General features: G+C 37.0%; 1 protein-coding gene across 2 annotated transcripts; it reads right to left on the bottom strand.

The window, feature by feature from the left end:
• Positions 1–20,795: 20,795 nt before the first annotated feature.
• Positions 20,796–63,702, bottom strand: LOC131152081 (uncharacterized). 2 transcript variants are annotated; one of them, XM_058103700.1, is made up of 18 exons: positions 63,587–63,702; positions 63,310–63,502; positions 62,642–62,804; positions 47,804–47,940; positions 47,382–47,476; positions 47,028–47,123; positions 40,347–40,440; positions 39,717–39,837; positions 39,420–39,619; positions 26,104–26,195; positions 25,984–26,039; positions 23,461–23,550; positions 23,252–23,351; positions 22,807–22,911; positions 22,650–22,722; positions 21,813–21,979; positions 21,348–21,405; positions 20,796–21,164 (listed from the first exon to the last, which is right to left on the bottom strand). In XM_058103700.1, the coding sequence occupies exons 1-18, from the start codon at positions 63,587–63,589 to the stop codon at positions 21,109–21,111; spliced, it is 1,899 nt and encodes a 632-aa protein (XP_057959683.1). In that variant the 5' UTR covers positions 63,590–63,702; the 3' UTR covers positions 20,796–21,108. The 2 variants fall into 2 exon arrangements, with proteins under 2 accessions (XP_057959683.1, XP_057959684.1); XM_058103701.1 differs by having other exon boundaries at positions 21,348–21,402.
• Between the last annotated feature and the right edge of the window lie 8,387 nt (positions 63,703–72,089).

Raw genomic sequence — 72,089 nt, 5'->3', positions numbered from 1 at the left:
TTTCTCAAAATAATTTTGTAATATTTGAAAATGATGTATATGATAAACACTTTAAAGATTTAACCCTAATGAAATTTTCTCCAAAATTTTTTCAAATAAATATGTAGGAGAACTTAGGGTTTTGCTTTCAAATGATTTTTGCACAAACATATGAATATGATCTTTGATTTCAAAAATGAAGTATGCAATATATATGTTCTTCAAAGATCTTAAATCCCTAAGAAATTTTCCCAACAATGATATTCAAAAGTATAGTTCAAGGGAAGTTAGAGTTTTTGGCTCAAAAAAGATTTTTGCAAATAAGCATAGGTGAGCTTTTGAATCTTACAATGAATGTGCAAAAAGATTTACAAGTTATATGAAGTTTTTCCCAAGAATATTTATAAAGAAAATAAGTGGAAGAAACTTTAAGCCAACTCTTAAAAAATAATTTTCAAAATAAAGAATAAGTGAGAGTAAATGCTTTGAAATAAAATAACTGATGCCCAAATAAATGATTCTTAAACAACCATCAAGTGAAATAAATTTGCAAATGAAGGGATTAAAAGAATAATCAAAGCTCTCTTAGAAATGATTTTTCAAAAGAATAATCAAAGAGAGAATGAATTTTTTTGCTTGAAAATGTAGAAATAAAGCACAAATGATTAGAGAGGATTTTCAATATAAGCATTGATTAAAAGATGAGTTATGAAGGGGTATTTATAGACTTTCCAAAAATCTGACCGTTTAGGGACATGTTTGGCATTTTTAAAATTATTTAATTAAAAATTAAACACGTTTAAGCGCTGAAAAAGCAAAACCTGAGAGGGTCGGTCGACTGACAAAGGAAACCGGTCCGCTACCCTTAGTAAAAATTCAAATTTTCAATGAGGGTTGGTCGGTTGAGGAAGGGACCGATCGGCTGACCTTGGCGATTTCCCAAACCTTCGTAGGTTCGGTCGGCTGCCCTCAAGAGTCGGTCAGCCGAGCTTTAAAGGCCGGTCGACTAGGGAAATTTTGTTCTAAAAATGCTAGTCGGCTGAGCTTTTAAATATGGCCAAAAAATGAGGTGCGGTCGACCGGTCAATGCACCGGTCAATTGGCCTTAAAGCGTAATTCAAATTTCACAAGGTTCGGTCGACTGAGGAAATGTAATTCAAAAAATGGCTGGTCGACTAAGCTTTGTAAAAATTTGACTTCTGGCCTAAGGCATGGTCGATTGACTAAGCCAAATAAAGCAGTCAGAGGCCGGTCAACTAAAGTTAGTTAAAAACCTAATTTTTAGCCTTATTTTGACCTTAGAACTTTGTTGACTTTGGTGCAATCCCAAGAGGGCGGGGTGAATTTGAAAATTAAAACTTCCTAGGTTGATTTCAATTCCACAAACAATATTTCCCAACCTAGGGTTTTTCTATGCAGTATCCAACTCAGCAAAAATCAAACTGAGCAGAAATGTAAAACAATTAAAGCAATCTCAGTATTTCTCAACCAAACACTGTAATTAAAATAACAACATTCAAGTGCGTAAATTTAAGTGTGGAAATCAAAAGCTGACACAAGAAATGTTATCGGGGTTAGGCCAATACTGCCTACATTCCCGCCTCAGTTTGCAAGTCCGAGGATTACTACTATTGCTCACTTAATAGGTGGAGCGACAACAGTTACAACCAGATCAAATTTTCAGGGCTAACCTCAACCTTTACACACTCTCCTTGCAAGGCGGAGAAGGTCCTACCGATTCTTATGGGCTAGATCAACACCCCCTCAGGCCATGCCTGAAATATAATAATGAATACAAATTTCTGTGTACAATTCTAATACTTCTAAACACAAACAAATTTGTACCAATACACCTATGCAATAATCAATGCATCTCAAGCAGATAGGAACAATAAGCTCAGTGCAATACATGTGCAATAACACTTAATCTAATATCAATATTCAATCAAGAGTAAAAGTGTATTCTCAATCAAACTTTGAAACACTTTATCAATATATATCAATCAAAAGTGGAGCTTCAAAGATTTCTAACAAATGTAATCAAAATATCTCTAAAATGATTTTTTTCAAAATTCTAGCACAAGAGATATTTGAAAAATAAGCTTGTGAAAAAGATTTTTGCACAATCACAATACAAGCTTACAAGTCTTGCAACACAAGTGTCAAGACTCACAAGCTACAAAGTTTTCTCGACACAATGATTACCATTTGGGACCTAAGGGTAATAATTAAATTTGTTTTAAAAAGTGTTTAAACTAATTAACCCTGTTTTACCCTTAATAACCTATGGTAAAATTTGGCCTACCTGAGAGTTTCGGTCGACCAAGCCCTAGGTTCAGTCGCCCGAACAGACACATGAGAAAAAGTGAAGTTTTCATGTTCAGGTTCCTGAAAATATTCGGTTTGCTAGCTAAGGCGATTTTCTAACCTACTCGAGGTTTGGTCGCCTGGTCTCAAGTTGGGTCTGCCGAACTTGCACTTTTGGTTGCTTGAGGGTATTTTGAACATAAATGTTTAGGCGCCCGAGTTGTTTGAAAAGTCCTTAATAGGAGTTCGGTCGACCGTGAACATTAAGTTCATTTCGGTTCGATCACCCAAAGTTAGGTCAACGTTCTAACTTTTCCTATGTTCGGTCGACCGAAGCGTTTTCAACGCCAAGGTTCGGTCGCCTAAATCCTTAATATTTTAACACCTAAGTCCTTTTTTTGAAAATTGATTTCCCCTAATAGCATATATGATAAGGCCTTTTTTAGTTTATGGTTCCTACCATGCATGTCATGCATTAATTATTATAGACTTTGGCTTAATAAATATTACAGACCCGAATAAAAATGAATATAAAATACAAGTGTTAAACATTTTGGGTCTTCATTTCCCTTCAAGTCTCCATACGACACCATATGATTTTGCCAATACATGCAAGACTGATTTTGCACACAAACTTAACAAACATTAAATACCAAGGTATTTGTCATAATCAAAACGGGATATGACCTATAAGGTCAACAAACTTGTTGTGATATGGTTGAAATTAATACTAATCACAACGGAATAAATACAACAAGTAAGTGAAATACAACCAGAAAATAAGAACATCAACAAGATTTATGTGGTTCGGCAAAGCCTACATCCATGGAATCAGTGGCACAAGAATTTCATTAAAGAAATCTCAAAGTACACAATACACTTTTAAAATGATATCCCTCTCACTCAATACATGCCTAGAATGACATATATAGCAGTGTTTCAGAAGTTTCCCTCCTGTTGATTTAGGTGTAATCCTAAGAAGGGGAGTGAATTGGGTATTTTAAAATTCTTTAAAACTTATTTACCACTTAGTCACTATTTATATATTTAACAAATTACTTATCAAGGTTGTATGAGGTTATTCAACAAACACACATGCAATGTAAGTAGTGAAATGCATTGCAGAAATTAAAAGGAGTAAAGGAAAAGACAAGGCAAATACAGTTTTTATGAGGTTCAGCCAACTCGACCTATGTCCTCGCCTTGAGCAACTCACTCAAAGATTCCACTAAAATATCTGCTCCTTAAATTGGGACGGAGCTTCCCTTACATCCGCTGCTTACAAGAGGCATAACTTCCTCCTCACCTGGTTCACAATCCGAATCGTGATTACACTTATAATTTCAAATCTGCAAAACAAATCAAGATTCACTTCTAACAAAGGTAGTGAGTACAATCAAAATTCCTAACACATATCCATATGATGAAACTTGAAGCTTAAAAAGTATGTAACGATGCAATCGTTAATGAATGAATATGCTTCACCACATTTTTCTTTTATCGAATCTCCCAAAATATGTGTATAAGTAATATCTTCGAAGATAAGATGCACAAATATCAAATATGATCTTGTTAAAAAGTTTGTATTGAATATTATAAAGATCTAAATCATTAAGCTTTCTCCCAAATTTTCAGCCACAATATGATCTTTGTAATATGCAAATGTATATATATATATATATATGATGTGATTTCCAAAGATCAAAACCTAATATAAAATTTTTCAGAAAATATCCCTTAATAATATATATAGTTATGAACTTCTAAGGATATTTAGTCAAATGGTTTTGAAGTATAAAAAATATCAAGTCTTTAACTAAATATACACTTGAATCAGAACTATTTAACTAATGGCAAAACCTTTCTCAAGTAATGATTTTGTCAAAACAATCTTTATATGTATATAAACACTCAAGATCAATCTCTCTACTAATATTCAATAATAAATGATGAGATAAGAAACTCTTGAAAATAACAAATGGATTTACCAAACCTTAGTACCAAATAGAAATCAAGATGTGTATATGAAATCCCTTCGTTTTTCTGAGTTGATTTGCCCAAGTTTGATGAGTATAAGTTGGAGTGTAGGCAATCGTATATCAATGTGTTCAAGTTCAACAAGGATGGGGCACTAGGGTTTAGATGTTGAATATATAGGTACCTTACCCTTAGAATCAATCTTAACCGTTGGATCAAAAAAATAGTTAGCGTGTTCTCTCATTAAAAATCAAAATTTTAAAATTTCCTGCAGGTTTATAAAATTGAGGATTAGGGCCCAAACGACTGAAGTTCCTTAGAGTTTCGAAAAAATTAACCTGGACATAGGGTCAGACAACTGAAGTTGGGGTTCAGTCGTCTGAAATGTCGGGTTCAGACGACTGAAGTATGAGTTCAGTCTTCTGAGGTGCTTTTTCCAGGTTTTGTATTTTACCATTAATTCTTTAGACGACTGAATTTAATCTTCAGTCTTTTGAAGAAATCCTTCAAACGACTAAGCTTAACTTTGGTCTTCTAAAGTTCAATCTTCAGACAAATGAACTTGAAGTTCGGTCTTCTGAATTGAACCTTTCCTGAATTTTTTCTTTTGAGTTTCAAAAATCTCTTTTGCTCTCTTTATTTGCCCTTTTATAAAAATATTTTTCGGGGTTTTAAAAATATATCTAAGTCCATAAATATCCCCTAATGATGTTCATGAGATGCGTGAGTCCTAAGGTCATTCTAGGGTATATGTTGAGCCTCAAATTAAATCATATGAAGTATGTGAATACATAAGTTCTAAGTACCCATTCCCATGATGATCTTGAACTTGCCGCTTGCATCTTCATTCTTCTACTCTTTCATTTCCATGGATTGTGCCAAGATAAGTATCCTTTAATCTTCAAGGCTTCCATGACTTGTCATCCTTCCATGCATGCTATATGTTGTTCCTGTTCACAATCTCAGTGTACAGATCAAATACCAAGTGATTTGTCATTATCAAAATAGGATTAGACTCGTAGAGTCAACAATCTCCCTTTTTTTTATGATGACAAATACACGAGCAAAAATATATAATGGGTTACGCCTAATAATGCTTCCCTTCAAATAATGCATCAAATATTCAGCAAATGTAAATATGCCCATGATTATATAATTTGCTTGGCCATACATTTTTGCTATAAAATGATATTCATGATATTCTTCTCCCCTTTTTGCTATAAAATGATATTCATGATATTCTTCTATCCTTTTTACACAATTAGTTTTGCTAACTATTTTTGCCAACCATTTTTGCCCTGATTCTTCTCCCCCTTTTGACATCAACAAAAAGATGTATTACAAAAAAAACATGAGTGGACATAGGCTTATATTCTTCTCCCCCTTTAACTCTTAAATTTTTGAACTTATTCAACCAGCATCTGTGAAAAGATTGTACTGTGAAACATGTCTCCCTGTGTTACTTTAATTTATTTCTCCCCCTTGCTAGTGGAAACAGCTGTGTTGCTGAATTTAAATTTCAATGTGAACATACACAGTGTGATAAATGCCATATAAATGTATAAGCAAACACAATCATCAAACTTCAATGATTATGTGAGGATTAACATGTGGTAGTTAATATGCTCTCATCATTATGGGAGTGTAACATCAAATGTTAACTAATGTGATACCAAATGGGAACAAATAAGCCGAAATTGAAAGTTTTAATCAATTTTGAATATTCAGTGATATTGCTCCCCCTGAATTATGTTATCTAATATAATTTTAGGTAACCTCTCGACTATGTATCAGGCCTAATTCACACCTAATTTGGATAAACCTATCCTCTGCAAGTGGTTTCGTGAATATGTCTACCCATTGTTCATCCATGCATACAAACTCAAGGGTCACATACCCTTTTTGCACATGATCACGAAGAAAATGATGTCTTATTTCTATATGTTTAGTTCGTGAATGTAATATAGGATTCTTTGAGATGTTTATTGTACTCATATTTTCACATCTTATAGGGATCGTTTCATAACTTAATCCAAAATCCGTCAGTTGTTGCTTCATGTATAGCATTTGAACACAACAACTACCTGTCGCTATGTATTCTACCTTAGCTGTGGAAAGAGCAAATGAATTATGCTTCTTGGAAAACCAAGAGACTAACGAATGTCTTAAGAAATGACAAGTACCACTCGTGCTCTTCCTATCCACTTTACTACCAGCAAAATTAGCATCTAAATAGCTAATAATCTCAAAAGATGTATATTTAGGATATCATAACCCAAGTTCCACGGTTCCTATCAGGTATCTAAGTATTCGTTTGACAGCTAACAAATGTGACTCTTTTGGTGCCGCCTAAAATCTTGTGCACAAACATACGCTAAACATTATGTCAGGTCTGATGGCAGTCAGATATGGTAAGCTACCAATCATTCCATGATAAAGCTTGACATCTATTGGTATACCTTGTTCATCTTTGTCTAATTTCAATGAAGAGCTCATAGGTGTTTCTAGTATTTTTTCATCTTCCATATTAAACTTTTTGAGTAGATCTCTAATGTACTTCGATTGATTTATAAATATTCCATGTTTCCCTTGTTTGATCTAAAGTCCTAGGAAGAAATTTAGTTCACCCATCATGCTCATCTCAAATTCATTTTGCATAGTGCTAGCAAACTCATTGCACAAGTCTTTATCTGTGGCTTCAAATATGATATCATCTACATATACTTGAACTAGGAGCATGTCATTTTCTCAGACTTTATGAAAAGAGTTGTGTCTATCATTCCTCTGAAAAATCCATCTTCTAGTAAAAAACTGCTTAGCCTTTCATACCAAGCTCGAGGAGCTTGCTTTAAACCGTACAGGGCTTTTTTCAATCTATACACGTGATCTGGATTCTTATGATTTTCAAAGACGGGGTTGTTCTACATATACTTCTTCACTTATGTAGCCATTTAAAAATGCACTTTTGACATCCATTTGATATAGCTTGAAATCTTTAAAAGCAGCATAAGTTAAAAGCATTCAAATGGCTTCCATTCTAGCTAGAGGTATAAAGGTTTCTTCAAAATCTACTCCTTCTTCCTGGTTATATCCTTGAGCTACTAGTCTAGCCTTATTTCTAACAACTATCCCATGTTCATCTTTCTTGTTCTTATATATCCATTTTGTTCCAATAATTGTCTTATCCTCAGGTCTAGGAACTAATGTCCATACTTTGTTTCTCTCAAACTAGTTTAACTCTTCTTGCATGGACAACACCCATGATTCATCCTCAATTGCTTCACTCACATTCCTAGGTTCTTCTTAAGATAGAAAGGCAAAATGACTAATCATATTCCTAAGTGAGGATCGAGTGGCTACTCCACGTAATGGTTCACCTATTATTTGATTAATGGGATGATTATTTATGTACTTCCATTCTCTAGGTGGTTTATTAACCTCATTTTCAATTTGATTAGTTTCAGAAGATGTTTCCTTAATTTCATTTCTCTTTTCTGAATCATTTTTAATGGACAGTTTTTCAAATTCCTTATTTATCTCAATTTCATCTTCATCGGTCTTTTTAGATAAGGGATTTGACTCATCGAACACTACATGAATAGATTCTATAACGGTTAATGTTCATTTGTTGTATACTCTGTAGGCTTTACTCTCTAAGGCATATCCTAGAAAGATACCTTCATCTGATTTTACATCAAACTTTCCTAAATGTTCATTGTCTCTAAGTACAAAACATTTACAGCCAAAGACATGAAAATATGATATGTTTGGTTTATGTTCATTTCATAATTCGTAAGGAGTCTTATTCAGAGATGGTCTTATCAAAACTCTATTTAGAACATAGCAAGCGGTGTTTACAGTCTTAGCCCAAAAGTACTTAGGTAGTTTATGCTCGTTAAGCATAGTTCTGGCCATTTCTTGTATAGACTTTCAACTACACCATTTTGTTGTAGTATTCTAGGAGCTGAAAAATTATGAGATATTCCTAATGAATTGCAGTAGTCTTCCATGCTTTGATTTTTAAATTCTCTACCTCTATCACTTCGAATTTTAATGATAGTATATCCCTTTTCATTTTGAATTTTCTTGCATAGGTTTATAAATTGTTCACACACTTCATCTTTGTGACCTAAGAATAGTACCCATCTATATCTTGAATAATTATTAACAATGACGAATGCGTATGATTTACCTCCAAAATTCTGAATTGGGTTTGGACCAAATAGATCTAAGTGTAGCATTTGAAGTGACCAAGTAGTAGAGATTTTTTTCTTCTTATTAAAACTCGTTCTTACTTGTTTTCCTAGTTGACAAGTCTCACAAATTTTATCTTTGACGAATTTTGCTTAGGCAATCCCTTAACTAAGTCTCTCTTAACTAGTTTAGATATTAAGTCCATGTTTGCGTGTCCTAGTCTCCTATGCCAAATCCAACTAATTTCATTTATAGCACAGGAGCATGTCACACTCTGTGAGGTTAAGTTATCAAAACTGGTGGTATATACGTTTTCATGACGCTCAGCAATGAATAATATCTTATTATCAGTTTTGTATTCAACAATTCAAAAGACACTTTGTAACCTTTATCACGCAATTGGCTTATACTCGATAAGTTGTGCTTTAAACCGTCAACCAGTAAAACATCATCTATAATTAGTGATGAATCATTACCAACTTTACCTACACCTGTGATCCTTCCCTTAGCATTATCCCCAAAAGTGAGAAATCCTCAATCCTTGGGTGTGATGGATGTGAATTTTACTTTATCCCCAATCATGTGACGTGAACATCCGCTATCCATATACCATCTGCCTTTTGAGAAGGATGATCTTAAGTATATCTGCAAGACACAATCAAATAACTAGTTTTGGTACCCATATTTTCTTGGGTCCATGGGGGTTAGTACTAGATTCTCCTTTGACCTTCCAAATTTTCTTAATTTTGACATCTTTATTTTTGAAAGGACAGTCAAATTTTATGTGACCCAACCTCTTACATTTAAAACATGTAATATTTTTATGATAGTCTTTAGTTGGAACATATAATTTTGACTCTCTTACAAAGTATCCCATGTAAAGGTGTCTCTGTTCTATCCTTTCCATTATAACCAAGACCTTCCTTTTCTAGGGAGTTTCTTTGAATTCCAAGGAGTTTTTCAAGATTAGTTTGTCCCTCTATAAACTTACCAATAATCTTAGATTTGTCTTTCAAATTCTTTTCTAACTCCTCAATTTTCAAATCCTTGTCTTTCATGAGAGATGCATGAGTTTCACTTTGACGTTCAACTAAATTTGAAAGTTCTTTGACTTTATTTTTCAAATCAGAAATTTTCTTAATTTTCTTCTCAAACATTTTAATAGTGTACAAATATTCTTGTTTCAGTTTATCATATGAAAGCATGTCATTCTCATTTTCAGAATCACTGGAATAATAAGAAGATGATGAGAATGATGATTGTACCTCAAAGTCATTATGTGCCATTAGACACAGATTTGCAATTGCGTCGTCACTGTATTCAGATTCTGAATTACTTGTGTTGTGCGTATCCCAACCGACTTTTAGTGTATTCTTCTTTTTCTTGGAGGTTTTCATTAGTTTGGGACACTCAGGCTTGATGTGTCCAACCTCTCTGTAGTTGTAGCATGTTGGTGGATTTTCCTTCTTTTTCTTCATGCTTGACTCTTCTCTTTCTAATTTTGAGTTTTGGAATTTTCTGTTGAACTTCTTATTATTCTTCAAGAACTTCCTAAACTTCTTTGTTAGCAAGGTTATGTCGTCTTCTGTATCAGAATCACTCCCTTCACTAGACTTGTTTGACGATGCCTTAACCGCGGTAATTTTCTTTGCAATATTCTGCTCACTTTTCCTCTCATTTATTGCAAGCTCATAGGTGATGAGCGATCCAATGAGTTCGTCAAACGACATCTCCTTGAGATTTCTCCCTTCTGCTATTGCCGTAGCTTTCGCTTTCCAAACATGAGGTAGTCCCCTGAGTATTTTCTTGATCAACTCATAAGTAGGGTAAGTTTTTCCAAGAGCATTTAAAAAATTTGTGATGCGTGTGAATCTAGTGTACATGGATTGAATAGATTCATCAACCGTCATTTTAAATGCTTCATACTCACTAGTGAGCATGTCTATCCTACTATCTTTTGCTTCCTTAGTACCTTTATATGTAACTTCTAATTTTTCTCAAATCTCTTTAGTTGAGTTATATGCCATTACCCTGTTAAATTCATTTACATCTAGTACATAGAAAAGCAAGTTCATTGTAGTAGTATTTATTTGTACCGATTTCCAGTCTTCCTCTGTATACTCATCTTCAGTTTTATGTATATTTACCTTATCAATTACTTTCATGGGAACATGATTTCCCTTAATAACTATTTTCCATACCTTCCAATCTACATTTAACAGGTATATGCTCATCCTACGTTTCCAATAGGTGTAATTTACACCACAGAAAATTGGTGGTCTAGTGGACAAATGTCCCTCACCGAATGGAGTTACACCGATGTATGTTATGTGATCTTTTTACAAATGAACAATTACATCTGTGTAAACCCACTTTGATACCAAATGTTGATTTAGGTGTAATCCTAAAAGGGGGGAGGGGGTGAATTGGGTATTTCAAAATTCTTTAAAACTTATTTACCACTTAGTCACTATTTCTATATTTAACAAATTATTTATCAAGGTCATGTGAGGTTATTCAACAAACACACATGCAATGTAAGTAGTGAAATGCATTGCGTAAATTAAAAGGAGTAAAGGAAAAGAGAAGGAAAACACAGTTTTTATGAGGTTCAGCCAACTCGTCCTACGTCCTCGCCTTAAGCAACCTACTCAAGGATTCCACTAAAATCCCTGCTCCTTAAAATGGGACGGAACTTCCCTTACATCCACTGCTTACAAGAGGCACAACTTCCTCCTCACCTGGTTCATAATCCGAACCGTGATTACATTTACAATTTCAAATCTGCAAAACAACTCAAGATTCGCTTCTAACAAAGCTAGTGAATACAATCGAAATTCCTAACACATATCCATATGATAAAACTTGAAGCTCAAAAAGTATGTAACGATGCAATTGTTAATGAATGAATATGCTTTACCAAAATTCTCTTTTATCGAATCTCCCAAAATATTTGTATGAGTAATATCTTCGAAGACAAGATGCACAAATATCAAATATGATCTTATTAAAAAGTTTATCTTGAATATTATAAAGATCTAAATCAATAAGCTTTCTCCCAAATTTTCAACCACAATATGATTTTTGTAACGTGCAAATGTGTATATATATATATATAATGTGATTTCCAAATATCAAAACCTAATATAAGATTTTTCAAAAAATATCCCTCAATAATATATATAGTTATGAACTTCAAAGAATATTTAATCAAATGGTTTTGAAGTATAAAATATATCAAGTCTTTAACTAAATACACACTTGAATCAGAATTATTTAATGAATGGCAAAACCTTTCTTGAGTAGTGATCTTATCAAAACAATCTTTATATGTATATGAACACTCAAGATCAATCTCTCTAATAATATTCAATAATAAATGATGAGATAAGAAACTCTTGAAAATAACAAATGGATTTACCAAACCTTAATACCAAATAGAAACCAAGATGTATATATGAAATCCTTTCGTTTTTCTGAGTTGATTTGCCCAAACTTGATGAGTATAAGTTGGAGTGCAGGCAATCGTATATCAATATGTTCAAGACTCTCAATTCTATTCAACAAGGATGGGGCACTAGGGTTTAGATGTTGAATATATAGGTACCTTACCCTTAGAATCAATCTTAACCGTTGGATCAAAAAAATAATTCATGTGTTCCCTTATTAAAAATCAAAATTTTAAACTTTCCTACAGGTTTAGACGATTGGGGATTAGGGCCTAGACGACTGAAGTTCCTTAGAGCTTCGAAAAAATTAACCTGGACATAGGGTCAGACGACTGAAGTTGGGGTTCAATCTTCTAAAGTGTCGGGTTCAGACGACTGAAGTATGAGTTCAGTCTTCTGAGGTGCTTCTGTCAGGTTCTGTGTTTCACTATTGATTCTTAAGATGACTGAACTTAATCTCGGTCTTCTAAAGAAATTGTTCAGATGACTGAGCTTAACTTTGGTCTTCTGAAGTTCAATCTTCAAACGACTGAACTTGAAGTTCGGTCTTCTGAACTAAACCTTTCCTGAATTTTTTCTTTTGAGTTTCAAAAATCTTTTTTACTCTCTTTCTTTGCCCTTTTATAAAAATATTTTCTGGGGTTTTAAAAATATATCTAAGTCCATAAATATCCCCTAATGATGTTAATGAGATGCATGAATCCTAAGGTCATTCTAGGGTATATGTGAGCCTCAAATTAAATCATATGAAGTATGTGAATACATAAGTTCTAAGTACCCATTCCCATAACAATCTTAAACTTGCCGTTTGCATCTTCATTCTTCTACTCTTTCAATTCCATGGATTATGCCAAGATATGTATATTTTAATCTTCATGACTTCCATGACTTGTCATCCTTCCGTGCATGCTATATATTGTTCATGTTCACAATCTTAATGCACAGATCAAATACCAAGTGATTTGTCATTATCAAAATTGGATTAAACTCGTAGAGTCAACACCTTTGATTACCCAACCATCCCAACGTTCAAATTCAAAATTCAAAAAATTGCTTGCAGCCCAAGCACACTCATCGACGAGAATAGGACATTCATCAACGAGCCCATTTTCTACTCTCGGTATCTCAGAATCTCTGAGTTTTTCTTGTTCTCTAGATCTCCTCATCGACGAGTATAGGACACTCATTGACGAGTCTTCTGCTGCCACTTAGGAACACTTCAAAACTCATGTTTTTCTTCCTTCGTTTATGAATCCCACTAAGTATAAGAGCAACACACAAAAATAACAATCTCCACCTAGGCGATTATACGCCCCTTAGAAGAATCCTGAAAAACATAGTTAACTGCTCCACCTTGAATTTGAATCGCTTGGATTGAGTTTGTCTCCATTTTATTAATTGGAGACATGGAGTAAGTCCAAGTAATGTTCAAACTTCTCAGAATGTCTACTGCATTTTCAGACATGTAAACTTTCTCCAACACAAGCTCGCCCAAAGCATTCAATTCCCAAACCCTGTGGAACCTCACATCAATGTGCTTGGTTCTAGCATGGTATATTTGATTCTTCACTAAGTAAATGAAACTCTAACTATCGCAATGCAGCACCACTTTATCTTGTTATAACCCTAGCTCTCTAACTAAACCAGTAAGCCATAAGACTTCCTTTGCAGCTTCGGTAATTGCCATATATTTCGCATTAGTCGTGGATAACTACCAAAGACTATACCATGGATCTCCAACATACCGGTCCTCCTACAAGGGTAAATTCATATCCCGTTGTAGACCTTCCATCATCCATATCTCCAGCATAATCAGCATCTACAAATCCTATAACTAATGGACAACCCTGTTGCTTGCCGAACATGATGCCATATTCCAATGTACTCCATAAGTATTTAAGTATCCATTTGATGGCTTCCTAATGTTGCCTTCCTGGATTAGAGAGAAACTTACTTACCACACTCATCATATGAGCCAAATATGGTCTTGTATACACCATGACATACATTAAACTCCTCACAACACTAGCATAGGGGACCTTTGACATGTCCCGGATTTTCTCATCCGTACTTGGGAAATTTGTAGTAGACAACTTAAAATGATTCTCTAGTGGTGTACTAACCGGTCTTGCATCAGTCATGCTAAACCTCTCCAACACCTTATGTACATAACCGCCATGAGATAGTCATAATCTCCCTATGGTTCTGTCATGGCGAATCTCCATCCCATGTATTTTCTTGGCCGCGCCAAGATCCTTCATGTAACAGGTCCTTTAACTGGTTCACCTCAGTTAAATCTTTTGTAGCTATCAACATGTTATCGACGTACAATAACAAGAAAATAAGATAACCATCCTCAAGTTTGTTCACATATACGCAACTGTCATAGTCACAACTTTTGTAACCAATCTTGATCGTGTAAGAATTAAACTGTTATACTATTGCCTTGGAGACTGTTTCAACCCATAAAGAGATTTCTTCAATTTGCAAACTAAATTTTCTTTTCCCAGTTCAGTGAATCTCTCTGGATGTACCATGTGGATTTGTTCTTCCAAGTCACTATGAAGAAACGTCGTCTTCACATCCTTTTGTTCCAAATGAAAATCATAATGAGCTACCAACCCCAACACAATTCTGATAGAAGTATGTCGGACCACTAGAGAAAAGATCTCATCGTAATCTATCCCCTTCTTCTGTGAGTATCCTTTTGCCACCAACCATGCCTTGAATTTCTCTCCTTCCTTTTCTGAAATTACCTCATTCTTCCTATATACCCATTTGCAACCTATCGGTCTCTTCCCATCTGGAAGCTCCACAAAATCCCAAGTTTGGTTCTTATATAGTGATTCCATCTCCTCAATCATCGTACCCATCCACCTATCTTTCTTCTGGCTGTGCACTGCCTCTTGAAATGTAATTAGATCGTTGCAACTAGTAAGGAAAGCATAAGATACTAACTCTTCAAATCCATACCTTGGTGGAGGCCTAATAGTACGTCTAGATCTCCGTATAGGAATATCGCTGACTTGCTAATTTTTTGAGTTAGAGCTTCATGCAACCATAGGACCATGATCATTTTCGTTTTCTTGAACTTCCAACTCCACCTGCACAACATGTTCATCACTGCCCTAACTTTCTGGCTCCTACTTATGTTCATCACACTCTTGAGTACGCTTTACCATAGCCTTCTCATCAAAGACTACATCCCTACTAACCACCACCTTGTTTGTCACTGGGTCCCACAGCTTATACCCCTTCACACCCTCTGAATATCCCAAAAAAAAATGCAATGACGAGACTTTGGGTCAAGCTTAGACCTCTCCTTACTAGATACGCGAACATAGGCTGGCCACCCGAATACTTTCAATCCGGAGTAGTCTACTACATTTCCCATCTAAACCTCTTCTACCACTTTATCCTTTAGTGACGCCCTTGATGATTGGTTTATTAGAAAACAAGTCATACTCACTGTCTCAGCCCAGAATTTCTTCAGTAGCCTTGCATTTAATCTGAGAGACCGAGCCCTTTCAAAAAGAGTTTGATTCATCCATTCTGCCACACCATTTTTCTGAGGTGTCTGGCGAATTGTAAAGTGTCACTTGATGCCTTACTCCGCACAAAACTCCATAAATCGAGAATCAGCGTACTCGATCCCATTATCCGACCTTAAGTATTTGATTCTCCTTCCTTTCAGGTTTTCTACTTCAGTCTTCCAAATCTTAAACTTAGCGAACGTATTTGATTTGTGACGCATGAAGTAAACCCAGACTTCCCATGAGTAATCATCAATGAAACTCATATAATACACATTTCCACCCTTTGATGCAACTCTAACTGGACCCTAAACATTTGAATGTACTTAATCAAGAATACCCTTTTGTCTTATGTATAGCTGATCTGAACTTTGCCCTATTCTGTTTTCTAAGAACACAAATGCTGCAAAATTTCAGCTGACACGATTTCAAGCCCTTCAAGAGTTTCCTCTTGTGTAGTTCCTTCATGGCATGTTCCCCTATATGTCCAAGGCGCATATGCCACAAGACGGTCTCATCTGATTCAACATCTATGGGTGCAGCTCTACCTACAACTGTAGTTCCCTATAATGTGTAGATATTCCCATCCAATTTCTGCCCTTTCATCACAGTCAGATTACCTTTCCATACCGTCATAACTCCACCTTTGGGCTTGTAATTAAAGCCATTACAATCCAAAGTTCCAAGTGATACCAAACTCTTCCTCAACTCTGGTATATGTCTTACATTACACAACGTTCTTACAGCACCATCAAACATTTTTATCTTTACATTTCCTATGCCAATGATCTTACAAGAAGCATCAATACCCATAAGAACTGATCCAGAATTCACTAACCTATAAGTGTTGAACCACTCCTTGTTCAGAGTCATATGATAAGAACATGCCGAGTCAAGTATCCAAGAGTCCATTAGATTATCCGACCTCGCTAAAACTGATAGAATATCACCATCACTGCATGTTGAACCTCCTTCTTGAACAACATTCACAGATTTTGAAGTACCCTCATGTTTTTCAAAATTTCCCTTCTTTCAATCCAGACACTCCGGTTTCACATGCCTTTTTTTACCGAATTTATAATACTGGATTTCTTTCTTCTTCTTGGATTGATTTCAGGATTTCTGACTTGATCCATGTTTGGATTTTCCTTTGCCTCGCTCGTTATTACCCTTTACCACCACAAGTCCTTCTCCTTCTTCACATATTTTCAATTTTTGATGAAAATCTAGCAAAACACTTGTTACCTCTTCAAGATCATGAGTTTCTTTTCCCCAGGTAAGAGTGGTCACAAGATTTTCATAGGTATGAGTCGAGAGCAAAGAGTTTAACAACATCAAAGCTTTGTCATCCTCATCAAACTTAACATCAATTCTCATCAAATCACTAATAATTTAATTGAAAGAATTTTGATCTAAGTTTGATCATTCAACCATCTTAAGCCAATACAAACATTGCTTAAGAAAAAGTTTATTATTGAGAGATTTGGACATGTACTGACTCTCTAACTTTCGTCATATAACTGCTGGAGAATCCTCTTCCATCACCCGATAGAGTATTTCGTCGGCCAAACACAAGCGTATTGTAGAAGCGGCCTTTGCTTGAAATTCTCACCATATTGCCTCATCTATTCCATTCGGTTGAACACCAAGTAATGTCTTTCTCATTCCTTGTTCACAAGGATGTCTTTCACTCTCTTCTTCCATAAACCAAAGTTTCCGATTCCATCCAATTTGACGATGTCAAATCTTGCAGAAGATGATTCCGATGCCATAACAACAATCTCTCTAATACCAATTTGCTATGATATGGTTGAGATTAATACTAATCACAATAGAATAAATACAATAAGTAAGTGAAATACAACCAGAAAACAAGAACATAACAAGATTTACGTGGGTTGGCAAAGCCTACATCCACGGAAGCAATGACACAAGAATTTCACTAAGGAAATCTCAAAGTACACAATAGAATTCTCAAATGATCACTCTCTCACTCAATACATGCCTAGAATGACATATATAACAGTGTTTCAAAGGTTTCCCTCCAATTATCCAACCATCCCAACGTTCAAATTCAAAATTCAAAAAACTGCTTGCAGGCCAGGCGCACTCGTCAACGAGAACAAGGGATTCGTCGATAAGACCAAGAAGAACACTCGTTGACAAGAATAGGGCATTCATTAACGAGCCCATTTTCTACTCTCGGTATCTCAAGATCTCTAAGTTTTTCTTGCTCTCTAAATCTCCTCATCGACGAGTATAGGACACTCGTCAATGAGTCTTCTGCTGCCACTTAGGAACACTTCAAAACTCATGTTTTTCTTCCATTGTTTGTGAATTCCACTAAGTATAAGAGCCACACACAAATATAACAGAACTTATAAATCCTATGTGTATGAGTATGACATTTTAATTGAAGGGTTTTTCATGAAAGGTTGTGCTCTCTTAAGGTCAGTCTATAGTCATCTGAGCTTCTTCATCATATCACACAGATCGTGCATTATTACAGATAAACCTAATTGCATTACAAATAAAACAAATGTCTTCTTATTCTTTTGCTCCTCATTTTCTTCATGGAATACGCCAGAAAGTATAACCTTTAAACCCTTCAGGCTTCCATTTTTCTTTACCCTTATGTGTGTGCTGAATAATGGACATGTTCACATACTAAAAACACACATAAGATACTTGTACTTTGTCAGCATAAAAACAAATATCAGACTCAAAAAGTCAACAGGAAGGACCAACTTATAAAAACAAGATGAACTCTCACCCCCTTACAAAAAACCAAACAATTACTGCATCTTTGATGCACTGCTAGTACTATCTTTAATTTTTTTCACTCCTTCCCAATAAGGTAAGTACACGCAACAATACGCATAACTCTCTGTCTAAAAAGAGCCTCTCCTTTTAATTTCTCCAGATATATTTACCAAGTTAAGCATTATTGAGATCCCCTAGAAGCCATTAGGACCTCCGAAGTGCCTATTTTCTTCTTGCAAATCTTAAAAGTGATGACAAGTCATCATCAACCTTCCTTTCTATCAATCTTTGAAGTGGCACTTCCTATTTTACCTTCAATAATGAATTATGTTAAATATTTTTTTAATAAAATTTTCAATATTTTCTATCAAGTAAAATAAATATATTATTTTATTCTTAATTAATAGTTTAATTAATAGTAATCTTGTCATTAATGTATCTTTATAACATATGATTATCACATTAATTTATTTTAAAATAGTATTAATAACTAAACTTAAAATTCTAAGTTATTTAATATTAATTTAAATTAATATATGGTTCTTTTTTATTTTTCATTAATAATTAATATGTTATAATAAACAATAAAATAATATTTGATTATTTTATAATATATTTTAAACTAAAAAAATAATATTTTATAATTAACAATTTAATTATTAATTATGTTATTGTTATTTTTAATTAACATTTAAATAGAATAATATTATTTTTAATCAACAATGATTGTAATATTTATTTAAAACATATATTTATAACATATAATTGTCATATAAATTTATGTTAAAATAATATTATTAATTAAATGAATATAATCTCTTTAATGTTAATTTAAATTAGTAGATGGTTCTTCTTCTACATTCTAGAATTTAGTTATGTTTCATCAATAATTAATATGTAATAATATATACTAAAATAATATGTAACTGTAATCTAATATGTATTTTAAAATTATAAAATAGTCCCGAAAGTTTATTATATTTATAAATATGAACCAACCTATGAATAGTACACTTATAAGTGGCGAAAAAGTAATCTTTCATTACTTCTCAATATTCACTTAAAAAATTCTCAAAAAAGTAGTTCTATAAAAATACTTTTTGCAAGAAATACTTGTCATAGTACAAGTCAAATGTTATTTTTTGCAAGTGTTTATTTTAAGTAATAAGTAATATAATCACTTTTATTGAGTGCTCTCAAAGTGTTGAAGTCTAGGAGAACGTCAACTATATAAGTGGGAGAGAATATAACGAGCCAAGTTTGTTTACAGTATTATGCATGCCTTTGACCTTGTGTGCAAGGGATGTGTAACCATTGTATAAATAGTAGTATATGTTTTATTCATTGAATATGTTTGTCACAGTATAAAGTAGGAGAATGACTCCTTGGTCAGTTTGATGTTTTCTAATATCAAAGTTAGATTAGCATATAAAACTCTATGGGAGAGGGTAAATGTTCATCAATCATTGTAAAACTCAGAAACGTTTGTAAACATGTTTGATCTACTTACCTCCCTTACTAAACACACGTCTATGAATGTGTTGTTAATGAATTACATTGCTTTGTCTACCATGCAAACATCATTTACTAACATGAATTGCAACTGTTGTAAATGTCATCTTTTGCTAAATTAGAATATATTTTAACTAGTAGTTAAAACAAGAGTGTTTTAACTAATGCTGCATGACCTTTCACAATGTATGAGGTGTTTAACCTGTTCCAATACGATATGGAACTTGAATAATTATAAAAGGAATTAAAGTAGGAGGATTAAGACAATTGTTTATGGATTTTTGATGAATGATACATAGTTCCCAAGTCTCCATTCAAACCAAACAGACACCCCTTTTTTTGTGCAAGAAAGAATAGCCATACAAGAAGAAAATAAAGGTCAAATGGTTATTCTTAGTTCAGCACCTTAATTGAAAGGATTTTGATAAAATGGGAAGAAACTGCATAAAAAGCAGAGCACAACACAATTGACAAATTAGTTGATAAAGAACACCTTTTAAATTTTTCTATATATATCTTAAGAAAGTTGTAGAAACTGCATCTTTAGCTCAAAGATTCATTTCCCGATCCTCAATTAAATGCTGAAATGTCTGGAAACTTTAATTAGAGTTGGAACTTTAAATTTATATATAAATAAAATACAATAATAAGTTTCATTGAGATCCTTAAAATCAAACTGATTTTAATTATGTATTAAACATGATGAAGTATTGTCTTGTCAAAGAAATTTAGCATGAAGTAATGTATGGTAGTCTCTGTACATAACAAGAATCTCATCAATTCTCTGTACACTATAAAGCCAGACATATAGAAAGCCACATTAACACTACGAACCCAATGCATTTCGATCACATGAACAATACGAACCCAATGGGGAGGGTATACTCCAGTTGAGACTGACAACATGAATTCAAAACATTTCCTGAGTTGAACCAAAGATGAGAATTGATTCATTTCACCGATGGCAATTAGTCAAGTCCACCTCTTCTGAACGAACCTGAGCGCATCAGTGGAATGCCTAGAGTAGAACCATATCGAAAGACCTACTTTGAGGTTGCAAAAGAATAGGAATAAACCATACTGAGCGAAGAACCATACTGGAAAGCTGTATTGAATCATACTGAACCAACCTATGTGATACCACATTTAGGACAATTTCACAGGTTTCCTCCAATTTGTATGTACTCTCCACATGATACCATCTCAAAATATAGGCAAGCAATCAAATGGTCATTAATCTAACACAAAGATCTCTACCCAAAAAGTAACAGATAATTTAGAAAGACCAGACTATGCATCATCTGATAAACTTAGTCAAAGCCACCTAAATGAAAACAGATTGATGTCATTTGTCATCAAGAATCCTCATCCCTTGCCTCCTTGGGATAAATGTATCATCTCTCAACTGCCTCTTTTATGTGGGGAAATCGATGAGCCCATTGAGAATATTCTGCATCAGGTCAGAGACACAAAAATCCATTGAAACTCTGAAATAATGATATTAATACAACAAATGAAAACAAAATTTTCTAATAGCAGGGTCATAACCAGTCCAGTGCTTTCATAGATTATTAAGTCTAATCAAAATTAACAAGCTTTCATAGATTATTAAGTCAAATCAAAATTAACAGACCTTTGGTAACAATCTCATGAAGATCCATTTCTGCTTTAGCGTCATCAGACATTTCCTGCTGTGAATTGAACGGGAGAGACTTGTCAGTGAAAAATAATAAAGCACTGAAAAAATGAGATTCACTGATTCTAATTAGGGCCATTAGACCAATTGAAAAAAAAAAAATGAAGATGGAACCCATCCATGCCTGGCTAAATTGCACAGCAGTCATCTAGACTATAAGCCTTGTTCCTTAGGTTGTTCATAAATATGCTTTGTTAATACAGAAGAAAGTGGTTGTTATATATGACAAACACCAACCTCAATTCTCATACAAACAATGAGTGCTGAAGTCCACTCCCATTTTATGTGGAGCACAAAGCAAATTCATGTTCCAAAATCAAAATTATGGCTAAAAGTTGTAGCCTTAGCTTTCCTATTTATGCATGAAAATACATTGTACACTTTTAAACACTATCTAGGTACCTGCGTGCATGTGGCTAAACTTCGAACGATGAGCTGTGAGAGACTATGAAGAGAGCTACAGTCAAACTCGGGATGATTTAGAAGAGCGTCCTCTGATGTATAATAACCCAGTAATAGCGCACAAAGGCTTGAAGCCATCATAATAATTGTTAGGTCATCAGTATCATCTGAAAATCAAATTCAGGAAATTTAATAAAGATGCACACATGCTCATGCACCTGCGCATGCACCCACCAAGAAAGGGTTAAAAACATAAGAATATGATGCACTCAGCCCAAATTATATCAGAATGGAGATAGCTTTTATTTAGAAGAATGGATGCATTGTGCACTTAACTCCCAAACCCAACATCCAGCCCCTCAAGATAAATGTTTCACCAGCACTATTGTGAAGATGTGGTAACTCATATTTCATGTGCTTCCACATTCCTTGTGTAGGAAAATTGGAAGTTGCAGAAAATAGTAGTTCATCTTGAGAGTCTCAAGCAGAAAAAGATCTAGTAAACAAAAACTGCCAACCAGCTCAAGTCACTGCCCACACTTTGGGCCATTTAGGATATTTAGAGAAAAAAAATGTTTCACTAAAATACAAAGAGGTGCTCTTGCAGTGTGTTTATCAAATGATGCAATTTTGGAAGATAGAAAATCATATAGAGATTTTTTCTCCTTTTATTTTATTTTATTCTTTTTTTGGGGGGGGGGGGGGGGTTGGGGTTGGAAGGGTCAAACCGGCATAGAGAAAAATTTTATATGTGAAAACCAAATGCAATGGTCATTTTATGATTTCACTAACAAGTACAAAGGTGAGCATGTTTTACAGCATCAGTTGAGAGATTACCTGTCCAATACACCAATGCCTTCAAAAGACCAACAAGATTACATTCATCCGATGGAAATCGCATTTGCTCTCTCTAGAGGTGGGATAAAAAGAGTTAAAATTATTTTTGTATTACATCATTGACCTTTACATAGGGATGCTGGGATGAAGCAACTACCTTCAACAAAAGATTCATGATTGTATCACATGCCAAGAATATTGAACCATTATCCTCAACCATATGACCCTTTAGCCCAATCAACTTTATCAGGCATTCCACGACCTGCCAACAGAATCATACTTTATAGTATAATTAAAAAAGAAATCTGCAGAACAAACTATTAAAGTGCTATGTTATGGCTATGCATCATGATGCATAGAAAGTCAGATTTGCTCATCAACCTTGCTTTTAATATCTCTAATATAAATGTTTGCCTGAAGCACGCTCAAGCTAAGGTTACTAAAGATGATGTAAATAAGTAACCAAAAGGAAAATAAAAGGAAATTAATCAAAACCACGAGGCCAAGGAATAGCAATATGCATCACATGACGATTATTAAATGCAGCAAGATGAATGTCTATAAAAAGAGCATATTAGATGGTTCAAATTATGCTGGCTTACAGCTTTAAATCCTCCAGAAGAAGCCAAAATTTCACATCCTTCTATTTTCATTGTTATTTGGCACAGCATTGGAAGCAAAAAGCATATGGAATAAAAAGGGCTGTCATTTACAGAAGATCAAGTAACTGTTAGTACTTTAAAAAATAAAAATAAAAATAAAAGAGGAAAAAATCCTCCATTTGAGAAATACTAGTTGATCTAAGTCGTACCTTGGTTCATCTTCACCCTCAATTGAAAGCATATATCCTAAAAGTTCTCTAACTCTCTCTTCACATGCAAAGGGTGTTTCGGCGAGATAGCTGAAACAAAAAGCAGGAAAATATTTTAGATAAAAAAGGAGCACGTAGTAGGTATATAGATTAAGGTTATGTGTGAGAGAGCAATGACTAGTGTTAGACTACATATGGATAGTCTTGGGAAATTCCATTCACAATAATTGTACATTAATGGTCTGCCTTGAGTCCTTATCTTTTTGCATTAGTGATGGATGAACTTAATAGGGGTACCTAAAATAAGGGTCTATCATTTATAATTGCAGATGATATTGTCTTGATTGATGAAATTAGAGGTGGAGTAGAATCCAAGTTAAAATATGGAAAGAAGCTTTAGAATCTAGGGGTTTTAAGTTTAGTAATGTATGAAATATAAATTTAGTCATTCTCATAGTAATGTTGGAGAAAAGAATAAACTTGATGGTAATTATTAACACTGATAGATTTAGATACCTTGGATCTATTGTGCAAGTTGAAGGAGAAATTGAAGAACATGCAATACAGAGAATTAGAGTAGGTTGAGTAAAATGGAGAAGTGCTTCAAGAGTATTGAGTGATAGGTACCTTCAAAAATGAAAAGATAATTCTATGGCAACACTATAAGACTGGCCATGTTATATGAATCAAAATCTTGGGGAACAATGTTGGGCAACTAAGAAATAGCATATCCAAAAGGCAGATGAGTGGTATAACTCTAAAAAAGGTAAATTATGGAACAAACACATTCATCATAACTTGGATGCAGTGTAACAGTCACAACCAACCTCATGAGGTGTTGTCTGCTTTGGCCTATTAGGCCTCATCATATTGCTAAAAAAAAAAAATGCCGTAAAAGTTCGAAGCCTAAACATCCTTATGTGGCTAGATATTCCCAATATCAGTAGAACATAAGACAATGCACATGCGATTAAGTAGTTTGGGCACTTGCAACGTCGTCCTAATAACTCACCGATGAGGATTGAGCTAATTAATGTTAGTGGTAGTAGGAGACGGAGGGGTATACCTAAAATAACTTGGACTAAGATAGTAAGGATTTGAAAGCCTCCATTTTGTGTGGGATTTCCCTAGATCTTGTGAAATGGCAAACGGGGGATTGTGCAGCCAAAAGCACCCAGTGGACCATAAGTTGGGTCTGGTTGTACTAGTCTTAAAATTTGGAATAGAAACTTTTCAAGACAAAATTCAGTGTCTCTTAAGGACCTACTGCAATTACCAAACTCCGCCAAACATGTAGAAAAGAAATATTATCCTCCAAGAAGGGAAAAGTGCATCGGAATGTGTATGAAAGTAAAATGTATTTTATCCACAAATACTCCCAGTCTTTTATTCCCCAATATAGCAATACACAAAGCACACCTTACGCACCGCCCTACAATGAGCATCTTTCAGTTGTTAGTCAGTAGTTACAACTAACCTTCCATGAACTATTGAATTAAATAGAAAATAGTTCGGGATAACACCTTTCTTTCATACTACAAGTGTATCCCATAAAGAATGCTACAATTACAAGAACATGTGAATAGCATCACTAAACAATCTGCCAAACTTGATCATTCTCCAAAAATGGAGTGCAGCTTGGAGACCACTAAACAATAGGCCCAATGGATAACGATAAGAATTTATGCAACATTTCAACAGTCTAGAAAGGTATTAGTGGCACCTTGTTTTTATTAATGAACAGCCAGAAGAAAAGATAAAAATAAAGAAAATAAACATGTAAAACAAGTTGTATGGAAAAAAGGCATGCATGGGATTTTCAAAACTTTTCTTATTGGATGCCTTTATTTGGTTGGTTGTGCTTAATAGGATAAATACTAACAACTTGTTGCAGATTAGGAGGCCTCTAAAGGCTGTCTCCAGATATATGTTTGCTTTATTTTAACTGCTGCTCCGCATCTTTTCTTGTATTGTGATTTTGCATGGAAGATTTGGAACAAGTTATTCAGTTATTTTGGAGAAAGTTGGATTGTCCAGGGAGAGTGGAGGGGTTTTTGGCAATATCTTTTGTTGGGTTTGGTAGGAAGGAAGGAAAAGCACTATGGATTAGTGCTTTATTTGCCGTATTTTGGGGTTTGTGGAAGGAACAAAACTTGCGTATATTTTCACGGAAGAAATTAGCAATTTTGTTGGTGTGGGAGAAGATTCATTTTCTAGCCTCTCTGTGGTGCCTGGGTAATGGTAATTTCAAGGTGATATGCTTCTCAGATATTCAGTGGGACTGGCTTTCTCTGTTAACTTCTCAGGCTGTGTTGATTTCCTTGGGCTCTGTTGTACACCATTTGGTTTTCTTATTTTGTTTTCCCTAGGGTTTCCAGACTTTCTGAAGGAGATGCCTCATCTCCAGATTGTACATTCTTATTCTATCTAACGAATTTATTTTGCTATTAAAAAAAACTTTTCTTATTGAAGCCACTACAGTAAAGTACGTAGAACAGTAAATGAGAGGGAATGTAAGTATACCTCCCAACAATCCGCACAGAAGCAAGAAGATCATTTCCTTTAATTTGTTTGTGCTCCTGCAGAAATATGATAATGAATGAAGCAACGGTACCTTAACCTTTGGTACTATCAAATCATTACCTTTGCATCTTGTAAATACTCGAGAACCACACCAATTGTCTCATTAAACCCAGATATAACCTTTGTGAAAGTTCTTTCACTAATAAGGTCACCTGTATATGAATCCATAAAACTGATTACTAAAAATTCTATGTTTTAACAATGAGGAAAAAAATTGTGTGATCACTGAATATGTGAAGTCATCAGCTGGCTTAGACTAAAGATAACAAGCTAGAACAGTATTCATAAACCTTTAAACAACATGAGGACAAAATTATAGAATCTTTTTTTTAATCATAGTCAATGTTTTAAAAGGTAGAGGCGTAAGGCAAGCCATTTTACCCCTAGTGAAGCAAGGTGTAAGCCTCAGGGCCTTTAGGCGAAAGCCTTTTGGAAATTTATTTATTTATTTTAAAAAATATAAAATAAATTTAAATAGAGCAGAAAAATTATGAAAAAAAAAAATAGATAAATAAAATAAGTCAAATAAAATATAATCTCTACATCATATACACCATTTTAAGCTCATAAACTCAAATAAAGCATGCCAAAATATATTCGTAAGCCATAATTCCTTAATCAAAGTTCACATTGTTTTTGTGGTTCAAATTTCGAACTCTCAAATAGCATTACAAAGAAAGAAAGAAAAAAAAAACTGAAGAATCAAAATTTCTCGTCAACCTAAATGAATATAGGGAACTATCAAATTCTCACCAGTGTAGTCAATCAAGCGTTCTACAGTAGCTTGTGCGATAGACAAGTCTTGAACTCTTTGCCTATGAAGTTCTGTCCTTGCCTACGGTTTCAACCCCTCAATAAAATAGAATAGCTTGTCCTTTTTTGACATGTCCATGTTATCCAACATCAAAGCAAAAAATTGTTTCATATATTCCCTGATTGATCCAATATGCTTGAGGTCTCTCAGCTTCCTCCTAGCATTGTACTCAACATTCTCAGGAAAGAATTGGGCGTAGAGCTCTCTCTTCAAGTCTGCCTAATAATCCACTACACCGCGTCCATTTTCAATTTCAATATACTTAATACGCCGCCATAGTTTGGCGTCACCAACCAAGTACATAGTCGCGGTATCCACTTTCACCTGTTCTGAGTCCATCCTCAAACCGCGAAAGTACTGTTCCATACCAACTCCTTGGCATCACGAGCAACCCCATACGGATGGGTTCTGATACCTTGGTCTTGCTAACCCCAGAGTCTTAGAGTTTACCATAGCAAGAAACATCACATTCATCTTTGCAGTCAGATCAGGTATCTAAGCTTGCAAGGTCTCCACAGTGTGGTGAAAGTCCTTTGACATTTCCACCATCGAACTTTGTTGATGCTTTTGTGATCCCTCCAATTCATCAACAAGGTCCATCAGTGGGACCATCTCAACGGCCACATTGTTGGCTGTCGTCTCAGCCTGTGCTTCTAGCACATTAATTCTTTGGGCATTGGTCGGCATGGTCATTTACCAAAACTATACCAATCCCATAACGAAGGCAACTGAATTCACGTAGCAACTAACCAAGCTCTAATACCAGGTGTCACGGACCGAATATTTCACACCTTTGTGAATGGACTGTGCAGCGCTAACTAAAGCCCTTTTATTTAACTAGCCAGCCTAGTATTTACCACAATTCACCAACAAAGCACTTTCATTGTCATTCAAGCAGATATAAGCAGAAGCAATAAGCAATTCATGAAAGCAATGACACTTAAGCAATTAACATTGAAGCAATGTAATTCATTATCAACACCTCCGTTAACAATTTGCGTCTAGCGAGGGAGGCAAGTAGGCTAAACATGTTGACAATAGCTAGTGAGTTTTACAAGTTGATAAACCCTCACCCTCCCCTAAAAAGCTTTCTATGCTATTCTATGACCGAGTCATATTAGCCTAGGAAAAAACTCTCTGAAAAATAACTCTACACTAGAAGTTACATTATGGAAATCCATCCCAAATGCACGAGACAAGCGGTCATAGGCAAGCATAATGCCCTGAACAAGCTCAGCTCGTGACGGCACCAGCGCGTGAAGCCACTTTTAGGCATGGTTTTGACCTGAAATGATCCAACAGTGATCCAATCTCTTTATTAATATGTTTTTGGAGTTTTTTCGTGATGTTTTTTTCCCAAAGATCTCACTTTTTTTTATTGCTCAAGTGCAGCACCCAAGGAATGGCTATTGATGCTTCATGAAGCATTTTATCAATGGTTATTGAATTTATTGGGTATGAAACAATAGGATTTGCTGTGATACACAGAACCAAACCAGCTGGATCCGACATTGAGTGTGAGTCTTGTCAATTGAGCAAGCATCATCGTGTTCCCTTCCTGGGTCGACAAACGAGTGGTTAGTCCTTTCATGCTAGTCCATTTCGATATTTGGGGTCCTAATCGTGTTACATCAAAGTTGGGGTTTCGATACTTTGTTACATTTGTTGATGACTACTCTAGGATGACTTGGTTATATTTAATGAAAGATCGTACTGAGTTGTTTGATATCTTTTGTGCCTTTTTTTTCCAAATAAGGACTCAATTTGATATGCCAGTCAAGATGCTTCGTAGTGATAATGCTAAGGAGTATTTCAGTACCCAATTCAATACTTATATGACTAGCTCTGATATGATCCATTAGTCCTTTTGTGCCCACACTCCACAACAAAATGGGGTTGTAGAACGGAAAAATAGACATATTCTTGAAGTCACTTGTACCTTAATGTATCAAATGAATGTCCCAAAGTTTTTTGGAGTGATGTTGTGCTCACAACTTGCTCCCTCATCAATAAAATGTCATCCTCTATCCTTGGCAGCAAATCCCATATTCAGTTATCTTCCCTAAGGCTCCTTTGTTCTCTCTTCCTCGTATATTCGACTATGTGTCCTTTGTCCATTAGTTAACTCCAGGAATCGATAAGTTGGATACTAGTGCCATCAAATGTATCTTTGTGGGCTATTCCTATACTCAAAAAGGATATCGATGTTATAGTCCTACTTTACATCAATTTTTCTACTGATGTCACCTTCTTTGAGTCTACACCATACTACTCTAATTCCTTGATTTCTGTTGACCTTAATGAGTCTCTTCCTCTGCCTTGCCTTCCAGATCCAAACCTAGTATCTATGCCCAATCCTTCTACATCTTCATCTAGTTTGAGTCCTTCTCGACGCTTGGACCATCCCAATTGCAGGTATACACACGGCGACTCAAGGAAGTGCCTCCTTCAACTTCTACTACTGTGCCTCTAGTCCCCTCGTTAGATGATCTTATATCCCATGATGTTGATCCTCCTATAGCTGTTCGAAAAAGTAAACGCACTTGTACCCAACATTTGATTTCTAATTTTGTTTGTTATGATTTCTTGTCACCCTCTTATTATTGTTTTGTTAGTACTTTGTCTTCCATTGCTCTTCCAAAATCTATTTTTGAAGCCTTATCCCATTTTGGGTGGAGGGCAACAATGGTTTAAGAGATGCATGCACTATATGATAATGACACTGGGGATTTGGTACCTTTTCCTCCTAATAAGCCCGTAGTTGATTGTTGCTGGGTGTGCACTATGAAAGTCAATCCTAATGGTTCTGTGGCTCGTTTGAAGGCCCGCCTCGTTGCTAAGGAGTATACTCAGGTGTATGGTTTCGATTATTCAGACACATTCTCTCCGGTCGCTAAACTTGGCCCAGTAGGTTTGTTCATTTCTTTAGCCACCACTTGTTATTGGGCTCTACATCAGTTAGATGTGAAGAATGGTTTCCTACATGGTGATCTTTATAAGGAGGTATATATGGAGCAACCACCTAGCTTTGTTGCTTAGGGGGAATCAAGCTTAGTAAGTCGACTTAAGAAAGCATTGTATGGATTAAAAAAATCTTCAAGGGCATGATTTGGCTATTTTAGTGTTGTAGTACTTGAGTTTGGCCTCCATTAGTGTGCAATAGATCACTTTGCTTTTTATCGTCATACTCCATCTGGAAGGATTTTGCTTATTGTGTATATGGATGACATTGTGATTAGTGGTGATGATGATCGAGACATCAAGGACCTAAAGCTTTTCCTACAGTGTAAGTTTCAAACCAAGGACTTGGCACCATTGAAGTAGTTCATGAGTATAGAAGTATCGAGATCTCGTACAGAAACTATATTGTCATAAAGAAAGTATGTTCCTGATCTTTTAGACAAGATGGGGTTGTTGGGATCCAAACCTGTTGATACACCCATGGATCCCAATAGTAAGTTGATGCCAGATATGGGTGATTTTTTATCTAACCCAGGTCCATATAGGAAACTTGTAGGAAAGTTAAATTATCTCACAATCACCCGACTAGATAAATCCTTTGCAATTGTGAGTCAATTTCTCAATTGCCCAAGAACAAGTCAATGGGATGCAACAGTTCACATTTTCAGATATCTCAAAGGTGCATTAGGAAGAGGTATTTTTTATCAGGATCGGGGTCACACTCATATTCAAGGATACACAAAAGTAGATTGGGCCGGGTCACCTTCCGACCAAAGATCCACAAACGGGTATTGTATCTTTGTCGGTGGTAATTTGGTGTCTTGGAAAAGTAAAAAACAAATTGTGGTGGCCAAGTCGAGTGCAGAGTCAAAATACAGGGCTATGGCGCACACTACATGTGAACTTGTTTAGCTAAAGAACATGTTGAAAGAACTAGATTTTCAGCATTCTTAGCCTATGGAGTTGATGTTTGATAATCGAGTTGCTATTCATATTGCCTCCAACCCTGTCTTCCATGAGCGGACAAAGCACATTGAAGTTGATTGCCATTTTATTTGAGAGAAACTTGTACAGAAGCTCATTACAACCACTCATGTTAAGTCCGAGTTTCAGCTTGCTAATTTGTTCACTAAAGCCTTGGGAGGTGCTCGTGTGAAATTTATTTGTAACAAGCTAGGAGCATATGATATATATGCTCTAGCTTGAGGGGGAGTGTTATTTAGTCATTTAGCATTATTATTAATTGTTAGAGTTTGGTTTGTAATAAGTGTAAGTTACTGAGGGTACTATGGTCATTCCCATTGTACTTGACATATATTATAAATAGAGGGATAGACCTATTATTGAGTTTAAGGTCTTCTATTTTACCCAATTATTTAACATTTATCTCCTTAGGAAAATGAGCTTTGGGGAACTATGGTGTAGTTGGATTGGTCAATGTGTCAAAACCCCAAGCTTCTCAATGCTCATAAATTCTTGCCTTTCTTATTTCATCACTCCTCGAGGGGCTTGAGAAAAGGAGATCCCTTATCAATTTTTCTGTTTATTTTGGTCATGGAGGTGCTAAGCCTTATGCTAACAAAAGCTACTAAAGGAGGGATCTTTAGAGGTCTCAAGGTGAGCATAAATGGAAGGCTTACAAAAGTTTTCATATTCTTTTCACAGATGATACTACTATTTTTCGTGAAGAAGACCCCCTTCATACCCTCAACCTTCGTGCATTTCGTTAGGGTTTGAGGACATCTCAGGCCGAAAAAAGTGAACCTCGGCAAAAGTGAGCTTACTCTAGTTGGGGAGATCACGGGCGGTTTGGGGGGGTGGGGGGGAGGGGGAGGCTACTTTCCTTAATGGTCTTTTGGGTTGCAAGATGGGAACTTTTCCCATTAATTACCTTCGTCTCCCCCTTGGAGCCAAATTCAAACATATGAGAGTTTGTGGCCCTATTATTGAAAAGTTTGAAAGGAGATTGGCAGGATGGAAAAGAAATTTCTTATCAAAAGGAGGCTGACTCACTCTTATCAAGAGCATTTTGATAAATCTTCCAATTTACTTCATGTCTCTCCTTCCTTTACCGCCCTCAGTTGCTAGGAGATTGGAGGGAATTCAGAGAACATTTCTCTAGGGAGTCAGGGACGGTTAGGATAGGAGTTTAAAATCACCTTGTTAGATGGGGAGTGGTCAAACAATCCATTTGTTCGGGAGGTTTGGGGTTGAAATCCCTCCTCACTTTCAACAAAGCCCTCCTCGGGAAGTGCTTATGGAGGTTCATTAAGGAGAAAGACCACCTTCGGTGGAATATTATTGTTTTGAAATATGGGCTTAAGCACAATTATTGGGCAACTCTCAATAGAGGAGGTCCCTATGGAGTGGGACTATGGAAATTCATTAGGAAAGGGTGGGATGAATTTTTCCAATTTGTGACATTTCAAGTGGGAAATGGGGCCAATGCTTAATTTTGGCATGATGTGCAGCATGAGAACCGTAATCTTAAAGTTGCATTTCCTTCCATTTGCGGCTTGGCTTGTGACAGAAACACCCTTATCAGTTGTCATCTCTAAATCACTAATCAGGGAATTTTCTAGGGCATTCCTTGTACAAGGAATGTGGAAGATTGGGACACACCCTCTGTCTCTGACTTATACAGATTTATATACCAAATTCCGTCACCAAAACATCCCCAAGGAGCCAAAATGGGTTTTGGACAAAAATGGCATTTTCACTATTAAATTTTATATAAGAAGCTCTCACCATCGGGAACAAATTTTAAGAACTCCCATTGGATTCACATTTTGGAGGACAGCAGCCCCTTCAAAGGTTGCCTTTTTTGCTTGGGAGTCCATACATGGAAATATTTTAACCCTCAACAATCTCCAGAAAAGAGTGCTTATAGTCATGAAAATCGGTGTTTTCTTTGTATGGCCAATGCAAAATCAGTCAACCACATTCTTCTTTACTGCCCTTGGACAAGGAACTTGTGGAATTTGGCTCTTTCCTTGGCTGGGCAGCAGTGGTTTATGGAAAATTCAATTGGAGGGGAGATTTGGGCATGGAAAGGCATCAGAACCACAAAGGAGAGTGAAAGGCTTTGAACCTATTCCCTCTCACCATCTTTTGGTGTCCTTGGAAAGAAAGAAATAAGAAAGCCTTCAAAGATTCATCTACTTTGCTTCAGACTTGCAAAGCCCAATGGATTACTGCTGTATTAAAGATACAGTTAGAACTCTGGTATATGTCTAATAGAATTCCTATGGATGTTTATGTTTTTCCGCAACATTTGAATTACAACTATGTATGAGATACACCTGTATGTCCCTATTTAGGGCAGGTTGTTTATGTATGTTTATTAGGTACAGGTATTATGTATGTTTGGTAGCAATCTGGGTCCGTATAAAGGGCCAAGGCGTTACAAACCAATTTTTGATGAAATTACGGTCTGAATTCGAGGCAACTCGCTCTAATTTGATGAACCGAGATCCTTCTCCTTCATTGGATTTTTGTTTCGGAGAATTAATTCGGGAGGAGCAGTTTCTTGCAACACAAATTATTTTTCAGCAAGATAAAATGACATCTAATGTCGTTGCGATGCAGCTTATGGGAAAGGCAAGGATAGGGATATGCGGAAGGTTAAACGCTTCAGCTGCAGGGAGTATGGGCACATTGCTACTCACTGTTCAAAGAAATCTTGCAATTACTGCAAGAAGTCCAGCCATATTATCAAAGAATGTCCTATTCGTCCCCAGAACGGTCAAGCTCATGCCTATCAGGCTGTGGTTGGTCCTTCTTCTTCTACTGGTTATTCTACAACTAGTGATCAATCTCTCCCTTACTCCAGAGATGGTTTAGCAGATGATTAGTCAGCTTTTTCTGCCTTAGGCCTCCAAAGTAAAACTCTTTCATTTCCTTCTCATGGTAGTCGTGCTGCAAAATGCTTTAATATTGTGCATAGTGATGTTTCGGGTATTTCTCCTATAATTTCTCATGCTCGACACAAATATTGTGACATTCATTGATGATTTCAGTTGCTATTCTTGGGTCTATTTTCTTCGGTCCAAATCTGAGGTCTTGCCTGTTTTTCAGATCTTTGCAGCATATCTTGAGACCCAATTTTCTACAGGTATTGAGATTTTGTGGTCTGATTCGGGTGGGGAATACATATCCCACAAGTTTCATGATTTCTTACACCACAAAGGCATTGTGTCTCAACGCTCTTGTCCTAATACCCCACAGCAAAATGGGGTGGCTAGACGTAAGAACAGACATCTATTGGACGTTGTTCGCACCTTATTGCTTGAGTCCTTTGTTCCTTCTAAATTTTGGGTTGAGACATTACCTATCGCAATTTACTTAATTAATAGACTGCCCTCTTAGTTGTTGAATTTTGATTCTCCTTATTTTCGTTTGCATCATCAGCATCCTAGCTATCTTAATTTGCATGCTTTTGGATGTGTTTGTTTTGTTCATTTACCTTCTCATGAACGTCGCAAACTTTCTGCTCAATCCGTTGAATGTGTCTTTATGGGTTATAGTATTTCTCACAAAGGCTATGTTTGCTATGATCCTGGTTCTAACAAATTTCGTACTTCTCGTAATGTTGTTTTCTTTGAAAATCAATATTACTTTTCTACCCATGTTGAGCGCTTGCCTGAGCTTAGTGTTCTTCCATGTTATGATGAATTGCCTCCTCTTCTGGAATGGTTCAGACCTGGAATTGTGTATACTCAACGTCTACCGACTTTGCCCTCTCTCGAGCTCGACTCTTTCTCTACCTTTGATCCAACGCTGTCTGCGCATCCTGAGCCTGACATAGCTCCTACACTTGGTCCTCAACACTTTGCACAAGTATCACACCCTCCTGATCGATATGGTTTTAATGCTAGTTTAACTTCTATTCCCATTCCTACATGTTTTCTGAGGCTGTTAAACATGAATGTTGGCGGAAAGCGATGGATGAGGAACTTAGGGCTCTCCAAGATAATCTTACATGGGACGTGGTTCCTTGCAAGGCCATTGGTTGTAAATGGGTTTACACGATCAAGCTCCACTCTGATGGAACTTTGGACCAGTATAAGGTACGGTTGGTTGCCCTTGGGAACAAGCAAGAGTATGGGGTGGACTATGAGGAGACTTTTGCTCCGATAGCCAAGATGACTATAGTGCGTACGGTTATTTCTATTGCTGCTTCACAAGGTTGGCCACTTCATCAAATGGACGTCAAAAACACATTTCTTCATGGTGACCTCAAAGAGGAAATTTATATTGCCCTCCCACCTGGTTTTTCCTTCTCCACTTTGAATGTATATAAGTTGAAGCAATCTCTCTATGGGCTGAAACAAGCTCCCCAAGCATGGTTTGACAAGTTTCGAACTAGCTTACTTTAGTTTTCCTTTCAGCAAAGCCAATATGACTCTTCTTTGTTCCTTTGCAAGACATCTGCTGGTATTGTTCTTCTTCTAGTTTATGTTGATGATATTGTTATCACCGAGACCAATTCTTCTTTGATTGATTGTCTCCAGTAGCATCTTCACACCTCCTTTCATATGAAGGATCTTGGTCCTCTTACGTACTTCTTGGGATTGGAAGTTCACACTGCTCTTTCGGGCATCTTCCTAAATCAACACAAGCATACACAGGATTTAATTACTTTGCCTGGTCTTCGGGATAATTCTTCTGTTGGATACTCCTCTAAAAGTTAACACGAAGTATCATCGTGAGGGGGGTGATCTCTTTTCTGATCCTACTATGTATCGCTAGCTGGTGGGTAGCTTGAACTATTTGAATATTACTCGACCTGATATTTCTTTTGCTGTCCAGCAGGTTCCAATTTATGCGGACTCCACACCATTTACACTTAGCTATCGTTCGTCATATCATTCGATATCTTCAGGGGTCCCCTAGCCGAGGATTGTTCTTTCTTGCTGGCTCTCCTCTTCGTATCGTTGCTTATAGTGATGCTAATTGGGCCGGTTGTCCTAATATTCGCCGTTCTGTCACGGGCTGGTGCCTCTTCCGTGGAGATTCTTTGGTTTCTTGGAAAAGTAAAAAGCAGGCTCGTGTTTTGAAATCTTCAACTGCATCTGAATACCATGCGATGTCTACTGCTTGTTTTGAGATTAGTTGGCTTCGTGGGCTGCTGAGCTAGTATTCTTTCAGCCTGATCCCACTCCTCTCTATGCTGATTACACTAGTGCTATTCAGATTAATGCTAATCCCGTTTATCATGAGCGCACAAAGCATATTGAGGTGGATTGTCACTCTATTTGGGAAGCACTGGACACTCGTGTCATTTCTCTTCCTCACATTTCCAGACCTCCAAATTGCTGAAATCTTTACGAAAGCCATGACTTGTTAGCGCCATTAGTTTCTCAGGGGCAAATTGGTGCTTCTTGATCGACCCACATCAATTTGAGGGGGGATGTCAGTTAGATTATATCAAGCCATAATGAGCCTATAATTAGCCTATCTATTTATGGCATGATTCTTGTATTATAGTTGTAACTGCCATGTAATTAGCTCAAACATTGCTATATACAAAGAAGTAACTCAATACAATTGAAAAAAAATATATAATTACAATAATAAACGTACAAAATAATACAAACCAAAAATATTAAAATAAATAAATTATAAATTATTTTAGTTAAATATTATATTTCAAAATTTACTTTACAAGAACAATCTTATTGTACATGACAATTTAAAATATTTCAAAATTCACTTTACAAGGAAAAATTTACAGTGCAAGAAAATTAAGAAATAGAAAAAAACTATTTTTTAAATAGCCTTTGTTATCTTTTTTATTGTTTTGAAATTTTATGAACATTTTTATTTTAATTATATTTTTAGTTCATGATATCATTTTAATTTTAAAATTTTAATTAAAAAGTATGTATAAAACATATTATTTAATCCAAAAAAGTTAATTCTAGATACAAAAATATTCTAGTAACAGGTTGCCAAAATAGTTGAAAATCATAAAATATGGTTTTCAATTTTTTTTTTTTTTTCGCAAACAATTGAAAATCAACAATAGAAATAGAAAACAGTAACCTAAACAAATGCGTTTTTATAATCTATTTTTTTATTGTATAACAATGAAAAAAAAAAACAGAAAACAATAACAATACCAAACAGACCCTTAATAACATGTTTTCACAATTTGTTTCTTCACTATACAGAGACAAATGCTTCTAGTTCTTTCACTTCCAAATATTTCTTCTCTCATTTGTTGAAATCTTCTAGCTTTCCTCTTTTTTTTTTTCAATAGAATTAATACTAATTATTTATTGAGGCCTTATAAGGCAATGAGTCTGGATTTTTGAATTATGTTTATTTTTAATCTAGTGAAACAAGTGAGCACTTTTTCTTCATTGGCCCTGGTGGCTAAGAAGCAATGGGGGCAACCTTTTTTTTTTAATGTTTTTGAATAGGCAATGTTTTTGCAACGTTTTGTTGAAGCTTTCCGACTAGTGCTGTTTTGGAGTTTTGGGAGAGGTAAGGAATGGAGTTAACATGCACTGTTTTTGCTCTTTTTGAGCTTTATGGGTCAAGAGGGATGCCAGGATCTTCCATAAAAAATCCACTCTTGCTCATGTACTGTGGGATAAAGTTGTTTTTCATGCTTCGTTTTGGGGCACATCCTTTGATGTTTTTATGGGGAGTTTTGTTGTTTGGTCTCTGGAGGGATTGGAAGTCTTATGTTCCATTTGGTTCACGGATTCAACCAATAATTCTTGGGAATACTCATTGATTCTTGAGTATTCCCATGTCACTTCGTAGTTTATAATCAGGAGTCCCACAAATGATATATATTTCCACAAGGCTCTCTGACGCTGGGATCCCCAATCCCATTTTAAAAGTTGGGCATCCAGATTCCCAGCAAATCACCAAAAATATATGAAGTAACAAAAATGGTCCTAATTATACTTTAAAAAACCAAAATAACCCTCACATATTTGTAAACTATTCCATTACCAATCTCACACTATCACTAAACTCTCTCTCTCTCTCTCCCTCTCCTCTATGATAATTTCTCCTTCATCGTCTACCAGTTTAATTATTGTTTATGATATCGTGTTTTTAATAAGTTAAGTAATTTTTTTATTATCATATTTTATTTATTGAACCTTTCACTAAATACTATGAACAAATATTTCTTTTTTAGAGTAGTGTTGAGTATATTGTAGGAGAATATACTTATTTTATCATTATTCTCAAGAATTAACCAAAATGGAAATGTCACATTTCCAATATATCACTAATATGCTTCTCAACCAAACGTGGAAATCCCATAATCGCAGGAATCATATAATCTGGGTATCATGATCCCACAATGCTGGAGAGCATCTTAGATCCTGGGAACCAAACACCACATTATTGTAATTTTTTGTTTAGTTTCTTTTTGGAGGATGTTATTCTCCGACCTTTGTAACTCTTTCTCTTTTCTTCTATATATATTTTTTTCTATTAAAAAAAAACTCTTGAAAATTTTTCAAGAACCGTCATGCATTGGTTTCTTACATCTTCAAGGAACTTTTTGGACTTGGTTTCATTCTCATCCTTGTAACAGCTACATGATGCTTAAATCTAGTAAGAGTCTCACTACAAATTTGATTAAAAGATTTGTATCTAAAACATTTTTCCCATCAACTTCCATATACTTCCAAGAAAACCTTCCTCTGCCCCATTGAATCAATCTCAGTCACATACATTGCTAGAATGTTATGGAAAAAAAATAATCAGCCGCAGATCATAGAAATGAACAAAACTAAAACATCAGAAGATATTTTTTTTAATAAAATCAGCAGCAAGTCAGCTCAAATTTCTGCACATCAGAGAAAAAGATCAAATCAAATTTTAGCAAGCAGAACAGAAAAAAAATTTGCTCAAATTTTTGCAAAAGACTAGTCAACTCAACTCAGTTAGTGATCTGATTAAGATTCAAAAACCAGAAAAGCAGCTCATATTAAACACACGATGATGGTTTTGCAATAAGATTTAAAAAGCAGCTTAGATTCAAAAAATCAGAAAAACTATAAATCAAATAAAACGAGAAACCCTACCTCAGATTATTCGTCTTGGGGGGTGGGGGTTCAAACAGAGGCTGAGAGAATAAGGGAAATTGGGCCTCAAACTGTCACCAAATTAGGGATGACATAGCAATTGAGAGAGAGAGAGAGAGAGAGAGAGAGAGAGAGAGGTCGTTGGAGCTGAACCAAGGTCACTGGAATGGAGTTGTTGGCAAAGAGAGCAACTGTTGCTATAAGTCATCAAAAAGGTCAGAGGAGGAGAGAGAGTTTGAGACACGGAGCTTTTGATGAGGGGCAGAGGGGTCTCCCAGCTTTGGTCTTTTAATCCCTAATTTTATGAAGAAAAAAAAAAGCAATGCATCCTGAAATGCATATGCCTCCCTGATAAACGCGTGAAAGGCATATGATAAATCAAAAAGCATACTCGCCTTTCAGGAGAAATGTTTCTCAACTAGCACATTCATGCATTTTTGCTCTGCCTTGCTCACAACACCTTTTAAAACTTTTATCATAACCAAAGAGGAAAAAAAAACACTGAAACTCATTGTCCTGCTGAACTCGAAAACATATCATACCTTCATCTGCACTTAAATTTGAAATCAGTTTAATTATCTTCTCCACCAAATTAAAGACGATGGCCAAATTCTGTTGCTTTAAAGGAACTGCTTTGATATTTGATGAAGAATCCTTAGATGCTTCATATTTTAAGTAAGCAAGCTCATTAAGTAGCACAGCAATTTCAACTCTTGATGACTCTAATACAAGCAATATACACCTGAGATAAAAATAGCCAACAAAATGAACACCCCACCCTTTCAAAAAAGGAAAAAAAAAATGTGGAGGAAGCCTCCGCTATAGCATGTACAGCTTACCTGTCACGAGGGTAAGAGTCCTGCGAACCAGGTAAGGTCAGGTCACCAATCAACCATTCCTCACCCAGTACAGAAATCATGGCCTCTGCCAAGGTAAGAGCCTGAAGCTTTTCAGCAGGTGCTGCACATAAATGACGTAAGAATAGATCAGAGCAATGATGATATCACATTGTCAATTGCCAATGCCCACACGACATTTAGTTCTTCCCAACATATTCCAATCAGGAAAAAGCCCAACTGTACATAATTGTGCCTTACTGCCTGTTCAAAGAACATGTTGATTCTTTAAACTAGAGACAGCTACTTGGCTACCACAGGATGCAAACAACATTCAAAGAGCAACAGGGAAAGTTGGCAGCACATTAAAGTTATTGTTTAAGCTACCATTTTGCCTCAAAAACTTAAGCCATAAGGGAATCAAAAACAATGTAATATCAGGCTAACCACTCAGACTTTTGTGCAGCTCAACTGCATGCAGAAATGTAGACAGATAGATCAGATACTATATGACAAATGAAAGCAACAAGCAGCAATATAAATACACACACACAACATTAGTACATCACCATTTATAAGAACGGGAGATTTTCTTAGTAAAAGATAAACATAAGTCATATTTGTCAAACATACCAACACGATTCTGCAAAATGGCCACAATACCAACACGAATATAAGTTGCCCACATGCCATTTTGCATCAAGTCAAGAGCTTCACGAACACATGCCTGAAATACCAAGAAAATATCAAAATTAGTTTTGATACCAAAGCCGCAATTAGTAATGAAGTCCATACACTTGATTACGAGCTTATGGGAATTTGAATTTGAAAGACTCAACGTGGTGCCTGGGACTTGGGAATTCTCTAACATTGTTCCTCAAATTCCAAGGTTGGCCCCCTCTCCTTCTTCTTCTTCTAGTTTCTCAGATGTATATTGATATATTGTTTCTGTCATTGATATACTATTTACATACTTCTGATTTAATTCTGTTTATGAGATGACTAATTCTTTGAATTCCTGGAACATATTTAAATTTACTGTAACTACAAAGCCAACTATTACTTCATACTTTTTATACAAAAATTTCTATTTTTTAAAATCAAAACAATCTATTCAGAACAGAAACTAATCTGAAAATAGTAGCTCAAACTATTTGGTTCTAGATCTCAAAGAGTTGATGCTATATTAAGAAAACATGAACAGAATTTCATTGGCTTTGTTCTAACTTTTAAATTGATGCCAAAGTGAACTAGTTGCTCCCTCACAGTGAGCTAATCAATGGGATATAATAATATGAAAATGGTGTAAGAGAATGCGTCACTGTTAAGGATTAGCTAATAGATAGGATTGATGGATTTGAAGCCAAAGATTGTAGCAAAGATACTTGTCAACACAATCAACTCTATAAGATAGCATTTTTAAAGTATATGGAGTCATTGACTAGCAATTGAAGTAAACAGAACAATAAGGAGGCAAAATTTTAAGCAAACTAAACCACAAGCATGCCATGGAACCTAACTAAACCAGAAGAATTTATTAGTTTGAAAGATAGAGAAACTAAGACACAAAATGCTCAAAAAAACTGAGAGGGAGAACATTTATATGTTTGATGAAGGGTTTGAAGATCTACATTATGAACACCAGAAAGGCCTGGGATCAAAATAATAAGTAGGCACCTGCGGGGGAGGGGGGGGGGGGTTGTCTGGAGATAGAGAATTACAATGTGTGATAGCTTGACCTCGGGAGCAGATTCCAATCAAATGCTTGAATTCCAGAATAGAATGCACTCATAGCCACTCTAATGAGACCTAAATGGCCTCACATAGGCCAACCAGAGATGTAAGTCAGTTGGATCATAGGTCAAAGCCAGTCTCACATATCGGGATGCGTGCAAGTTGCAAGTTTGCATGACAACAAGGTCTACAAACATACACCAGGATGTGTTAGCGGACCAAAAACATCACTACAATGTGAGAAGGACTAATCATGCCAGCCACATATCTTTACAAATAAGGTTATCTCATCTCTCTCTCATTGTCAACCTCAAGGGCTTTGACTGGCTGATCCAAGATCTAGAACCTATCTCAACTAGTGCCACCTACAAACTCAGAGCGTAATATCTGCACCATTATATGGTACTTGGAAGTCATTAGCTTGGCCATACTAACAATCAGCAGTTGCCAGCCTCCACTGCCTCTAAACAACATCAGTTGGTCAATCTCAAAATTCATCCTCAGGATAAGGAATCCACAGCTTCTGCTGGGGAGATCTCCCAAATGGAGGAACTATATGGCATATTTGCAGCTAAAGCTGCGAAGTCTGCATTAGAAATCCACATTGCTTGTCCTCTTCAACCATGTAACAAGCTCTCATATAAACATTAATGTTCTAGGAAAATTTAACATGAACAAAATTCCAATATCAATGTATAGATAACATGTTTTCCATGCTTGAATGACCATGTCTAGCTGCCTACCATGCATAGAATAGTAATTAAGTCCTGTTAAAGAATTGCATAAAATGGAAAACCTAATCACAACAATAGGTCTCTCCCTCGATAATAAATGTCATGTACATACCAATAACCATAATACCCTTACTAACTCATGGTTTACCAACATAACACTAGCACATACTAACTATGCTAAATGACTAAAATAACCATTAGCACTCCCCCTCAAGCTAGAGCATAGACATCATGTGCTCCTAGCTTGTTATAAATGAATTAAACATGGGCACCCCCAAGGATTTAGTGAATAAATTAGCCAGCAGAAAATCATAATTCATATGAGTGGTTGTAATGAGCTTTTGCACAAGTTTCTCCTGAACAAAGTGGCAATCAACTTCAATCCGCTCATGGAAGATCGGGTTGACGGTAATATGAAAGTAGCTTGGTTATCACACAACAACTTCATAGACCAAGAATGTAGAAAACCCAATTCTTCCAACATGTTCTTCAACCAAACAAGTTCACACGTAGTGTGAGCCATTGCCTTGTACTTTTACTCAACACTTGACTTGGCCACGACAATTTGTTTCTTACTCTTCCAAGAAACCAAATTACCACTATGAAAGATAAAATACATGGTTGTGGATCTTTTGTCAAAAGGTGACTCAACCCAATTTGCATTCGTATACTTGAATATAAGTGGTCCCAATCCTGATATAAGAGACCTCTCCCAGGTGCACCTTTGAGATATCTCAAGATGCGAATTATTGCATTCCAATGACTTGTTCTTGGAGAATCAAGAAACTGACTCACAACACTTGTTACGAAAGATATATCCGGTCGAGTGATTATGGGAAAATTCAACTTTCCAACAAGTCTTCAATACTATCCTAGGTCGGGCAACAAATCACCCATATTTGGCACTACCTCACCGATAGGTTTCATGGGTGTATCAATAGGTTTGGATCCCAACAGCCCAATCTCATCTAAAAGATAATAGTTGACAATTCATACAAGATTTGGAAATTTCATACCCAAGAAGTACTCCAATGGTCCCACTTCTTTGACATTAAAAGCAGTTTTTAGGAAATGCTTTAGGCCTAGGATACCTCGATCATCATGATCAGTATCACAATATCATGCACATACACTATAAGCAGAATCATGTCGAACAAGGTATGATGATAAAATACATAATAATCTATTGTACACCATCAAAGGACAAACCCAAGTACTACAACATTGAATTGACCAAACCATTCTCTGGTAGACTGTTTTAAACCATCCAATGATTTCTTGAGGCAACACACTAAGCTTGACTCCTCCTAAGCAACAAACTGAGGTGGTTGTTCCATGTAGACCTCCTCTTAAAGATCACCATGTAGGAAAACATTCTTCACATCTAACTAATGTACATGCCAGTGACAAGTCATGGCTAAGGAGATGAACAACTTTGGTGACCAAGGAGAATTTGTCTAAACAATCAAAACCATACACTTGAGTATATCCCTTAGCAACAAGGTGCGCCTTCAAATGAGCCATGGAACCATCTCGATTGACCTTCAATGTATACACCCAATGACAACCAACCATAGGCTTATCAGGAGGAGGAGGTACCAACTCCCAAGTATCATTATCATGTGGTGCACGCATGTCTTCAACCACTACAGTCTTCCACCAAGAATTGTATAGGGCTTTAGAAGTAGATTTGGAAGAGCAATAGAAGACAAAGTACTAACAAAATAGTAATATGAGAGCGACAAGAAGCCATAACAATATATTATTGATTGAATATTGGGTACAAGTGCATTAACCTTTATGAACTGCAATAGGAGGATCAACATCTTACGAAATAGGATCATCTAATGAGTGAACTAGAGGCATAGAAGTGGAAGCTCAAAGAGGCTCTCCGCCCTTGAGCTGCGTGTACGGTTGCAAATTAGGATGATCAAAACAACAAGAAGGAATCAAACTGGATGAAGATGTAGGAGGATTGGGCAAGATAATAGGTTAGAATTTGGAACGCTAGGCAATGGAAGGGACTCATCAAGGTCAATAGAACCCAAGGACTCAAAATAGAATGGTGTAGACTCAAAAAAGGTGACATGAGCAATGACAAAGAATAAAGTAGGTTGTAACATCGATATCCTTTTTCCGTACAAGAACGGCCCAAAAAGATACATTTGATGGCATGGGAATCCAACTTATCCTTTTCTAAAACTAAATGATGGACAAAAGGCACACAACAAAATATATGAGGAAGATAACTAAATATGGGATTTTACCACCAGGACGAAATCACTCCAAAAGACTTTGGGAACATTCATTTGATACGATAGGATATGAATGACTTTGAGTGTATGTCTTCTTTTTTTTTTTTTTGCTCTGCACTCCATTTTGTTGTAAAGTGTGGGCACAAGATGATTGATGAATCGTACCAAAGTTAGCCATATAGGCAGTGCTACTGAAGCCCTTATAAGCATTATCACTATGAAGTATCTTGACTGGCATATCAAACTGACTCCTTCTTTGAGAACAAAAGGCAAAAAAAAAAAATTAACAACTTATAATGATCTTTCATTAAATACAATGAAGTCATCCCAAAGTAATCGACAAATGTAACAAAGTATCAAAACTCCAACTTTGAAGTGACATAACAAGACCCCAAAAATTGCAATGGACTAACATAAAAGGGCTAACCACATATTTATCGACTTGGGAAGCAAAGGGAACACGATCATGTTACAAGACTCACACTCAAGATTAGACACAACACACAAAGTAGGAACTAGTTGTTTTAACTTGTTTGATGATAGATGACCAACACGACAAAGGATTTGATGTAGCATAACAGTGGCACAACAAGCAATAGGAGGAGAGAGCAACTCAAAATAGTAAAGTCCACCAGCCTCATGTCTGTAACAATCATCTTCCCATACTTTTAGATACTATATGATAAAAGAATCAAAAAATAAGGTTACAAAACAATTTAGTGACTTCATAATCTTACTAAGATTGAAGGGGGACTTAAGAACGTACAAAGAAAAAAAAAATAATAGATGGAAAAAGTAGGATTTATTGTTCTTACCCCCTTAATTGTAGTAGTGGACCCATGAAGGGTAACTTAGCGTAAGTTTTTAGTAGAGGGCAGAAAGAAGTTGGCTACACTTGTCATTATGGTCAATGGGAGCATAATCGAAACCCAAGGACTAGCAGGAGAGATATCAATGACATAGAGAAATGTAAAAAAGAAAAAAAAATAAAAATAGATGGATGAAGTAGAATTTACTGTTCTTACCCCCTTAATTGTAGTAGTGGACCTATCAACAAGGGTAACTTAAGGTAAGTTTTTAGTAGAGGGCAGAAAAGAAGTTGGTTACACTTGTCATATGGTCAATGGCAGTAGAGTCAAAACCCAAGGACTAGCAAGAGAGATGCCAATGACATAGAGACTGTAGGATTACCTTTCTGAACAAAAGATGCAATGTGATGAGATACTTGTTCGGATGCCTGATGTTATAGGAACCTTGAATCCTCCTCTGAGATAGTTATAGTATGTTATTCACGTGAACAAGTGACTAACAAGGGAAGTACACTTTTGGATTTGGGGACTCCATTCCAACACACAAACAACCTTGTTACAGCAGCAAATCAGAAATACACATTGAACAACACGTTTTTGGAATTCATGGACTCCATCCCAACAACACAACCTTTGATAACCAGAGCAACCTTCAAGCACACGAGGAACGAATCAAAAACACGATCAATACCACTGTTTCAGGCCCCAATGAACTCAATGAACAATGACTAGTATTTCTCGTCGGTACCAAACAATCATTCCCGGAGTGTTGCATATGAGCAACTAAAAAGGGTGAAGTCTTTGAACAAAAACCAACACCAAAAACTTCAATAATATGCTTATAGAGGGATTCGAATACTGCAGGAAGAATTCAAGCTAACAGCATGCCTAGAATAACCTTCACGCGCTGATGCATGGAACCGGCCCTATTTGCCTTCGACAAGTGTGTAAGGGCATGTGGGAGAAGCTCGGGTGATGGGATTTCTGTGGTGGGCACACAACAATGTCTGTGGATGGCTATGGTGTTGGTTTTGAAACGTCTAAAGTGGTATTTGTGTTCTTGATCAAGTAGTGTCATCTAGGAAGTTTTCAACTGTTGTGGCTTCCAGCAGCTTGCTGTTTTTCAGGCCAATGGTGGTGCTGGCAATTTTTCTATGATGGTAGACATGCCAGAGAATTTAGGGTTCTAGGCTTCAGTTTTGAGGGTGGCTGTGGCAACAAGGGTTAGGTCTCAGAATCATGCTCTGATACCATGTTGAAAATTGGGTAAAATGGAAGACCTAAACAGAATGACCAATCTCTCCCTCTATTTATAATATATGTCAAGTACATACCAATAATCATAATACCCTTACTCACGGTTACCAACATAACACTAGCACATACTAATAATACTAAATGACCAAAATAACCATTAAGAAGCCCAATAAGTAACAATAAGTATTTTAAATTTTAAATTATTATTTCGACAAGCATCAGTTTAGGTCTAGGTTGAAATCAAAATTCAATCTCCAATATCCTCAAAGTTTCATAAAAAAATCCAAAGCTAAATTAATTACTAGGTGTTCGGCTTGAGATATATTAAACATTAGAAGACTACATTGAAAGCCCAAGTAAAATTGACTTCTTTTTGGGCCAAGTAAAATAGATTAAAAATAATCGAGTTCAAGTTGCAATCATCCAGCCAATTTACCAAAGCAACCAATGTCTCAACTGAAAATAACAAAGTTATTTATGAAAAGTAAGCAGATTCCTCAAACTTCACAATAGACATTAGCATACCACAGATTTTTTTGGCAGAACAGCAGAAAGCAGGTGGAGTGCTTCAAATTTCAAGGCATTGTGCAACACAGCGAATTGTCTTGCTATTGTTGTCACCTGACATTACAAGGAAATGCTTAGCATTAACCACAACATGAAAGTTAAGTTTCTCTATTTCAAAACAGCTAAAGAACTGATATAAAAGAACTGAAGCAACACCAACCCTTCTCCCCACTCCCCGCCCCCCCCCCCCCCCCAAAAAAAAAAGAAAAAAAAAAAATACACACCCACAAACACAAAAATAAATAAATAAATAAATAAGAAGGAATAAGAAACAACAAACACTAAACTTGAAAAAATGGTGGTTATGCTCACCATTATTGAAAGGTCTATACTTCTGATACTGTCCAGAGATAACTTACTCAGGATTAACTGGACAAGTTTCATGGCAAGCTCCATTGAGTGGGAACCTGAAAAAAGATAAGCATCCCATAATATCTTTTCATAGTGATATCAATGTACAAATTTCATGGCATGTACAAAATTCAATGGCTCAACATGCCAATATTTTATTGAAACAAGATTATTCAAGTACAGTATAAAAAGTATGAAACATGATGAATGCTAACGAAGGGAAAATTTTTGTTTGGGATTAAACTTTGGTGGGTATTTGGATTGCACCAAAGAGATATGCATACAAAAAGTCTCTAAAATGGAACGACAACAACAACAGCTAATGATTTAATCCATATTAAATTTGAACATAATTCCAACAATAAAAATTTCAATTTACATACCATCTGGCAAAGTCGACATCCGAGATGCTAGCACACTCATGCCTCCAGTTTCACAAAACACTGCAACACCGTTTTCACAGGCAGTTGATACAAGAAATAAAAATTCATAGCAATCCTCGAGGACAGGTGAACCTGATCTGTGTTCAACATGCATAAAGATAACCAAAAAACATCTAGGTTAACACATTCTATGCTGAAAGCCTGAAATTCAAACTAGTAATCTGCCCAAAAGTGTCAGCTTATACATCAAGAAGCATGCATTAGGAAATAGGACTAGTTTCTCAATTGAATGAAACCCATAACATAACGCATTTTGAGGACACGAGGGTTCTAAATGAATGCAAGTTGGAATTACTGGGTACTTTATTAGCTTAGTTATATGCTATGATGGGTCTGCTTTCTGAGAAGCATTCTGTAATTTGGAAAGGACAACCATTTGCTATGAAACCAGTTTTAGAGAAACCATGGAAGTTGTCTTCCCAGTTAAATCAATTTAGGCTTCAGTCATTCTTTCAAGAAGGTAGAATCCTTTGTCAACCAGTCATTCCCACAAAATAAAATGATTGATCATTTAGTGTTACAAGTTACTTCAGTTATTTAGCATTATTGTTGTGTTACATCAGTGTAAGTAAGCATGAGTTAGTAAGGGTTTGATGGTAATTGTAGCGTACATGGCACACATTATAAATATAGAGAGAAACCTATTTGTTGTGTTTAGGTTTTCCAATTTACTAAACATTCTTGACAATTAGGAAATGGACAATTTCCTAATTCCTAATAAATGCAGTGCACAGAATGCAGCTGCATAGATAGTCAACCATCTCATTATCCAACCTTTGTTCACCTGTTCAGTGGAGGCGTGGATCAGTTGGAACTGGACCCTCGTGCTATCAAATTAGGGATGTAAAATAAAAACAGGCTAGGGGATATCCTGCCCCAATCCACCCTAGGGGCGGATCTGGTAGTCCCTAAATAGATTAGGGTTGATTTAAATTTTTTTGTATCTTAAATGATGGACCCTGAGCTTAATTTCTTCCCTGTTGATGATTTGGCTGTATCTTCCTGTGCTAATTCTGTTAAGATAGACTTTCCTTTGGAGCATAGGTGTTCGCAGAGAACTAGTGATGGTGTCCTTCCCCTTCCTGTTCAGCCTCTTCTTGTTTCTGATACTTTATACCAGAGGGAGATTTCTTTCAGGAGGGAGGGCTGTGAGCTTAGATATGAGGGAGGTGAGGGAGACTATAAAGACTCGCTAAACTCCTAGAAGACATGGGCTGGAAATTAGTAGATCCCACAGGCAAGGAGGTGAAGTTGGGTTTGAGCCCTAGAACATATGAGAGTAAGAAGAAAGTCCAAAAAGAATTAAGAAATCTGGTTTCATCAATTAATTATGAGGGTGGTTAGGGGATTGGGAAAGGTGGTAAACATGTTAAGTTATGAAGATTATTAGAATGTTCGAGGTCTAGGGGGTGTGAAGAAGAGGAGCTGGATTAAATAAGTTTTGTCTAGGTATTCCACGGCATTGTTCTGGTTGAAGAAACTAAATTGGAAATGATTGATGGGGGGATTGTTAGAAGCATTAGGGGTGGTTGCTGTAGGGAATGGGAATTTTTACCCTCTTGGGGAACTTCCGGCGGTGTCCTAGTTATGTGGGATTTTCGTTTTATTTCTAAAGTGGATAATTTGGTGGGGCTTTTTTTCCCTTTATGTTTTTGTTGAAGTGAAAGGGAGGGGTCAATGGTGGGTATACTCCATGTATGGTCCTTCTAGATCAACTCTTAAGAGTTCTTTTCTAGGATGAGCTTTATTATGTTTATGGTTTTTGCTCCCCTAGGTGGATAATGGGTGGAGATTTTAATGCAGTGAGGTTTTGAGGGGAAAAGAAACACGCCCCCCCCCCCCCCGGCGCGCCGGGGGGGGGGGGGGTGTTGGTGTTTAAAGTTCTTGCTAGTATGCAGCACTTTGACCTACTTATTTGGGGGTGCAGTCTGAGAGATCTCCTTTTCGGAATGCTACATTTACTTGGTTTGTGTGTGTTAGGGGGGAAAGGGGAGAGGAGGCTAGTGCGGTGGCTAGTACGCTTTATAGGTTCCTGTTCTGTAGTGACTAGGAGGACGAATTCTCTAACCTCTCCCAAACTGTACTCCCGGAAAACCTACTTCTATTCATTTCCTTGTTTTGTAGAAATCAAGTATGGTTTCTTGGGGTCCTACTTCTTTTAGGTTTGAGAATATGTGGCTGGATCATGCTACTTTTAAGCCACTAGTGAGGAGTTAGGAAGAGGACTTGGAGAGGGGTTGGGAAGGGTTTAGGTTTATGAGGAAGTTAAAATGTCTCAAGGAGAAATCGAACGTTTGGAACAAGGAGGTGTTTGGTGATGTTAGAATTAGAAAATCTAGCATCTTAGGTGAATTGGATTCTTTGGATAGAAAGGGAGAGGAGATTGAGATCTCGGAGAGTGAGGAGACAAAAGGATTTTTATGAAGAATGGATTGGAAGAGGTGATAAATAAGGAAATGAGGAGTTGGAGGCAAAAGACCAAATTTAAATGGGTCAAAGAAGGTGATTGTAATTCTGGTTTCTTTCATAGGCTAGCAAAAATGGGATGGTGAGAAAGAATATGATTAGGGAGTTGGATGTGGGTGGAGGGAAAATTATCAATGACCCTAGCCGGATCGCCTCTGAAATCACTATTTTCTTTGATAATCTATATTTTGAGGAAGATATTTGTCGACTGATGGTTAGAGTGGAATCTCATTTCTAGAGTCTTTTGATGAGGTGAGGGGGTAATTTTTGGGATGGCAAGAGATCAGGCTCGGAGTCCAAATGGCTTTAATTCAGCTTTTTTTCAAGACTGTTGGGATGTTATTAAGGATGATTTGTTTAAAGTCTTTACTGAATATTATGGAAACGGGATCTTGAGCAAGAGTTTATTAATTTCAATTTTATTACTATGGTGCCCTAAGAAATCTAGATCTACTAAGATAGAGGACTTCAGACTATTAGCCTAATCTTACTGCTAAAGTACTAGCTAATAGGCTGAGTACGGTGCTTGATAAGACTATATCTACTCCTCAAAAGTGCGTTTGTGGGGAGTAGATAAAGAGTGGATGCTATTTAGGTGGCTAATGAGATGGTGGAAGATATTCATAGGAGAAAAGAGAGGGGTTCATTTTAAATTGGATTTTGAAAAAGCCTATGACAGAGTTAGTTGGAGATTCTTGGATAAAATCATTGCAAGAAAGGGTTTTGGGGAGTGTTGGCGTTAGTGGTTCAGGGGTTGTTTGCCTAATTTGTGGTTCTCCATAGCTGTGATGGTGAACCAAATCCATGGTTAAGGGCTTCTAAAGGGTTTTTTTATAGCAAAAGAAAATTTCATTAATAAGAGAAGAATTTACAAGAGAGAGAATGAGGCGTCTCCCAAAATATATCTAGAACAAACCAGAAAAAGCAACTTAAAACTACAGAAAGAGAAAAATTCAACAAGACAACACAATACTCCAATCTCTTTGACTCTCTAGGAAATTATTCCCTCCATAAAAACCAAAACCAACACACCATAGCGATGCCAAATACTGAATTTTATCCCAGACAAGCTCCCAGTTTAATTTTTTCCCAGAGCATATCTGTGGATTATGCTCCGCCCATATCCCCCATAAAACTGCAAATATCCCTGACCTCCATAAAGCTGCCCAATCCTTCCTTCTACCAAAACCTGTGAAAGAAATGGCAAATAAATCTTCCACTAACGCAAGGCATACCCAACTCTCTCCCACAATACCAAAAAGCTTTTCCAAATCCTTCAAGCAAAATCACAGTGCGAAAGGAGATGAATAACTGTCTCAAAGGTCTTGAAATAGAGCACACATACATCGGGAGAGAGCCTTCAAAGATCTTCTGATTTGCAGCAAGTTATCAGCATTTGTTGCATTTGTTTTATCAAGCACAACCAATCAAGTGAAAGCCTTAATTTTTGGGGGAGCCTTTGAAGAGGATAAAGCAGAAATGAAGAGTTGGAATGGATTAGGAAATCAAAAAAAGATTACCATGAATACACCCCAACTGATCCAAGGAACAAGAATGAACATACCTCCCCAACAAAAAGTTACATCCACTCAATAAAGATAACAAAGATAACCCCACCATCTCTCTCTCATTAAGAGGTATCCTAAAATGGAGATTCCAAGAAACCAAAGGACTAGCCAAATCCCCAACAAAGAAAGATATGGCTCTATTTTGCTCAGCTCAAACGAAAGAGACAAGGGAAAGAACTATAAAAAGCTACATTCCCCAGCCAAGGGTCTTTCTAGACATGAATACGTGAACCCCTCCCCACCTCAAGTATAGTGTGAGGGGTGAAGGAAGAATAAATCTAAGAAATGGACCTCCATGGACTCCTTGAAGAACATCTTAAATTAATATGGGTATCACACATTCCCATCTAACCCAAATTTACTTCTTACTACTTTATGCCAAAGGGAAGATTCTTCTATACAGAAGCGCCATAACCATTTAGCTCAAAGAGCGGTGTTTCTAGGCACCAACATACCAAGACCCAGCCCTCCCTCCCTCCCTCTTCAGACATACAAACCTCTTCCCATCTAAGTGGTCCCTATGACCCCCACGCTAGCGCACAAAAATTCCCTCATAATTCTCTCTCAAGCTTACTAGCAATCCCCATTCACAAACAGAAAATAAGTGTAATACTAGATAGACAAGCCTAAACAAGGCAATTCTTCCCCCCACCAAAAAAGAAGAGAGCCCCCTTCCACCCATTTATCCTCATCGTCACACTTACCATAATGGGATTGTAGAACTTCACAGCTCTAGGGTTACCCCCCAAAGGAACCCCTAAGTAAGTCAGAGGCAAATCCAGAATGTCACACCCCACTTTAGTAGCCCACTCCCTAACACGCTCCCAGTCACATTCAAAGCTGCTAAACTGCTCTTCCCCATACTAATTTTAAGGCCACACACCCTCTCAAAGATTTGGAGAACATCCAAAATTCTCTTGAAAGAAGGGCTATGATCATCAAGAAAGAAAATGGTATCATCAACAAATTGGAGGTGAGATACCATAGGGATCCTAGAGGTATTAGACAAGGAGATTCACGTTCCTCCAATTTGTTTGTTCTAGTAGTTGATTTTTTTTAGTACAATGGTAGATAGGGTTGTGGATTGGCGGTTGGTGAAAGGGTTGGCAGTGGGGAGAGAGGGAGTGGTGATTTCTCATCTTTAGTTTGCTGATAACACCATTTTAATTTTAGATGATCATAACCCTTAGCCCTTATTTTAGGAGTATTTTGGCTATTCTCCAAGTTTTTTAGAGTGGGTGATGGGGCTTAAAATTAACATGGGGAAAAGCGGTTTAGCAGCTATAAATGTGCCTATTGAGCGAGCTAGTGAGTGGTCCTATTATGTGGGGGTGTCGATTGTTAGATTGGCCTTTGACTTATTTAGGGATCCCTTTGGTGGGTAATCCCAGATCTACAAATTTTTGGAATCTGGTAGTGGAAAAGGTGGCCAAGCGTTTAGATGGCTGGAAGCGGGCTCTTTTTTACCTTGGGGGTAAAATCACTCTTCTTCAGGCATGTTTGTCTAGTATCTAGTGTATTGTTTGTCTATTTTTAAGATTCTAGTGGGAATTTGCTAATGAGATAAAGAGATTTATGAGAGATTTCTTGTGGTCTGGAGTTGGGGCATCATAGGGATCATTAGTAAGTTGGAAAGAGGTTTGTAGGTCTAAAATGGAGGGAGGGATGCGTATTAGAAAGTTGGTGACTAAAAACATCGCTCTCTTAGCTAAATGGTTATGGCGTTTTCCCCTAGAAGATTCTTCCCTTTGGCATGGAGTGATTAGAAGTAAGTTTGGGTTGACTGAGAATGGTTGGAGTGTTAGTTTTAGATGTATTTCAAAGGGTCAATGGAGATCTATCTCCCATATTTACCCCTTATTCACTTCCCACACTAATTTGTGGTGCATCGGGTTTGGGTTTTATAAAGGAATTAGCTTTCCGAAAGTTCAATGAGATTGGAGGAATATCACCGAAGACTCTACAAAGGGCATAGTTGAATGCATATGATGATACTTTGAAGGGTTTTATTATAATCGGAAAAGCAAGTATATTTCAAGTTGTCAAAGGCTCTTGGCTCAAGCCAACAACTCATCAAGTCGCTTCCATATTCTCGCAACTTCTGAGGCACCAATCATTGGCCCTTTGGGAGGGTTCTTCACCCCTCATAACAACTTGATCCCATGCTCCACACCTTGCCATAGAGGCAAGTTGTTCAATAGCTTATCCAACATATCTTGGTATTCCTTCAGCACATCTTAGATGGCAATGCACAGTAGCCCTAGTCCTACACCTTCATCCACCACCAACGCGAGACATGTTTATTCACCCCTTCTCTAAGTTGCATGACAAAAAATAACTTCTCATCATCTCCCTTTTTTGCGACAATTTAAACCACACATGGTAACCCCCCATCAAACAAAGGGATACCTTAGTCTCCTACAAAAATCCCATCCCAAGTATCACTTGGAAATCATCCATGAAAATAGTTGTGAAATCTATTTTCATGTCCTCCCATAGATGAAGCTTCCCTACTTGACTAATCCACTATAGGTGTGCTACAAAGTTTACCGCTTCCTGGCATATTGAGTCTCTATCTAAATTCAAATTAAGTATCTACACTTTAGTCTTGGTATCCACGTATCAACAAGGTAGCTCTATCGTACATTCAAAAACATTAAACCCTTAGCTTGGGAAATACTAGGTTCTTTGCCTGCCTCTCCAATGCGTTGAGCAACCCAATTGCACCCACCCTTTTGGGTTTTCTTCCTCATCCTTATCTCGTCTTTGTCACCCTTGGGCAATGGAAGTTTATGAGGAATTGAGTGATAACTTGTCAGGGCAATCGACAACTTGATAAGGGCTTTTGACATCAAAAACACGCAATCTTGCTCTTACCACCAAATCTATTGGATGCCATGAAGACAACTCCTTTGAAGATGATGCCTTTCTATTGGCTCCCCCACCCTAGAGTTTGTCCTCTTTCAAAAATTTTTTGGTGTTTCCACTTGACGAACCACTCTCCTTAGGCATTAGTCAAGTTTTTGCAATGGAATCAATCATGGCATCAAGTTGTTCAAGACTTGCCTATTGTTCAAAAAGTCTTGAACTTTGTCCATGAAATTCAATCCTTACCCACTTTGAATCTTCAAGATGTAGAACACTTCGTATTTTTTTGACGTGTCCAAAATTCTAACAAAAGCAAAAAATTATTTCACATTTCTCTAGTTGCCTAGGTGTACTTAAGATCTCGTAAGTTGCGCCAAGAACCATACCCAACATTGTCAAGAAAGACTTGGCCTACCTCTCTTCTTAAATCTAGCAAAATATCAATTGTACACCAACTATTTTGTATTTCATTGTACTTGGTACACCACAATGGCTACTACATGAAAGTATTGTTCCATGTCAAAAAGGAAGTTTTCTAACTCCTTAGCATCATGGTCATTGCTGAATGCCCGTGGTTCTAGTACCTGTGCTATATCGTATTCTATCCTTGCAGAACTAACATTTCTAAAAGCACGAACAAAAGGTTCAGCTTAGCATTGAGCCCCCATCTCATGTTGTGAAGCATCCACAGTATCATGAAAATCTTCCAATGGTTCATAGATTGAATGATAGTTTTGGAATCCCTCCAATACAACAGCATCGTCAATGAGTAGGACCACCTTTAAGGTCACCTCATTGACAATCATATGCAACTCTAGCACATCAACTCTCTCCATATAAGTGTGTAATCCTCTCATTGATGCTTCACACAATCACACAATCCAAAAGCAATCAAATCATAAACCAACAAAATGTGCTCTGCTTTGACACCAATTTTCAAAAGGCTCAATATGTCATGGGTTCGATACTTTCACCACATTTGTATGCCACTAGTTTTATCACTAAAATCTTACCTAATACAGTTGATACACCAGATCAACATGTTCACAAGCATCGAATACAAATACATGGTATGTAATCACAAGGTTTGGTAAATAGCAAAGCAACGTAATGTATGACACTAGTTTTATCACTAAAATCTTACCTAACACAGTGGATACACTAGATCAACATGTTAACAAGTGTCACGGGCCGACTATTTCACACCTTTGTGAAAGGACCGAGCGGCGCTAGCTAAAGCACTCTTGTTTAACTAGCCAGCCTATCGTTTACCACAATTCATCCATGACGCACTTTCATTATCATTCAATCAAATATCAGCGAAAGCAGTAAGCAATTATGAAAGCAGTGGCAAGCAAGCAATAAACATTGAAGCAACATAATTCATTAACACCTCCATTAACATTATGTGTTTAGCGAGGGAGGCGCATAGGCTAAACACATTGACAATAGCTAGTGAGTTTTACAAGATTGATGAACACTCACCCTCCCCTAAAAAGCTTTATATGCAATTCTCACCCTAGCACTAGGAAACATCAAAGTGACCGAGGAGTCATACTGCCTTATTTGGCATAGAGAGAAACTACTACTAGAAAATAAACCTACACTAGTATTTACATGAGGGAAACACATCCCAAACGCATGAGACAAGCGGTCACAGGCAAGCATAATGCCCTGAACAAGCTCAGCTCGTGATGCTCCCCCACTTATGCGATCGACATCCTCGTAGACTTTAACGCTAGGTACACTTCTACTTTATCCACAAACGGTTGCATATATTTCTGCAAAAATCCAATTGATTTCTTCATCACCAAGGCCTTTCCACTTCACTAAGAACTCCCGCCACTTCTTCCTCGAGGATATGAACACTCAGCAAGGATATCTTCAATTTCACGTCTGTCAAGTTGCACTGTCTTTAACTCTGCTCTGCTCTGTTTGACTGACTTCTGCTCAGATCATCGATGTCGGCGTTGAACGGCTTGAGGTAGCTAACGTGAAACACTGGATGCACTTGCATCCAAGTCGAAGGGTCAATTTTGTAAGAGGCCTTCCCAACTTGGCCAAGATAGGGACTGGTCCTTCATATTTGCGAAGTAGTCTCCTATCTAATCCTCGTAGTGACCTCATCCATTCAAGATTGAGCTTAACAAGCACCAAGTCACCTACATTGAAGTTTTGCGGTCTTCTCCCCTAATCTGCCCACTTCTTCATCTGCTTAGAAGCTTTCTCCAGGTAGGCTCAGGCAATCTCAGCATTCTGTCTCCATTCTCTACTAAAGATATATGCCCAGGGACTCTTTCCTCTGTACAGCTCGTCCACTGTGTGAGCTAACAACGGCTACTGGCTTGTAACAAGCTCAAAAGGGCTCTTATTGGTTGTTGAGCTCCTTTGGGCATTGAAACAGAACTGAAACAGAACTGAGCCACATCAAGTAGTTGCAACTAATTCTTCTACTTGGCGTTGACGAAATGACGCAAGTACTCTTCCAATAGACCATTGAATCTCTTCGGCTGTCCGTTTGTTTGTGGATGGTAACAAGAAGAGATTTCAAGTTGTGAACCAAGGATTTTGAAAAGTTTTGTCCAATAGTTGCCGATGAATATTGAGTCTCGATCACTAACAATGTCTTGGATACCCCAATATTTTATAATATTCGTGAAGAACGATTGTGTCGTGTCCTCTGCCGAACAGTACTTGGGTGCGGGTATAAACGTATCATACTTAGAAAACTGGTCTATAACCACAAGTATAGATCCTGCATCTCCCACTTTGGGCAGGTTGGTGATGAAGTCCAGTGAGACACTTTCCCACGATTAGGACGATACAGGTAGGGGCTCCAGCAGCTCTACAATCTTCCTCCGCTCCACCTTGTCTTGTTGGCAAGTGAGACAAGTTCGAGTATAATCAACCACATCATCACGCATGTGCAGCCAATAATACCTTTGCTTCAGTAAAGCCAAAGTGCGCTGCCACCCTAGATGTCCAGCCCACATAGTACCATGGCACTCTCTCAACAGTGTCTTCCTTAGATCACCAGCTCATGACACAAAGAGTCGGCTACCATGGGTCATCAGCAATCCGTCTTCCATCCAAAACTGGCGTGCTTTCCCCTCTTCGGTCAACTTCATTAGATTCTGCACAACTGGATCTTTGGCTAAGTTCTCTTTGATGTGCTCTCGCATCGTCGTGGTAACAGTACTCACAGTCAAGCGTGCTACCGTCTGCAAGGCCGCCAGCTCAGCTTTCCTACTCAGTGCATCCGCGACTTCGTTTAGTCACCCTGCCTTGTGCTCAAAGGAGAAATCAAATTCTGCCAAGAGTTCTTGCCATCAGCCCTGCTTGGGTGTCCATTTCGGCTATGTGAAGAAATGGCTAACTCCCGAGTAAGTAATTCCTCCACACGCGAAGACAATGTATCACCGCTGGCATCTCCTTATCTTGAGTTGTGTACTTCCGCTCTGCTTCACTAAGCTTACAGCTCTTGTACGCAATAGGATGTCCCTCCTGTAACAAGCCTCCTCCAAAGGAGAAGTCTGATACATCTGTTTGCACCTCAAAGGATTTCATGACATCCAAAAGAGCAAGCATCAAATCTCTCATCATGGCATCCTTCAAGTCATCAAAGGCTCCTTGGCACTTCTTAGTCCAGTTCCACCCATTACCCTTCTTTAGTAGTTCCGTTATAGGAGTCTTCTCCGCGAATAGCCCTCTATGAACTTCCTGTAATAGTTGGCTAGGCCAAGAAAGGAACACAAATCCTTCACTGTCGTTGGGATCTTCCATTCTTGAATCGCCCTTAGCTTCTCCATATCCATCCGAATATTACCTTACTCAATCACATGACCTAGGAATTTGATGTTTCGCTAAGCAAAAGAGCACTTCTCTTTCTTCACATACAAACTGTTCCCCCTCAACCCGTCGCACACCTTCCGTAGATGCTCTTCATGTTCCTTCAAAGTGGAACTATAGACAACAATATCATCCGGGTACACCACGACAAACTTGTCAAGGTATTCACGAAATACTTGGTTCATCAAGGTACAGAATGTTGCAGGTGCATTTGTCAACCCGAATGGCATCACCAAGAATTCATACGCCCCATACTGCATCACACAAGTAGTCTTTGGCTCATCCCCATCAGCATTTCTCACCTGATAGTAAACTGACCTCAAGTCAAGTTTAGTGAAGTATTTGGCATGACTTAACTAATCCAACAAATCAGCAATCAATGGAATAAAATACTCGTTGTGCATTGTCACCTTGTTGAGCACGAGGTAGTGTACACACATCCATATGCTCCCATAATGTTTTTTCTGAAACAACACCGGTGCTCCAAACAGTGCGTTGGCAGGGCGAACATATTCCGCTTCCAACAACTCATCAAGTTGTTTCCTCGGCTCTGCTAGCTCTGGGGGCGCCATCCGATATGGTCCTTTAGTAGGCGGTTTCACTCCTGACAACAACTCGATCACATACTCTACACCCATCATGGAGGCAACATATCCGACATCACCTCCTTGTACTCATCCAACACCGCTTGGATGGTCGTAGACACCAACTCTTGGCCTACTTCTTCATCTACCACCACCGTGGCTAGATATGTCTGCTCACCCTTTTGCAATCCCTTCTTGAGTTAAATGGCTAAAAGAAACTTCCCATCATCTCCTTACGTTACAACGGCTGGCACCATGCAAAGGTGATCTCCCATCAGACACGGGGAACCAGCAGAAGGCATCAGCATTGCCTTCGTCCCCCCTTAGGAATTTCATTCGCAAAATGACTGAAAAGTCATCCAATGGCACCGCTATGAAATTCACATGACCTTCCCACTGTCCAAGCTTCACAGTCACTTGCTTCTCTACTCCTAGAGTAGGCTGGGCTACATAATTCACTGCTTTCATGCGTCATGTATCCTTCTCCAAGGATAAGTTGAGTCTCCATGCTTCTGGTTGCGAAACAAAATAATAAGTAGCCTCGATATACACCATAGCGCGGGTACTCTTCCCATTGATCCTCAAGTCCACAAATATCAGTCCTTTAGCTTGTGTAACTTTTGGTGTTGTCACCTGCTTTTCCAATGCACCCATCCTCGGGATATCCTCCTCTTCCCCATCACTTTCCACTACCTACACGATAATGAAAGCCCGTAAGGTATTAAATGTTGCTTTGTGAGGACACTCAAAAACTCTGTGAGGGCCTCGATACAAGTAACACGAAATTTTACTCTTACCATTGGGTGTGTTGAACCCTCGAGACTATGAAGCTTCTTTTGAAGTTGATGCTTTATGGTCGGCTCCCCCACTTTTGGTTTTGCCCTTCTTGAAAGGTTTTCCACTATTTCCCCCTACGCCAAACTTTTTGGACGAAGCAGTAGTATCACCAGCGCAGTTAGCCAAGTGTTCCGTAGCAGCTTGTGCGGTAGACAAGTCTTGAACTCTTTGCCTATGAAGTTCTGTTCTTGCCCACGATTTCAAACCCTCTAGAAAATAGAACAACTAGTCATTCTCTAGCATGTCTCTAATATCTAATATCAAATCAGAAAATTGTTTCACGTATTCCCTGATTGACCCAGTATGCTTGAGGTCACTCAGCTTTCTCCTAACATTATACTCAACATTCTTAGGAAAGAATTGGGCCTTGAGCACTCTCTTCAAGTCTGCCCAACTATACACTACATAGCGTCCAGTTTCAATTTCATTGACTTGGTATGCCACCACAGTTTGGCGTCACCAACCAAGTATATGGTGTATCCACTTTCACCTGTTTTGAGGTCATCCTCACAGCGCAAAAGTACTACTCCATATCAAACAAGAAGTTCTCAAACTCCTTGGCATCACGGGCACCCCCATACGTCCTAGGTTTTGGTACCTTAGTCTTGCTAAACCCCAGAGTGTTAGAGTTTCCCATAGCAAGAACCATCAAATTCATCTTTGCATCCAGATCAGCTATTCAAGATTGCAAAGTTTCCACAGTATGGGGAAAGTCCTCTGACATTTCACCTATCAAACTTGCTTGATGCTTTTGTGATTCCATCACTTCATCAACAAGTCCCCTCAGTTGGGCCATCTCTGTGGCCACATTGTTGGTTGTTGTCTCAGCGTGTGCTTCCAGCACACTGATTCCCTCAGCATTGGTTGGTGGTCATGGTCATTTACCAAAGTTTTCCTAATCCCACAACGAAGGCAACTGAATTCACGTAGCAACTAACCGAGCTCTAATACCAAGTGTCACAAGCCGACTATTTCACACCTTTGTGAAAGGACCGTGCGGCGCTAGCTAAAGCACTCACTCTTGTTTAACTAGTCAGCCTATCATTTACCACAATTCAACCACGACACACTTGCATTATCATTCAATCAAATATCAGTGGAAGCAGTAAGCAATTATGAAAGTAGTGGCAAGCAAGCAATAAACATTAAAGCAATGTAATTCATTAACACCACCTCCATTAACATTGTGTGTTTAGAGAGGGAGGCAAGTAGGCCAAACACTCACCCTCCCCTAAAGAGTTTTATATGCAATTCTCACCTTGGCATTAAGAATAGTAAGAAACATCAAAGTGACCGAGGAGTCATACAGCCTTATTTGGCATAGGGAGAAACTACTACTAGAAAATAAACCTATACTAGTATTTACATGATGGAAACCCATCCCAAATGCACGAAACAAGCGGTCACAGGCAAGCATAATGCCCTAAACAAGCTTGGCTCGTGACGACATCGTATACAAATACATGGTAAGTAATCACAAGGTCTAGTAAATAGCAAAGCAAGATAATTTATCTCATTACACTTCCATAAACAATGCGTTTTAAACAAGGAAAGCAAATAGGCTTAACATGTTTACAATATTTTTTAAGTTTTACAATAATTGATGAACACTCAACCTCCTCTCAAAAGCTTTCCAATTCCTAATTTAGCACAAGGGAACATCAACATGCACAAGAAGTCATACTCACCTTTTTCCCAATGCACAACACAATTTATAGAACAACCATTAATCTGTACTACTATTTACAAGAACTATTACCAACCCAATAAGCACAAAACATATGGTCATAGCAAGCATAAGGCCCTAGACAAACTTGCCTCGTGACATTGAGGCTTGGAATCTAGGTCAAGTCCAGATCCAACTATAGTGCTTTTTATGAAAAAAAAAAAAAAAAAGTAGATTTATTAGAAAAAAAAAAAAAATCAAATTGGGTTGCTTGGGTTGTTATATGAAACTAAAGGATTTGAGTAACACACTCGCTATGTTCTAAGTAGCTACAAGTGGCCAAGGGCTTAGTCCAATAATTTCTACCAAAATCAAGGTCATGGATTCAATTCCCAAGGAGTTGTAGCTGGGGAAAGAGGATGAATCGTTGTCCGAGGCGCAAGCACTAGGTAGCAATCTACACAGAGGCCCAAGTCATGGTCGAACCACAACACTTGGTTGGTTATATGATTGAATAGCACTATCACTATCACCATAGATTTTGGTGTCGTAACATTTGCTTAGTCAACACAAATTTGAAGGAGGAAATTCTAAACAACCTACTCAACTTTTATATGTATATTGATTTGTGATCATTATTGATTATGTTTTTTATAAAAAAAATATTACTATATTTCATACTTCATAGCATAATAAAACTAAAAAGTTAAGTATTATCTAAAACATTTTTTTTAAAAAAAAGAGGTAAAATTCAAAATGCAATGTGCTTAGCACTGGGCAAGGCTACCATAATGTAAAGGGGGAAAAAAAAACATAATGATGATAAGAGGATTGGACTCCCTATTCAGTAGGCAACAGGATTGAAACTTTGTGCTAGAATAAAAAAGCCAAAATCTATGGTTATTTGGCTTAACTAAATGCAAAGATATAAGAACCTTACTCCTTCAACATAACTTCCAGAATCAATGGAATCTTGGAAAGCATATCTTCAGATGAAGCAATCTCGGGAACACGACAAAATGCAGCAAGAACTGTAACTGATAGCTGCAAATAGGCATCGCGACTATCGCCTCCGGTAGTGCTAATATTTCCTTTTCCCAGCCCTTTCAAGGAAAAAAGACCTCCAAAACATTAAAACTCAACCAAGAAAAAAAATTGCAATAAAAATACAACCCATGAAACAATACAGGTAAAAAGAAAATAATCAAACAAATCAACTAAACCAAACACAGCAACTATTTCACTTAGCCAAGAGATTATCAGTCAAAAATGAGATACTTGAAGATCAAAAAGTCCAATTTTGGTCCACTGTCTTCAAATTTATTTCTTTTTTCTAGTGTTTCGAGGCAACCAAACATACGACGAAGAGCTTACCAGTCGTAAGTAGGCGGTCCAAGAATCGAACACCGACGAAACAATACAGGTAAAAAGAAAATAATCAAACAAATCAACTAAACCAAACACAGCAACTATTTCACTTAGCCAAGAGATTATCAGTCAAAAATGAGATACTTGAAGATCAAAAAGTCCAATTTTGGTCCACTGTCTTCAAATTTATTTCTTTTTTCTAGTGTTTCGAGGCAACCAAACATACGACGAAGAGCTTACCAGTCGTAAGTAGGCGGTCCAAGAATCGAACACCGACGGCTTCGTAAACCCTTCTAATTGATATGTAGTCATCACCTTTGCAAAATTTGGGAACCAAAAGGAGACCAGCGAGGCGTTGTTCATCTCTCTCTCCTGTCAAAAGCTTCAAACAATCTTCAAACGAGGGAGAATGTCCTGGAGTTTGGGACTGTTCCTGCCATGAAAGTAACGGGAAAGATGTTAGCATTTGCCAAGGGAGATACAGGGAAGACATGGGAATTGAGGTGCAGAAACTTACCATTGAGGTGGAGAAGAAGCCAGGAAGTTCTATTAACAATCAAGCTGAAGTGTGGAGCGTGGGTCTTCAACAATGTTTTGAAAATCGGATTCGGACAGGAAGGCACTGGGTCATGCTTCGACCGGTCGGGCCGGTTAATTGATCCAAATGACATCAATATGATATAATAATTATATTATTATTTCACAAAATTATAAAAATGAAATAATTTTTTTAAAAGTAAAAAAAAAAAGAGAAAAAAATACCTAGATAATTTTAAACATACAAAAAAAATTATCATATGCAAAAAATATATATATAAAGACAATTTTTTAAGGAAATATATTTTTCTCTAAAAACATTCAAATGACATTTAAAAGGAAAATAAAAATAAAATAAAATAAAGGGCAAAAATACGCCCTTCTTTGGTATAAAAAATAGAAACCTTCCATAAAATTTGTCAAAAAGAGACAGACATTCTCTAAAAAAAAACTTTTCCTTTTACAAAATATGAGGAAAGATTTATTTATTTTTATTTTTTTTACAAATCTTATAGAAAGTTCTTGAAATTTTTAAAATTTTAGGAAATGTTTTTTTTTTTTTATCAAACATTGAGGGAGGTCAATGAGTTTTTTTCTATTTTATTATTATTTTAAAATAATATATTAAATAATACCATATTCGAGAAAAATATTTCCAGAATGACGCTCACGTAAGATCGTTGCTTGGTCCAACGAGGACCAAGCAGCGAGACTTGCTTGGGACAATGATGCAGGGTTGGACGCGTGGCAAATCTTGCTGAATGGAAGAATCAAGAGGGAGCTTTAAAATATTGTGTTTGATATTGATATTTCCTTGAATTTGATATTGTATTTCATGCCATGTATTTCATGTGTATTTCCTGTCATTTATTTCATGCATATGTAGACTATCTGTGCAATAATATTAATATGGAAGAATCAAGAGGGAGCTTTAAAATATTATTATTAAGTATGAACATTTCTATTTATAATTATGTTTATATTATTATGCATTTTTCATTGTTGAAATCATATTTTAATTAGTACAGGCTTTTCCTTTGTTAAGGTTTAATAGTGGTACCTTTGTGGTCATGATGAAAATTTTGAAAGATAGCACGATAATTAATAATCTAAGGAAAGGTTATAAATTTGTTTCATGTTTTCATGATTGCCCACCAAGAAATATCATGTGTCATTTATTTGTAATAAAGTTAGTAAACTAATAGTAGTAAACTTAGATATAATCAGTTCATTTGTTACATGTTTATAGTACTGTAAAATATTATAAGCAAATTATTACCAATTATTTACAAATAATATTTATGAATTCTAATCTTTTTACCTTTCTTTCATTAGGAGTTATAACATGTTTACTACACCAATTAAAAGAATTTCATTTGAAAATAAATATAATTATTCTTGGAGAAAAATTATTATGCTCCATTTTAAACAAATTAGATGGTGACTAAGAAATTAAAAAAAAAATGATGTCTTTTAATTAAATACTAGTAGAGACCATGCTATGCAGAATGGTAAAATGTTCTATTTATAGACGGCATACTGTCAAAATTTTTATAATTTTTTTTCCACCCAAAATATTCAAAGTGTATAAACCATGTGTCGAATGATTAACAAATGCTGCATGCTAGACTTTATTTCAAAGGATTACTGCATAATTAATGGATTCATAATTATAGTTTATTAGTTTACCATGAATGAAAAGAGTTGTTATGTCATGCGCTTATAGATGCAGTTTTGTTTTTCGTAGGTCTTTTCTATTTCTTGAGGGTCGATTTAAATGGCAGAAGTTCAAGCAGTGTTCCGATGACGGTGTTGTTGTATATAGGGGGAAATTATTACCAAAGTAGAAGGAGTTAGTTATAGTACTAAACCGATTCGACGAATTTGAATTAGTCATAGGTGTAAATTAAATAAATTGTATTTGAAGATATACAAATATTTGCATATTGATCCAAATCAATATGCATTGCGGGTGTTCGCAAGATATCCTATGCGAGGGTTCGATGATACAGTCTCTATGAGGTTGTTCCCGCAACTGATGATTATAGTTTGTGCATTGTGTTGGATGCACACTACGTAGATCTAACATATTTAACTACGCAATTATATGTCGAAACCATTCCTCACATGGGTGTCGCCGCGGATAGGCAGACGGGGACGTCTACCAAGCATGTGGTTGAAGCAAAGGAAGATACCCAACAAACACGTCATTATGATATGACTGCAGAAGAAGGTATTGAACCATACACAAGTGCAGAGGTTGGTGGGATGCCTGTTGTGGATTTCAACGAATGTCTAAGATCGTCGTTTAGGCAACCGACGTACGAAAGACCTATTCTTCACACGAATGATCAGGAAGGTTGCGAAGAAGTTCTAGCACAAGGTCCAGGATCGTTGTTCGCCATTGCGAACAATATGTTAGACAAGGGGATGAACATTACAAACGATGTTAACTTACAAGATGAGATGTATAAGCAGGAAACAGGTGAAGGGTTAAATGAGTTCCCCTATGATGTCAACTCACCCCCCCCCCAGCGAAATGAATGATACCACGTACAACGCCCAAGTTATGGACGAATCTTCAACGTACGATCAAATTGACGTAGATGCTACAAATTTGTCACGTGAAGAGGAGCTTCCTATACGAGCGACTCATTGGGATGAATCGTCTAAGCTGAGTAGGGGGATGCTATTCGGGTCAAAGGATCAGTTGATAGCCGTAGTGCGAATATATCACACTTGAACCCACCATGACTTCCACGTTGAGCAGTCTACCCCAGTGTTATGGGTTGCTAGGTGTAAGGAGTTTGATTGTGGATGGAGAGTGCGTGCAATGTATCGGATGAAACACTAATTATTCGAAATCACCCAATATGGTGGTCCACACAAGTGTTTGAACGAACTTCTCTCATAGGACCATAACCAAATCACATCGTTCCTCATTGCTAGGGAGATAGTGAATATGATAAGGGGAGATGCGTCGACATCAATTGCCATATTGAAAGAGTTCATAGATCATCGCTTCAACTATTTGATCTCGTATAAGAAGGTCTGGTTGGGCAAACAAAAGGTAATTGCCCAAGTATTTGGCGATTAGGAGATGTCCTATCAAACTTTGCCAAAGTGGATGGAAGCGATATGCGCATACAATCCTAGTATTGTAGTCAAGTGCTGGTGGACTCATGTTTCAGGTTACGAGAACACCGCAATATTTATATCTGTATTTTGGTCGTTTGCAACATCTATTCAGGGTTTTCGTCACTGCCCTCTCGTTATATGTGTGGACGGGACACACTTGTATGATAAGTACAAGGGTAAACTCTTAATTGCGATGTACCCAGATGCAAATAGGCAAATATTTTCCCTTGCATTTGATATTGTCCAAGAGAAAAGCCTGGACACATGAAATTGGTTTTTGTGTTGTCTTCGTTCCATTACCAATAGGGACGACATTTACCTTATATTAGATCGGCATCCAAGAATTCTCGCTGCAATGCAACATAATCCTGATTGGCAACCACCACATGCCCACCACCGATTTTGCCTTCGACACGTGGTTAGTAACTTTAATACAAAAGTACAGAGTGTCAATCTTAAGTGTACGACTGAGTGAGCGGGAAGGGAGCATCAGGTAAGAAAATTTGACAAGTGGATGGAAAAAATATTCGATGAGGGTGGAGAACTAGCAAAGTCATTTTTTTAGCATATCCCTCCTTGTATGTGGACTCAGTGCCACGACAGTGGATGAAGGTATGAGAACATGACCACTAACCTTGTGAAATGTTTCAACGACATCTTGAAAGGAGCTTGTAGCCTCCCAATAACGGCCCTTGTGCAACTAACTTTTTGTCGTATTGCACATTATTTCAATAGCTAACGAGAGGCTACTCGTAACGCAGTATTTGGAGGAAATGCATTTACTCCACATATCCTACTAGCGATGGAAAAAAGGAAGCTAAAGGCGATCGGACATCAAGTCACGACGTTCAACCAGTTTAGGAGTGTTTTTAGCATCACAACCACGTAATTGGTGATGGACGATGGATCCTTATACCTCGATAGGCCCCACCTCTATGAGGAGGTCAAGCAGCTTCCTCCAACCGTCCATTGACTCCAGCCTTCTCGCCACCCGTTGCATAAGCAGAGTACGTGTTCGGACTTTAGATCAAATAGGCAAAACATGTGATTTTTATAAATCAATCAAAGTACATTAGAGACTTGCTCAAAAGGTTTAACATGTAAGATGGTAAAATTTTAGGAGCACCTATGAGCTTTTCTACAAAATTAGATAAAGATGAGCAAGGTATACCGGTGGATGTTAAGCACTATCGGAGAATGACTGGTAGCCTGTTATACCTTACTGCTAGTAGGCTTGATATTATGTTTAGCGTATGCTTGTGCGCAAGATTTCAGGTTGCACCTAAAGAGTCACATCTATTAGTAGTTAAAAAGATACTTAGATACCTTATTGGAACTATTTAACTTGGATTATGGTATCCTAAGTACACTTCTCTTGAGATTGTCAATTATTCTGATGTTGACTTTGCCGGTAGTAAAGTAGATAGAAAAAGCACGAGCGACACTTGTCACTTTTTAAGACAATCCTTAGTTTCTTGGTTTTCCAAGAAACAAAACTCATTTGCATTGTCCACAGCTGAGGCTGAATACATAGCGGCTGGAAGTTGTTGTGCTCAAATGCTATACATGGAGCAACAACTAATGGACTATGGATTACACTATGAATATGTTCCTATAAAGTGTGACAATACTAGTGCAATAAATATCTCAAAGAATCTTATATCACATTCACAAACTAAGTACATAGAAGTTAGACATCACTTTCTTTGTGACCATGTGCAAAAAGGGGATGTGGAACTTGAGTTTGTGTGCACAGATGAACAATGGGCTAACATATTAACGAAACCACTTACGAAGAATAGGTTTATCCAAATAAGACGTGAATTAGGCCTGATGCATAATGGAGAAATTGTCTAGAGATATATTAGAATACATAACTAAGGGGAGCAATTTAATTTCAAAATTAAGTAATTGTTGTCTATAGAGAATTGCATGTTAAATCTTCAATGGATATCTGATATATGTTGATACACACATGCCACATTTGGCATATCATGACTTGAATTGTTTGCCTATCTATATAAATGTTGAATGAAAAGCAAAATAACTATAATTTTAGAATTGGGGAGAGATAAATTTTTTTAACAAAGGGGAGAGATATTCAAATTCGTATATTTTTTTTGTATAACTTTTTGATTGATGTCAAAAAGGGGAGAAAATATTTATTAGAGCAAAAAAAAAAAAATTTTGAGATCAAAGGGGAGAGAGATATATCATATGTCATATTCTACAACATGTCTGGATTACATTGCCATATTATAATTCATGCATTATCTTAGAGGGAGCCTTGTTTGGCTTATCCTATTGTTACTTGTGTATTTGTCATCATAAAAAATGAGGAGATTATTGACTCTAGGTTAACCAGTCTAACAACAGTAATACGCAACCTAGGGTCTGTCTATGTATATATAAAATTGTAGATACGATATATTAAATAATTTTCAGTACATGCACCATAATTTTAGTATATCTCAACCAGATACAATGTCGTGTCAATCAAATATGCAGTGTATTCAGCAGGAAAATTAAATCAAGCATAAGGCAGAATATAATGCAGGAAATGTAAAAGTGACACTGAATATGATATCAGGGTTTGGCCAATCCTACCTACGTCCCCTTCTTGGCATTCTCGCACAAGGATTACACTATAAGCTTCCTTAACAGGTGGAACGACACCTAATACAACTAAGTTAATTAGCATAGGGTTGACTTCAACCTTTACAAATTTCCTTTGTGGGGCAGAGAAGGCCCTAACAATCCTTACGGGCTGGATTACCACCCCCTCAAGCTACGCTTGGAATACAACCAAATTACAATACAAGATGTGTACAATATAATGTTTCTCCGATAAGCAAATATGTACCAATTCAAATCAATCAATGCACATCAATAATACAGGTTATGTAATGTCACGCCTCGAACCAGCAAATGGGTCCTAAGTATGAATATTGTAACCTAACCTGTCTCTGTATCAATTCAAACATACATGATACAATACAATAAGAGGGTCCAACCCCATGGGGTACACGAATGCCCTATACACATACACATATACATCCATACTCTTCAGTTACGCAGCGGAAAATGCTTCATCTATCTATATAACATACCATACCAGAGTTTGTACAAAGCTAGGATACACGTACCCATACAATACTAAGGTATACAATCCCATAAATACCGTACATACTTCAGGTGTCTACAAAACCATCACGACAACCCAGTTACAAAATCTCGTACCTAATCAGGTACTAACAGCACCTAATGACACCCCCGCTTCCGATTGCTAGGATGCTAAATACGGCTACCTGATGGACTTGAAAACATTGTATGTAGATTCGGGGTGAGACACCTTTCAGTAAGGAAGAAAGCAGGTTATATTAGTGTGTGGCATACCAGTGTTATTTTACGCAAAACATAACACTATACAATACGATACAATTCGAAAACATTTCCATACAGTTTCATACAGTTCTAGTATTTTCACAAATGCATTCCAGTACATACGATACCCAAAACATACGGTCAGTGTCGTCACACTAATACGCAACTACGCTATGAAACTCGAAGCTTCATAATGATTACATTACCAATACAATGTAGCTCACACTAGTACGCAACTACTCTATGAATTCGAAGTTTCACAACGATTACATTGCCAACACGCAACTACTCCATGAAACCCGAAACTTCACAGTGATTACATTGTCAATACAGTGTAGTTCACACCCCTTGGTGACCAGTTGGGATACGTAGTAATATTTCACACCTTCGGATATAGAGTCGGACACTCTCACTTATGGTTTTCACACCGGTACATGGCTTAGCGTACAGTAATTAACCGCCACATAGCTGTTTCGGCGTACGATAATTAGCTGCCACTAGCCGATTTCACAAAACTTGGAATCATTTTAGAGCTCACACTCATATACATATCAGCATACGGTAATTAGCCGCCACATAACTATTTTACAAAATACTTGGAACAATTACATACAACCATACATACCGTACTTATTTGGTTTACGGCAAATCATATCGTTTTCCAATTCAAGTATACAGTTTATATAATTATGGATAACAGTCATCTCAATAATACAGTTTAAACAAAACAAACAGTTTTCCAAACAAAGCAGAGATGATATCCGAAATCCCTAAATTTTTTCGAAAATTGTAACCCAAAAATCCCGTATTTTACCTGATAGATTTCTCCAAATAAGTTACCAAAACATACATACGATCATAGCCTACAAGCTTACCGATCCTGCTTTCGAAAATAAACTGATATAAATTGAATCTCCTTACCTTAACCTAAATTCCAACTACGAACTCTACGGTCCCCAAAACTACGAACCGAGACTCCAAAACCTATAAACCACAGCACAATACATGCTTACAATTCGTACTACCACACTTATTCTAAATCTGAAACGAAAATCGAGTCTTATCTCAATTTTAGCCCAAAACCCGAAATCGCTCAAAACGAAATTTCGATCTGCTAGAAACGTAAAGAATCCTTCAATGATCCTCGCAATAACGTTGGATTTATGAATCAGGCGACGAACGACGAAAAAATCAAGAGAGAGAGAGAGAGAGAGGATATTTTGAGATTACTTAGCTCCAAAGTAATGGAAACTAGTATTTATAGCCCTTTGAGTCGGGTGGATTCGTCGACGAATTGGTGTTCTCGTCGACGAGTCCACCATTACCTTCGTTAACGAGATGGTGGGCTCATCTTTCCTCGTCGACGAGCCGAGGTTCTAGATTTTTTCCAAAATCCCTCGGGATCTCCTCATCGAAGAAACACTGAATTTCGTCGCCGAAAACAGAAGGGACTTCATCGACAAACTCTAGCTTCGTCGACGAACTCTATCTTCGTCAATGAAGCTTGCCCAAATTACCACTTTATCCTTCTTTCAAATATTAAATTCTTATACCACAGTTCAGGTTCTTACATGTAAGCTCAATGATGTGTATCTTTGTGCAAGCAACACTCAACAAGATGTGATAACAAGTATGTTCAAGAGTGTTCTAATCAAGCTATATCTTTGAAACAAGTTGTATCAAATTTCAATAACAAATCAGAGTTTCACATATGCTAATCAAATATTCAAACTAACTCAAAATATTTTCCTTCAATGAAATAAGTACACGAGTAGTTTGAAAATACTATAGCTTGGAAAAATATTTGCACAACAAAATCAAAGCTATAGGAATCTTGCAATGACAATGCAAAGATCCTTAAGCTTGTTAGTTTATCCGAACACAAGATTTACAATATTCAAATCTATCGGATAAACTTAACTATACTCCCCAAAATCAATATCATTAATAAACCAGAGCAA

The sequence above is a fragment of the Malania oleifera genome, chromosome 3 (assembly GCF_029873635.1).
Source record: "Malania oleifera isolate guangnan ecotype guangnan chromosome 3, ASM2987363v1, whole genome shotgun sequence".
Lineage (NCBI taxonomy): Eukaryota > Viridiplantae > Streptophyta > Magnoliopsida > Santalales > Ximeniaceae > Malania > Malania oleifera.
The sequence above is the reverse complement of the archived record's forward strand: the minus strand, read 5'-3'. Positions and strand labels throughout refer to the sequence as shown.

Excerpts from the sequence above, each read along its gene's own strand:
- LOC131152081 (XM_058103700.1), bottom strand. Across the intron at positions 22,912-23,251 it reads CTTCTGGAGGATTTAAAGCT|GTCGTGGAATGCCTGATAAA; the intron begins GTAAGCCAGCAT and ends TTCTGTTGGCAG. Across the intron at positions 21,165-21,347 it reads TCATGAGATTGTTACCAAAG|AATATTCTCAATGGGCTCAT; the intron begins GTCTGTTAATTT and ends GACCTGATGCAG.